The sequence below is a fragment of the Rhododendron vialii genome, chromosome 2a (genome assembly GCF_030253575.1).
Source record: "Rhododendron vialii isolate Sample 1 chromosome 2a, ASM3025357v1".
NCBI classification, from domain to species: domain Eukaryota; kingdom Viridiplantae; phylum Streptophyta; class Magnoliopsida; order Ericales; family Ericaceae; genus Rhododendron; species Rhododendron vialii.
In genome coordinates this window covers 17,836,790-17,908,878 of record NC_080558.1, presented here as the reverse complement: position 1 = coordinate 17,908,878, position 72,089 = coordinate 17,836,790, and the positions used below count along the sequence as shown (strand labels likewise).

At 38.5% G+C, this 72,089-nt stretch overlaps 3 protein-coding genes, 2 long non-coding RNA genes and 1 pseudogene across 6 annotated transcripts; 3 read left to right on the top strand and 3 right to left on the bottom strand.

Annotated features, from left to right (window-relative positions):
• Positions 1 to 4,983: 4,983 nt before the first annotated feature.
• Positions 4,984 to 11,745, bottom strand: LOC131311347 ((3S,6E)-nerolidol synthase 1-like). 2 transcript variants are annotated; one of them, XM_058338768.1, is made up of 7 exons: positions 11,413 to 11,745; positions 9,515 to 9,782; positions 9,050 to 9,422; positions 7,683 to 7,901; positions 7,456 to 7,594; positions 7,128 to 7,376; positions 4,984 to 5,297 (listed from the first exon to the last, which is right to left on the bottom strand). In XM_058338768.1, exons 1-7 carry the CDS (start codon positions 11,611 to 11,613, stop codon positions 5,007 to 5,009), a joined length of 1,740 nt encoding a protein of 579 aa, XP_058194751.1. In that variant the 5' UTR covers positions 11,614 to 11,745; the 3' UTR covers positions 4,984 to 5,006. The 2 variants fall into 2 exon arrangements, with proteins under 2 accessions (XP_058194751.1, XP_058194759.1); XM_058338776.1 differs by lacking the exon at positions 11,413 to 11,745 and adding an exon at positions 9,965 to 10,270.
• A 15,895-nt stretch (positions 11,746 to 27,640) lies between these two features.
• LOC131311542 (uncharacterized) lies at positions 27,641 to 28,661 on the top strand. The gene is made up of 2 exons (XR_009195504.1): positions 27,641 to 28,276; positions 28,377 to 28,661. It is a non-coding gene; the product is annotated as an uncharacterized LOC131311542 (long non-coding RNA).
• Positions 28,662 to 34,570: 5,909 nt separating this feature from the next.
• On the top strand, positions 34,571 to 38,853 carry LOC131317238 (probable terpene synthase 13). The gene is made up of 6 exons (XM_058346801.1): positions 34,571 to 34,651; positions 36,901 to 36,998; positions 37,108 to 37,191; positions 37,280 to 37,418; positions 37,498 to 37,746; positions 38,563 to 38,853. Exons 1-6 carry the CDS (start codon positions 34,571 to 34,573, stop codon positions 38,851 to 38,853), a joined length of 942 nt encoding a protein of 313 aa, XP_058202784.1.
• A 2,444-nt stretch (positions 38,854 to 41,297) lies between these two features.
• On the bottom strand, positions 41,298 to 44,625 carry LOC131311557 (uncharacterized). Its single transcript, XR_009195508.1, has 2 exons — positions 44,136 to 44,625; positions 41,298 to 41,720 (listed from the first exon to the last, which is right to left on the bottom strand). It is a non-coding gene; the product is annotated as an uncharacterized LOC131311557 (long non-coding RNA).
• Positions 44,626 to 63,345: 18,720 nt separating this feature from the next.
• LOC131317237 (probable terpene synthase 13) lies at positions 63,346 to 66,121 on the top strand (annotated as a pseudogene).
• Positions 66,122 to 66,126: 5 nt separating this feature from the next.
• On the bottom strand, positions 66,127 to 68,029 carry LOC131317236 ((3S,6E)-nerolidol synthase 2, chloroplastic/mitochondrial-like; the record flags this gene model as incomplete). The annotated part of the gene is made up of 4 exons (XM_058346800.1): positions 67,737 to 68,029; positions 67,285 to 67,552; positions 66,806 to 67,178; positions 66,127 to 66,232 (listed from the first exon to the last, which is right to left on the bottom strand). Coding segments are annotated over exons 1-4 (1,023 nt in total), but the record flags the coding sequence as incomplete, so codon positions are not given.
• Positions 68,030 to 72,089: the final 4,060 nt, after the last annotated feature.

Sequence of the window (72,089 nt, the reverse complement as noted above, 5' to 3'; positions counted from 1 at the left end):
CGCTTTTGGAAAATGTTTTCCCTTGTGATCTATCTTCACTTCTGCATGCAATTTAGGTATGGATATCTCTACGAGCTAGTGTAGCTCACCCTATCCTTTCAGGTACTCGCCATGGCACTTAGCTTGGATTGGCATGACAGTCAAGGGTAAATATAGTTTGAGAGGAAGACTTTTGCTGTGGAAAATATATTATTATTTTAGCTGAAAATCGAGGGCGTGACAACTTGGTATCAGAGCATAGGTTTAGAATACTTTAGGACCGTGGGGAGACACTTAGTCTCATGGGTCTAGCAGTTGCATTGGGGCATGAATGGTGTGTGTGTACTTGAATAGCTTTCACCTGTTTACGTGGCATTGCCATTGCATTTGTGTAGGGCTATATGGACTTGTTGACTTGTGTTGAGATCGATGTAATGGATAGAAATTGTGTAAGATGTTACGAGACTGAAATGAACTTGATTACTTTTGGACTTCCTAGAACCATGAGTTGGGGTATGTGTGAGCCTTCTAGATCTTGTGCGATGTGATGGTTGATGGTAGTTTACCAGTTTCTCTTCTCTAACTGTTGTAGTAGTTGGAAATTGTATATTTTAAGAATATGTATATTTGTAGAAAGTTATCTATTGATGTTTGCTTTAAGTATTTGCCCATGTTTTGCACCATTCTGTTTGGTGTCTATTTTGTGTTGTCCTAAGTGGTAAAACTTGAATTGATGGGGTATCCAATACGTGCATAATAAGTGATATGTTGACTGCTATGTGGAACTCATTTTTTTTTGGACTTGAGGATCTACTTCCGGATATTCAGTTTGAAGTGCGGCTGGCCACCGTGACTTCATGATTGAATACCTAGAATAGAAGCTCTTTGAACAAGGTAAAAGAAAAGGATTTACCTTCTGCCATGGAACTAAACAAGGATAGATCATGTGAAACTATAGTTAAAGATTTGTATCTCTTTGACAATTTTATACTGTTGTGCAGACTATGCATGTCTAAGTCACTCTGCTTACTAGTCTTCTGTAAGTAAGTGTCTTTGTATCCTATTGAGAATTAAGAACAGTGAAACAAAATGATTAAATCCTTTAAAATTGCCATACTTTCCTTCATGAGATTGAGTTGGTATATGTGTTCCTGAAATTTGGAGATGCAATGACATGGCTTGATGATGTTATTTGATTAATAAGAACTCGTGTGAGAGTATGATAGAGTTTAATGTCATGTTGACACTACGCCATGAAGAATGTTGAACTTAGGATTAAGCCTTGAAAGGAACGCTTGATTATGAGGAAACATGATGGAGTTGTTCTAATGTGAGGATTTGAGCTACAAGGGAAGAGAAAGAGGACTCTATATGTGGATAACGAGAGATGAAATGGAGGGAAATATTCGGACTTGATTTTATAGTGATCGGTGTAGGTTTCTTGAATCTAGATTTCATGGTGGTTAACTTATTGAACCTTCCCTGATGTTGTGCTGTTTGTTGTGACGGTTGTGTTGTGTAATTCAGTTGTTTCACGACTTGTTGACTTGGTTATATATTTCGAGGACGAAATTTCTTTAAGGAGGGTAGGATGTAGAGACCCATAATTATTTTCTTAAATTTTAAATGTTTAATATGTATTTGGATTATCAAAGTATGTATAACAATGTGGATATGAGTTGGGTCAATGTGAGATGACTTGGAAGTTGTGGGAGTTGGCGTGATACAATAGGAGTGAAAGGGTGTGAGTGTTATTTGTGCTATATAAGTCAAAAAAAAAGGGGAGCAGGAGATTATTTTCTCTCTTTTCCTTTCCTTTCTTTTCTTCTTCTCCGGCGTCTCTCTCGGCTCTCACCTCTCTCACCTTCTCTCTTCGATTTCATCGATCACGAGTGAGACTTTTGAAAAATCCCAAGTACTAAAGTTGTTCTACGCGACGAGAGCTTCCTATCCATCGAAGAAAATTCACGATCGGAGCACTTCGAAGTTTCCTCCATGTTCGGGCGTGCTTCTAACCCTCGAGGTAGGGATCTCCTACCTTTCTTTACATGTTTAAGTGTTAGTTGGATGTACAAGAATCAAGTTTGATTATCTATTTTGAGTCTTGAATAAATCTTGAGCATGCTGAAAATTTCGTGGGTTTTGGTAATCTGTCTTTTGGGAGCCCTTCTGCTAGGAATTAATTTTTGGTATCTTCATAACAGTTAAAGTACGTTTCAATACGAAGATTTCGGTACCAAGATCATGCAAAACCGATAATCACACAATTAGTTATGAATTTTTGAATGCTGACTGTTTGCTGGATGTACGAATCTGTGCGAGGCTGTCTTCTTTTAAATTTCTGGGCATGATGAACACTTTGGGTGGCTTTGGGTCTTTTACAGGAGTTGCATATTTAAGTTAAGAAGAGATTGGTGTTGGAATCAAGTAATTTGGTCAAGTATACAATTTTTGGTGAATTTCTAAAGTAGGGTTGGTCGACTAGGGCGAAAATGGTTGCGAATCTGTATTTCTTTTGATTGTTGGGTTAATCTCCTCTTGTTTCTGAACCTGGGATTTTTACTGAGTGTAGGGCTTGTAGTGGTGCTACTTTTGGCGTTGGTTTCAATATTTTTGGGTTTAAGTTGGAAGAGTTATGATTTTTCAATCAATTTTACTTATTTCCGCGTAGAATCTGACAGCACAGGTAGACTTTGGTAAAATGGCCATAACTCCTAGCTCGGGACTTGAAATGATGCACCGTCTGTTTTGTTAGAAACTAGACACATAGGGTTTTCCAACGATACATCCCATGCATCATGGGTATGTCCGAGCGATAACAGATTTGCACCCAAAGTTGACCTAAATTCTGCCTTGCACCAGTTTTTACTGTTATGTTGAAGCTATAATCGCAAGGCCGTAGTTAGGTTACCCGAACTCTGTTTTTGATGTATGACCTATGGATTCAAAGAAGAAGAAGTCTACTTTTCAATTGTTTAAGTGTCGCCCTGGAATTCATGTTGTTTAATTGGGATATGAGAACTAGTGAGCATAAGGGTTAAAATACTTGTAAACGATTGGAATAGAAAATGGATTAGATGGATGATACGATCGATGATAAATTCAGTTGTAGAATGTTTGACGCGATGTGTAAATTATTCGATGTCTTTCCATGAGATTGAGTCTCTGGGCTTGCAGGATACTTGCAGTGAGTTAAACAGGATTTGGTGAATCACTTGGCATGAGTGCATGGTTGTTAAGCATTGATGGGTACTACAAAGATGAGGATCGTTATAAGTATTTGCGAATTAGACTCTTAATGGAGATGTCACAAAGGGGGTCTATTAGGTGGTAATATGAGATGTGAAATAAATGGTTGATTTACAATGTGAAGGATGTGGGTTTTTGTGCTTTCTTTATTGAAATGATGAAGACAAGATTATTTACGTGTAACTGAATCTAAGTATTGGTGTGAGAGATGTGTTTTGCTATGTGTGGGGATTAGAGAAACGGTGGATAAAGAGATTGCTTGTTAGTGAGAATATGTGACACTAATTGAACGATAATGAAAGCCACGGATCCACCGTAAGGTGTGATGCCGAACATGGGACGTACGGGGGTCCTAAAAGCCCGGAATTGATTCAAAGGATTTTAGTGGACGCACGGGGGTCCTAAAAGCCCGGAATTGATTCAAAAGATTTTAGTGGACGCACGGGGGTCCTAAAAGCCCGGAATTGAATCAAAAGGATTTTAGTGGACGCACGGGGGTCCTAAAAGCCCGGAATTGAATCAAAAGATTTTAGTGGACGCACGGGGGTCCTAAAAGCCCGGAATTGAATCAAAAGGATTTTAGTGGACGCACGGGGGTCCCAAAAGCCCGGAATTGAACGAAAGGATTTTAGTGGACGCACGGGGGTCCCTAGTGCCCGGAAGTGCACAAGAAAGCCACGGATCTACCGAAAGGTGTGATGCCGAAATGAACATAGGACGTATGGGGTCCTTAATGCCCGGAAATAAAATCGAAACACGTGACATGGTGAAACGGAGAACCTTGTTATTATTTATTATCAAACTAAGGTTGAAAATGTCAGTTTGAGTTGGTAACTTGGAATGTCTAATGTGTCAATACATGTTTTCTTTTATTTTTCCCTTTAGACTGCCAAATCCTTGTGGCTTGTTCTCCTGATGTGTGATGGGCAGTTCTGTGTGAATGTATAAGTGGTGCCTCGTGGTGTGATGCATTGTGAGAGTTTCATGTATGGTATTTGCTTGTCAGACTTATAAGGGAAATCTTAATGTGGAGGAGTTTTGCTAGATGTTGAGATTTGAAGTTTGATTTGGGATTGACGGATGAGTTTCCTTGTTGTTGAGGTGCGGTATTGTTCGACTTGTCATTGCTTACCTTATGTTCTAGCTCTACATGCCTAGTGTGTATATTTTTGGTGAGAGGTTGGTTGGTTGTATGAGAAAAGGAAGTGAAAACATTTTGTTAAAGAACTCAGACTAATCTTTAGATCATTGAAATGGAAAATGAAAAAGCAGGGATTGGGTTGGGTAATGCCGTAGCGGTAAGCTGAGATTTTTAAGAATATTGGTGTGTGTGTGGGTGAGAGTGTTGGTGTTTGAGAAATGGAGTTAAATATTTTCCAGCGTGAGTATGACATTTTGAGCTTCACTTTTGACAAAACAAGTACGCTTTTGGAAAATGTTTTCCCTTGTGATCTATCTTCACTTCTGCATGCAATTTAGGTATGGATATCTCTACGAGCTAGTGTAGCTCACCCTATCCTTTCAGGTACTCGCCATGGCACTTAGCTTGGATTGGCATGACAGTCAAGGGTAAATATAGTTTGAGAGGAAGACTTTTGCTGTGGAAAATATATTATTATTTTAGCTGAAAATCGAGGGCGTGACACTACCCCTACACTATTTTCTCTTGTTGGGCTGCCCTTTAACAAACACTACCACAGGCAATGTCACAGGTTCATGAAACCATCAGTTTGTAATAAGTTTCCTCTTCTTCTGTTTTTCTTTTTTCCATGGAATACTTATAAAGAAACATCATCATAGAGCATTGATTTCATGTGCTCCTGAAGGATTGGGAGTTTATGGTTGTCATCATAGTTGTACATCAAAGGAACCATCCTTGCTAAATTAAGCGAACTCTTTGTGAAACTTGCTGAAAACGAGTTTGGAGATAGGCATTCCTGGTTGAGGCACTTCCACGCGTCTGAAATCATGCGATTGACTTGCTCTCGTGCTCTGCTCACCGAAGAGCCCTTGTGGTCCTTCATGTAGCATTCGACATACGATCCGTCGTGCCCATCTTGATCTTCATCCTGTCAGTTTAAGTTTGACTTAACTCTTTATCAAAGCTGAAATGAAATTAGATGGTCTATTACCTCTTTCGGATATCCCAATTATCCATATCGAATGCCAAGGTCCTTAGGACCTTAATTAACCTTAATACTTCCGGAGCATTTTTCTTCCAAGACCATTGGAAGTGCATCGAATAATCTAACATGGAGGGATAAAATGGAAATTGTGTATTTGGGTAAAAAAATTTGGGTAGTTTTACATTTGCCGCTTAAATTATACTAGAGGCCGGGGCACACGCGATGCGTGTGCAAGGTGAATTTTTACAACATTTGTGAAAATTTGATCAAACAATAAGTGGGAAGCATTTTTACAAAAATGTTGTGAAAATCCGACTTGCACACGCATCGCGTATGCCCTGGCCTCTAGTCTATTCTAATAAGCACGAAGCTACAAACTGGCTCTAACTTTTCTATGCATTCAAATTTGCCTATAAAGCACTATAAGCAATGCACTCCCGGGCAGGGACGGATTCAGAAATGTTGTTTAGTGGGGGCACCTTGTTAATCATAGTGGCGAAAATTTACTTTTCTAGTTAACCACAATAAGATCATTACATAATTAAGGCATGCAATGCAAACTACAAAAATATATAACACATACTTTCACTTAAATTATGTAAAAATAAGCACAAAATCTCAGACAAAATTTGAGAGTATGTTTTACATGTACATCAACAAGTTTTAGAATGATCGATATAGTTTTATTAATGATATTATTTTAAAATATTACTCTTAGACGGTTAAAAATAAGTACAATTAAGAAAGAATCAATCTAAGTATATAAATAGTTCGAAAATCAACAAGTATAAATGCACCATATGATGAAATTGAAACATAAAACTAGTTTTATATGTATATTTTCAAGATATATGCACTTGTTTATGTGTAATAGCACACTTAATTTCATAATTACGAAAATATACGAAAATATAACAAAATTATTTTAGTTTCGAGCGGGGGCACGTGCCCCCCTTTCCCTCCGTCCCTGCTCCCAGGCAAAGTTCCAAAATCATCTGACTACGAGGCAAAGAATTATTGTAATGAAACCCATCACCAAACCACCATTCCAACGGAACCCAACTCGCCCAAAAAAAAAAACCAAATGAATGCCTTTGGGCAAAGTAATTCTCTCAGTGAATAAAAACAAAAGGCAATCCACAAAATGAGCTTGAACTTACTGCTCCGTACCAGTTTAATGGAAGGGAGAAAAAGAAGTATGTGTAAGAGGTAAAACAAACTTTTTATATAAAAAAGAAGCATTTATAAGAGACAAAATAAAAAAGACAAAACAATTTGTAGCAGTTTCCATGGATGAAGTAGAAAAAGTAAAAGTGGCAGGTGTGCCATTGATGCATGCAGTGTAATTACGAAAAGGAACGAAAAGTGGAAAAGGTATGGAACTGAGAAGAACTGAGAAAGTTGTGCACGTAGTGGGGCATAAATGTTTTTAGGTGGTTTTTTGTGCTTAAATGTCCAATCTATCCTTACTAATAACTGTTTTGTTTTGTATGTTTTTTGTCCTAAGAGGGTATTTATAAAAAATAAAAATACATGACAGGGGAGACACCAAGACACCAAGTGGTGCTCTCCATTTATATATTAAAATAGCTATTAGAATAGATGCTATGTTACAGTCAACCGCTCTAAATGTGTAAAATACTCATGAGATATTTAGCATTTTGGGTACAGTATCAGATCCGACACCTAAATGTGTAAAATACACTTGGATGTGTAGGTCCTCATAGAGTAGTACTATGAGAAACAGACCAAATTAAATAAACTTTTGTTCACCTTCGCACTTCCCAAGTCATCCCAGAGACGTAGAATTGTCGCCACAGAAGTTATAACGCCCGGGTTATCATTCACAAGATCGACGGTTTTCCTCGTTATTCCATGGCCCAGTAGAAAGAACATGTGAACTAAAACCACATGCACCCCTGAACTAACAACCGCAGTTTGCAGATACTCTTCTGCGTTTGGCAACTGCCCAGAAGCAAACCATTTTGCTTCTACTAAGAAAGCATTGCACAAACTTGCCCACTGCAACAACATGGGAATTTGTTAATGACAATGCTTCTGACATTCTGATGTAAAAATTAACGGGTAATATATTATGTACCGTTTTCTGCAGAGAATCTACGGGGTTCCACCCATGCGCTTTGTAAATCTTGTAAGCAATCTCATTCGTGGTTTCGTAGAGTGCATTAAAACATGACTTCATGTAGTAAGGAAGATTCTCAACCGCTGCAAGATCCCATCTGCTTGCAATAACAAGTAACAATTGATCAACACTAGAGATTGGCCAGAATTGGCTGTAGTTATATATGGTGATGTGTATTTGCATACCTGTTGACAGCTTCTGTAAAGAGAGTGAGTTCCTCTAGTGTCCCATAAATATCAAAAATGTCATCTATTATGTAGATAAGAGAGATGGGTTTTGTGAGCTCCACTCTCTGCTGCGAGAAGCGCGGATTTGCGAGGGCTGCCATAGGCCACATGTACCATTTGAGTGGTTGATTTCTTGCAAACTTCAATTCATTGGCCAAACCCATGTCCTTCCACCATCTAAGAAGAGAAAATTATAATCAGGCAGCGATAATTTCTTCAGGTGAACACACTTAAACAACTGTTACATTTCTTGGTAAAACCATCAACACTATTCGTTTGGCTTGCAAACGAATCGAGCTACTAATCAAGTCGAGTTTGGCTGGTCAAAAGCGAGACCTGGCAGTCTGGCACTATTCGTATGGTTAATCAACAATCTCATTTATGAATCTAGGCTAGCATGAGTATATCTTGGCTCTTGTAGGCTCGTGAACTATGATAAGTTAAGTTCCCACACTCACTCTCTCTCTCAATTCACAAAACTTTTCAGATTTCTCCAATTCCTGCCTCAATTTTGCTATTCGTTTCAAGTTTGGACTAGAGACCCAATTGAGTTGAAATCCTTTTAAAGAAAGAAAGCTGTACATAGAAGGGATCTGTGTGAACTTTTTTGCATTGATATCGTCGCAGGAAAAACTGGTGTTAACAACTATGTGTGTGTGTGTGTGTGAGAGAGAGAGAGAGAGAGAGAGAGAGAGAGAGAGAGAGAGAGAGAGAGAGAGAGAGAGAGAGCAAATAGATGTATGGGTTGAAATTGATTTTTAGGAGAGAGAAACGGATAGATCAGACGTAGCAAATCACGGAAGAAACTCAATAGGGCCGTGAGAGCATTAGCAGTGAATAAAGTAAAATGACTTACAGGGTTATCCACCGTAAGTCATTTTCCTCCTATAGCCCAAAAACATTTTACGGAGAAAAACACTTTATGTCCGATTCAGGCATCCAAATGCCAAAATATGGTTAAAATGTTTTACCGAAAAATATTTTACGGTCAAATAAACGGAGCCTTAGTCCAATTTTTTTTCCGGTAGATATGTTAACTTACATTACTATTTGTTTATGTTTTTTTATTTTATCTGGAATTGATGTATCTTGTTGAGCTCGGATTGAGCTCTGAATTCTGATCATAATGTGAGCTCACTTGAACTCGGCTCCAGCTCAAGTTTATCATACACAAGATGTGGAGCTTGATTAATTGAGCTCAACTCGAGCTCAATCTGAATGTGAGGAATCAAAATAAATTCTCATTGGGCCGAGCTCTAACACTCAAAAAGCTTGGCTCATTTTCTGCCTCACTAGAACAGAATGAAGCCAAGAGTCAGACTTACTCAGAAAATTGCAGTATTTCTCTTTGATTTGTGGATTGAACCATCTTAAAATCCATCGTTGCTAGTTCTTGTAATCCATCTATCCATCCATTATTGCCCTTGTAGTCACTAATGAAGTTTCTGGCCGTGAACCTCGCCAGGTTCTTGTGATAGGGATGCCTCAGCGTACTGTCGACAAGTCTAGCTTGACGTTGATCAAGATTCATCATACAACCATCAAGGAGTAGGCAACTATAATCCGCAGCTTGATCAAGTATGTCTTCTCCTTTTATGCTTAAATGTGATGCTTCATACAAAGCCATTAACCCCTTGATGTCTGTGCTTAGTTCTGATTTGAACCTTCCCTCCTTGTTCTTAAAGTGGTTAAACACATCTGCAACATAACGGTGAAAAGAGTAGAGAAAATTTAGCTTTTCAGTTGCTCCGCTTGAATAATGAAGTTTGGAGTACAAAAATTACACCTACCTGCTGGCACATTGTAACCTTCTTGCCTTAGTAGCCGAAAGCGAGTAGAAACCTCATAAAGATCAAATTCACGATAATCATTACTAATGGTGGATTCCATGTACTGTTTTTGCAGAAATGCTTCAATCTCTTCTTGGAAATGGTAGTCAATGCTTAGGCGTTGGAGGGTATCAATCATGGCTAGATATTCTAATGGATTTTCCCCTACTTTTCGTAGGACGCTCCTAACTTCCTTCACCTTCTGTTCATGCTTTACGTTGAACTCGCCCTGCAACCATATATAGTCAGCTCTAGAAAATCAGGAGTTATTTCACAAGTAATGTCAGGCTGTGTTTGAATTGAGGATTTGTGGAGGGAATCGTAAATGTAAGAGATATCTAGAGAAATATCCCAATCCTCGTGCAAAACAAAGCCGTAACAATGAAGAGGAAAAAGAGAAAATAAACTAACTGAGAAGCTGAGATTTCCAGTTTGACGAATGTCGTGTTTTATTGGAAATAAGTGTGAGGTCTTCGGAAAGGCTCCATTTTGGGTAGCAGGCGTAGGTGCAATGTGGGTGAAGCGATTCTTGCCAAGTTGTGGCATGGTGGTTGGACTTGGAGCAATAGTCGCATGGGAAGCAGCACATAAGCAATGGAAGCTTGCCATTAGGGCTTGTTCGGTTTGGGGTTCTGGGTACCCCAAACGAACTAAATGAATGATAGTTTTATGAAGTACTCTTTGATAGATGAAACTATTTTCTCTTTGGGAGATTGAGGGCATCAAAGTAGTGAAACAGAGGTCCTTATTTATAGAGTTTGTCTCCGTGGAACATTCTATATGGCCATGCTAGAACGTTATTGTAATTCACCGGAGCTTCGGAATTTGTGACCCTGCATGTTAGGAAAAAAGGAAATATCATCGGCTTTCAATTGATGTCACGTGCGAAAATTTTGATTGATGTTTGTTATCTGACATTACGAAGTAAAGGAAATAGCTGATGTAATCAATAGTAAAGGAGACAGGGAATGAGAATATTTGAATGGTACTAGTACAAGTAATGGTGCAGAATTACATGATGAGATTTTTTCTATGGAAAAATTCTAAATTCCTTTTGTCTCTATTGTCGGCACAGTATTTAGATTTCTCTTGAAGACGATTTTCACGTGTAAACCATGTTTCCTTCACATTGTGACACAGTCATGCTTATGTCTCCTTAGAAGCAATTCATTTGCGATGGGTCTAAGCTTTTCCAGGTCACATATTGTCTATGTTTGGAATCCCATTCTAAGAGCCAACCGCGTTGACGCAGACTAGTCATTAGACACTCCCAGCAATAAGTGTACTTTTAAAAGTTGAAACAGTTTTGGTTATATAAGTTAAAGATCGGATACTGACCCAAGATGCATTAGTTTCCCCATAGGCCATTCTCTATACTGATCTACCACTTACCCCCAACTTGGATTTAGTTACACACAATTTTGTTCCCTTTTGCCAGTTTGTTTCATTTAAAATAGACATAATTTGACCAGACATTTACCATATCGTGATTTTTGTGTGAATGAAATATATAGTTAGTGGCGGAGCCACTCTATTCCCACTGGGGGCACCCACCCCCACTGCATCTTTTTTTTATTTATTATTATTTTAAAAATTGGTAGTTTGAGTTTACAAAATATTTAAAGCAAGTATGTTATTAGATTAAATACTTGTTAAAATACGAAAGACTTATTTGAATTGTTACACAAATAAGCTCTGCAAAATCAATGTTTGCAATCATATCAAAGTAAAGATTCGGTGAATTTATTAAAGAGTGAGAAATTTTCACCCAGTATGGACAGCAAGTAATACGCACATGTTCACCTAGTGTTTAAGTGCATGAGTGAACAAAATACTCCTAATACTCCTAATAAACTAACAGAGAAGCCGAGATTTCCAGTTTGACGAATGTCGTGTTTTATTATTAGAAATAAGTGTGAGGTCTCCGGAGAGGCTCCATTTTGGGTAGCAGGTATAGGTGCAGTGTGGGTGAAGCGATTCTTGCCAAGTTGTGGCATGGTGGTTGGACTTGGAGCAATAGTCGTATGGGAAGCAGCACATAAGCGATGGAAGCTTGCCATTAGGGCTTGTTCGGTTTGGGGTTTTGGGTACCCCAAACAAACTAAATGAATGATGGTTTTATGAAGTACTCTTCGATAGATGAAACTATTTTCTCTTTGGGAGATTGAGGGGATCAAAGTAGTGAAACAGAGGTCCTTATTTATAGAGTTTGTCTCCGTGGAACATTCTATATGGCCATGCTTTACAAGTTCAGAATCCAGATTTGAACTGTTAGGATCTTTGGTTTTTTGGTTTGTTGTTTTCTCCTGAGTGTAATTGAAGTAACTTAAGATTCCACCCCTAGTAAAAAGAAAGAAAACGAGATTGAAGTATCTAGGCTCTGTTTGGAAAAAATTTTATTTACAATTTTTTGTTTCTGTTCTTGATATTTTTACCATAAACATGTTTGTGTTACTCCATCCGTCCCTTTTTTAGAGTCCAGCATTCCATTTTGAGCTGTCCCTTAATAAGTGTCCATTTTGTAAAGTTAATGGGTAAGAGTTGGTGAATTTCTATTTTACCCATAAAAATAGATTCCATTTTGAAAAGTTAGTGACCAAAAATGTAATGATGATGTTTTCATAAAGGGTAAGGAGAGAAAATGGGGGTAAAAGTTGATGTGAAATGTGTAATGATGATTTCTTTTTAATAAGTTAGAATTACGAAGGAGGACACTTAAAAAGGGACGGAGGGAATACTATTTTTTATTACAAAATAGTACATATATAATCAATTACACTAGTTTACGAAAATTCTAGAAACACAGAAATTGCGTTTTCATTTGTTTTGAGAACACTTTCGGCAACGCAAAAAATAAATAAACAAAAACTAGTATAGTTACCGAACACGTTTTTTGTTTTTATTTTCTAATAAATAAATAAATAAATTGGCAATTTTATCAAACAGAGCCCTAGCATGTCATGGTGTTTGTTTTGGTTCCAAGGGAAATGCTAGAATACACACCCTTATTTGGGGTGTACGTTGTACAGTATGCACTAGAATTCATAACGTAAGTTTTGAATTCGTAACTTGTGTATATCAATTCATAACATTTGGTCATTAATTCATGACATTTGTATGATATGAATTTTTTAGGTGAATGTTGTGAATCTTTATACAAATGTTATTAACTTCATAAAAAACTTCATGAATTTATATACAAAATGTTTTGAATTCAAAGGGATTCAAGATGTGTGCACCGTACATACTAAAATAAGAGTGCGTATTGTGGACTCTGGGGATCCAGCGGCTCAGGCCGCACTGTTGGAACTGCAGGGCGCCAAAACTACGTCGTTTTGGCGCCAAAGGGGATGCCACCAAAGCCAAACAGAGCCAAGTAATAAACCAACCTTAGTGCTGAGAAAAAAAATTATGTGTTCCAAATTTCAATCCGTTTGAATCGGTGGGAAGATTTTATTTTTCTGATCATTTTATTATAAAGGGTCATAATTAAATTTTGACTCTAGGGCTCTCGTTGATTAGCCATAAGAAAGTAGTATAATCAAATATCTCTTAGGGCTAATTAACAAGAGCCATAGAGTCATTTTCTTACCACAACATTTTGTATCAAAAGAAAACATATTTAAATACCAAAAATTATATAACAAAATCACAATTGTTATGACAATACCATAAATTGAAGTTTTCTTACCACAAAGTGTCGTATCAAAGAAAATTCGATTAAAATATTTTGGTAATAAGACCAAAATATGTCGTACCACAATCAATAATAATTATACCCAAGCAAAATACTTTTCTAAAAAATACACAAATTCAGTAATAATACCATACATTGTCGTTACCTTAGCACAATGTGTTGTACGAAATTTAAACCAAAATTATTTTTAATTTTTGCTACATTATTTTTTAAAATTTTAAAATTTCCTCCATATTTTCTTAATTTTCAATTCCATCCATTTTTTTTTAAATTTTAATTTTTTCCCTATACAATACCTTAAAATTTTAAACTAAAAATGAAATTCTCGCTCAAAATTTTCATGCAAGAAATTCACCAAAAAGTAAGTATTATATCCAAATTTTTTAATACAATTGCAATTTCCTCTCAAAATATTTCTCCAAATCAAATTCTCTCTCTAAAAAAATTATTCCAAAAAATCAAAATTCCTCCAATTTTTCATAGATAAATGAGAGTTCACAAAAAATTAATTATTCAACTATCTCAAGATAATGATTTGGGTTCGACCTTTCAGGTAAAATGGGTTGAGTATGACTGTCAAAAGTATGACCAATTTTAACTTAAGTTTTATTTTTTAATTTTTTGTTAGGATGATCGATCTAAACCATTAGAATATCAAGTCTTACGATATTCAATATTGTTACTAAAATAAAAAATTGTCAGATATTGACAAGTAGGTGTCAGAAGACATTATTATTTAATAATGTTATGTTGATCAAATTGGAAAAAAAAATTGATCACATCGAACAGTCTAACTTTATTGGTTTATTAAATTAGTTTTAAATTTAATAGTTTAGAAAGTAAAAAAAAAATTCCTAAAAACCCCAATTTCTAGTCCATCCAAATTGATATTAGACCGCATTGGAAAGCCTATTAAAGATAGAAGAGAGAGAAACTCAACAATAGACGTCTGTAAGTGATGACCGGTTAAACAAGTTGTCCTTTTTTTAATTAAAAAATTGAATGGTTAAAATTAAATTATTTCAAATCCAAGAGAATATATAAAGGGCACGTATGGTGCACACTTATTAAGGGGTTGTTTCTTTTTCTGCAACAGTACTAAACATAAATCTTGTGATAGGGACAACTCTATTCGGGTCTTCAGGTGATACAAACTGTGCAATAGAAAATAACTTTTTTTTTTGGTAAGTACTAGAAAATAATTTATGGCCGAAGTTCAATCAAGAAGGCACGACTTAGCGTCCATCGAAAGGGAAATGCTATGGGAACAACACTTTGGGTACAACACTTTTACACCACTTTGTGTGGGACCCATTTTGAGGTCTCATACAAATATTTCGAGCCTTTTAATTTGTTCAAAATATTTTTTTGAAAGATCCTTGTAAAAAATCAATTCAGCCGGATGTCGATAAGTGCTTGATCCATGCGTTATTGAAAATTGTAGTGGGGCACGGGCCCTACTGGTCTCACTCTGGCTCTGCCACTCTATGTGACTGATCGGTGTGTGGGCGTGGGCGTGAGAGAGAGGGGGTGGAAATGGATTTTTTGTCAAGAAACGTGTGTGGCTGGAAATGGGATTTACATTTGTGTGTGTGAATGGTTTGCAAGACGGGGTTTTGTGTGTGTGTGAACGAGAGAGACTTTTGCTGGTCTCAAAACAAGGGTAAAATAGAAATGTGACACAATTTTACATTATCCCCCCTCTTATATCCCCCTCCTACAAAAATTAAACAAATCAAGTAACTTTTAATCCCTTCTAAAATAGTCTCTCCTCATATCATATCCCCCTCTGTATTTTATCCCCTTTTATAATTTGACACAATTTGATACGTATTGTTTCTCTTCACAGATTACAGAAGGATCATTACTCGGTTGTTGGCACAGTGTTTAGATTTTGGAGGAAAGTAATATGGAGAGAGATTCGTTGTCATCCACCTGAGCATGATGTACGGAAGTTGAACGCAAATCTTGACTTCAATAGTGTCGCTGGCGAGATTCTTGAAGTACATCGCTGAATATCGATGAGATTGAAAGCTTATTTGATCGGCGTGTGTGTGTGTGTTTGTGTTTGTGTTTGTGTTTGTGTGATCGGTGTGTGGGTGTGTGTGAGAGATAGCAGTGGCATAGCCAGAAATCCGAACCAATGAGGGTACAATTCATATATACACGCGACTTTATTGTAAAAAACAAAAAATTATCTCTTTTTTACAAACTTGACATGCCTTAGATTTTCTATTTCTTCATGTATATCCTATCGTTTTTGTTTGTGATAAATGAAAGGGTGGTTTCCACAAAATTGGTATCACATGACTTTGTCGTATGTTTTTTCCTGTTGTTGTTGCTTCTTTTTCTGCAATGGGTGGTACTAACTACTAAACATAAATTTTATGATAGAGACAACTCTATTCGGGTCTTCAGATTATACAAATTGTGCACTAAAAAATATCCTAAGGCAGAAGTTGAATCAAATACTATTTAGAGCATCCATATCTCTATCAACAAATTAACTTCTGGACTAAAGTAGAGAGTCAAACCCACCAAAAGCCCCTTCATCAGCTCTCCTTTGCTTGGCTTCAAGTTAACATTGCTACAGTTCCTCTTCTGCTACAGTTCCTCTTCTTCTTCCACGAGGAACTGTTCAAAGGTTAAGCATTTATTTAATGTTTTCATTTCAAGCTTTGTTCAAATCTTGAGCTACCACAACTTCAAAGACAGGACCGGTTTGGTACGAGCAAGAAAAACTTGAATTTTTTAATTTTTGCCAGGCTTATTACAGATCCTACAAAGATGATTCGAACCGCAAAGTCATTCTTAAAATATATTTTTTTCCATGGATTCCTGAAAATAAATTGGCTCAATCTGATATCGGCAAGAGTTGTTTCAGCATTCGTAGGGCGCCCTACGAGTTCTGAAATAGCCTTTACCGATATGAGGTTGAACTAATTTTTTTTCAGGAACCTGTAAAATAGCATTTTAAGAATGACTTGCAATTTAAATAACTTTTGTTGGACGTGTAATGTGTCCCGCAAAAATCATCAATTTGTTGCTCATTTGTTGTGCCCCAAATAGGGCCCTTCATAGAAAATATTTAATTGAGAAAAGGGTGAGAGCAAAAAATATTTTTAATGGGATAACCTTAATATAGAGAGTCTGATGCAGTAGACATTTTAAAAATGAGTAGCTAAAATAATAAAGTGAGTTTTTAAGGTGTAATTTGGTTCAAAATCTAAAAAGCTTGATGCGGATGCTCTAATCTTAAAGGGACCGACAAGAGTCCTACTGATGGGGTATCGACAGGCTTACAAGGTCCAATCCAGGGATCCTGAAATCTAAATAAATAGTAATAATTTGGATTGAGTACCTAAACATATCGGATTGAGCTGAAATTTCATAGGCCCACTCGGATTTTTTTTTATTTAAATTATTGAATGGCTTGGATCATTCGTGCAAGATTCAAAGTGGGCCCCACAAGCCCGTCGGTACCCCATCGGTGGGATTCCTATCGGTATGTATAGAGGGGTTCAATCAAGTAGGCAAGACTCAAGTCAAGTAAAAGAATGTGCGCAAGTATGAAAGCGTCTATTGAAAATATCTCAAGGAGTTTGGCCTAGTGACCATGTGACAGCAATCAAAGAACTTGTCTCATTTTGGTTATATGATCGAACTCCATGAAGACTAAACATTCCAAATATTGGGGTGATAAGTAGGATAGACCTGAGGAGCTCAGCACTACGAAAACTATAGACCTGTGGAGTATAAGCTAACCTCACCAGGACCTCTCTAGGAACTTACTTGGAACAACGTTAGGACTCACCAGCCCCGTCCTTGAGAAGAAGCTGGCAAAAGGTCCAAGGACTAGCTCCGGCCCTTAGCTATAACGAGGAGGATAATATCCATAATATTATCCATGGAATATACTTATTCCAATAAAGATACCACGCTGAGAAACCTGAATCCTAAGGGATAAAGGAATGCTGACGGTAGGATAAGCATAAAATGCCAATGATATACATGATCACGACGGGTAAAGATTCCGAGCTAAGGCAGGACGCCCATGGATTCCTAGCTAAGGCAGGACTCCACATTCCTCAAAGAGGTAACCCAGAATCTACGAGATATAGTCCTACAAGGACTCAACCTCCTATCAAAATGCCTATAAATATGACAGTAGAACTCCAATAAAAGGTACGCAATCGATAATCGAGAATCTCAATTCTCTTACCATATAACAAATACACTACTGACTTAGGCATCAGAGGGTGGTTGGCATGCCACCACACCCGTGACTCGAGCTCCTGTTTTGTTTTGTAGGTTTAGGTCGGAGATAACGACAAAGCTGATTCATCAGTTGGCGTCGTCTATGGAAAACGACTTTTTCCTTACGGTGAACAGTTTTCTATGGTAGAGACCTAATCAAGTAGAACAAAAATGGCTTCAGACCCCCTACAACCGGGTGTTGACGATGCTACGAGGGTCACCGCTGCTGCCAAGGCCGCCGAGATAGCCAAGGCAAAAAAAGCTGCCACGGCCGCTGTCGCTGCCGAAAAGGCCGTTAAGGCGGCATAAGCGGCTAAGGTCGCCGCCGCAAACAAAACTGGAGGTGATCAGATGACCCCGGAAGCATTTGCTCAGATGCAGGAGCAAATAAAAATATTAACCCATGGGTAACAAACAGCGATGCAGGAAAACGCAGATTTGCGAAAGCAAATCTCCGAGCCAAGCATCCTAAATATACGACACAATCGACACGAAGAAGAGAATGACAGGGAAGAAGGCGAATCCAGTGAGAAGGAAAGCCAAAATCAAGAAACATGGCAAACCACCCCCAGAAAATCCACCCCATGAACAAGAGGCATTGTTTAAGATGCCAGACCAGATTGAAGGGCTAATGAATTATATCAAAGCACAAACTCCTGCTACGGTAGAAGAGTTGGTGCAGAATACGAATTCACCTTTTACGCCCGAAGTCATGGGGCTGCCTATTCCAAGGAAGTTTAAGATGCCCCAGTTGGAAACGTTCAATGGCTCCACGGACCTATTGGATCATTTGGAAACGTACAAATCTTTGATGCATCTCTGCAAGCAGTACCGGACGAGGCAATGTGTCGGGCATTCCCTGTTACCCTCAAAGGAAGTGCCCGAGCTTGGTTTAATAAGCTCCCACCCGAAAGTATATGTTATTTTAAAGAGCTTAGTACAAGCTTTGTAAGCTACTTCATTGCTGGCCAACGCTACGGCAAACCAGTAACACACCTCCTGACGGTGAAACAAGGAAGATGGGAGTCATTAAGAGAGTACACCACTAGATTCAACAAAGAGGTGGTTTAGATAGATGAAGCCAACGATAGTGTGAGCATAACTGCGTATATAGTTGGATTGTACTCAAGATAGTTTCTGTACCTCTTATCGCAAGAGCCGCCCAAAACTCTAGCAGAGCTTATGCTCAGAGCTCAGAAACACATGAATGCAGAGGAAGCTGTCTACGCAAGACGTTCACGTGATGGCTTTGATCCCCAAGTAGGGCCGCCACAGGTTGGTGAATTTCCACCACTAGACAAGAAAAGAAGAGAGGCTACCCGCAAGACGGGAGGCAAACCAAAGAACAAAAAGGTAGACTCAAGATCTTCCCCAAAACGGGGAGGAACTGGAGGCCCTCCGCAAGGCAAGTATAAGCAGTTCACCCCGCTCATAGCTATGGCAGAGCAAATCCTTAGTAACCTACAAGATGACCCGAACCTCAAGTGGCCCGGGAAGTTGAGAACTTATCCTAATAGGAGAGCTAAGGACAAATACTGTAGATTCCACAAGGACCATGGTCATAACACGGATGATTGTATCGACCTAAAGCAGCAGATCGAGGATCTGATCCAAAGAGGGAGACTTCAACGTTTTGTAACGAAGAAGTGTCAGAAACAATCCTGGAGGGAAGATACACGCAAGGAAGGTAGAGATGGCACAATGCCCCGATCAGGTCCTATTGGAGAGATCAAGGTCATCCATGGAGGATTTGCTAGAGGTGGGGAGTCTAGCAATGCCAGGAAAGCTCACCTAAGGAAGCTAAGAGCAGAGGAACACTTGGAAGTCAACACAGTTGGCCGTCCAAGCAAATTTCAGAAAAAGGAGGAAATATCCATTATTTTCTCTGAAGAAGACATCAAGGGAGTTTAGATCCCTCATGATGACCCCCTGGTTATAACCATTGTCGTGGCGAACTACCTCACATGTAGAGTGCTGATAGACAGCGAAAGCTCAGCCGACATCCTCTACCTCCACGCGTATGACCAACTAAAGGTTGGACGAGAAAGGCTAAGGCCTATGACATCACTGCTAGTTGGATTTGCAGGTACGCCCGTTTATCCAGCCGGTCAAGTAGCCTTACCAATCACAATGGGGTAAGAAAGAAGTCAGATTACACGCATAATAAATTTCATAGTAGTCGACTGTCCCTCAGCATACAATGCAATACTGGGTAGAACAACTTTGAATAAAATTGGGGCAATAATTTCCACCTATCACTTGATGATAAAGTTTCCAACACCAGAAGGAATTGGTTGCATAAGGGGAGACCAAAAAGCAGTACGAGAGTGTTATGTCACCTCACTTAGAGGAGCAAACACCACAATGAGCATAGAAAGTCTCGATACACGAGATGAAGAAAGGCTCTAGCATGGATAACCTATGGAAGAGCTAATAGAAAAACCCCTAGAGCCAAGACAAAAGGGTAAAACAGTAAGGATTGGCACAAGATTGAGCCCAGAAGCATGAGCTGAGCTGCTGCAGTTCCTAAAAAGAACAAAGATGTTTTCGCATGGTCCCATGAGGACATCCCTGGAATTGACCCAAGGGTCATATCCCATAAGCTGAACGTGGACCCCACAGTGCGCCTAGTAAAACAGAAGAAAATGGCATTCGCTTCGGAATGAAATGAAGCTGCGGCCAATGAGGTAGACAAGCTCATACAGGCGGAATCCATCCGCGAAGTTCTCTACCCCGATTGGCTAGCCAACGTAGTTATGGTGAAGAAAGCCAATGGCAAATGGAAGATGTGTGTAGACTTCACCGACCTCAATAAAGCATGTCCAAAGGATAGCTTTTCCCTACCAAGGATTGACTCCTTGGTACATTCTACTGCTGGGCACGAGCTCCTGTTTTGTTTTGCAAGTTCAGGTCGGAGCTAACGACAAAACTGATTCATCATGGGGCATATGGAAATTTGTTTGATTGTTAACTTTAGAATTCTTGCAATAGTCGAGGGGTGTGCGCAAACTAACACAAACACCCGGTTATAAAAAAAAAATTATTAGCAAAGAAATTCATTTGCCCGGCCTCTTCACTAGTAGATTATATATATCCATGTCAATATTGGTGTGCAGAAAGTCTAACTATATACAGACTTTAAACACAGACATAGGGATCAGATTGAGCTGATTTTTGTCAGGGGACCTTCAAAAAAATAATGTATGTTTAATGAACGGCTCGGATTGTTTGTGTGAGACCCGTAGTGGACCTCACACCGTGATCGGTACACAAAATCTATGCAGTTAGCAGTTCTCATTGGTGTGTGTCGCATAGCGGAAATTTTTTTTTTTTTTACAATAGAGTATCCGTACTAATTTATTTATGCACACCTTGACAAAATTTTGGGCCATGAAGTTGGTGATCGGATGAACTTCCAATGACCCTAAGTATTTTAATAGAGTATCCGTACTAATTTATTTATGCACACCTTGACAAAATTTTGGGCCATGAAGTTGGTGATCGGATGAACTTCCAATGACCCTAAGTATTTTTTGCTTGGCAGTGAGAGTTGAACTAGCAAACCCAGTTGAGCTCAAAGTTAACCTTCTTAGTTGCTGTCTTGTTCTCATCCAAAGTTTGCATGGAGTCTGGCCTAGAGATTATACTCCATATGTTGAGAAAATGATCCTATAAACACAGGTTAATCGTGGGATTCCAAACCAAACAATTAGGCCTCCACCTCTCATGAATATTGAGTCCACTACAAGAAAAATGAAAATTGGTGACGAAAAAGTGGCGACGAAATTTAATTTTGTCACTGTTTTAACTTCTGTGACAAAATAATTTCATCACCAATTATACTTGTTTAACGACGAAAAATGTATTTCGTCACCAAATCTTAAAAAAGGTGATGAAATTATTTTTCGTCGCCAAATGAGACCAATTTAGTAACGAAATATTTTTTTCGTCACCAAATGCTTAACTTTGGTGACGAAAAATAATTTCGTCACCATTTTAACGCTTTCAGTGACAAAAAATATATTTCACCGTTAAATGGGTAACTTTCGTGACGAAATTTATGAATTGCGCTTTGTCACTAAATTTCGGACATAGCTCTTTACTAAAAACTCCAATTGAGATAATTCAAATTGGGTTTGAATAATAACTCAATCAGTGGCAGAGGGAGAATAGGACGAGCGGGGGCACGCGCCCCCACTCAATTTTTTTTTAATTTAAGATTTTAAAATGTATATTTTGTATTTTCTCTAGTTAATTGTATTTCATAATTGTATTTTCTCTGGTCGAATATCATTTCATTCTCAATTTCTTTTCCACATATTTGAACATTGTCATTATACCGGCGAAATGAGATGTCTAATGTGAAAAATAGCCACCACTTACTATTTGGAACTCTCTAATGCATAACGTCTAAAATTCAAAAATGCCTAAACCATGGGTTATATGTTTTATACTTTAGCAATTATTAACAATGGGAGCAATAATGCTAAATATTGTGTAGTGAATTGCTTTTAGACTTGATCCGCTAAGACAATTCAAGTAGTTCGATTGTTTTTATATTCTTTGTATTTTACTATATTAAAAAATTATGTTAGGTTTTTCAATTCTTAGCACAAATGTTTTAACATTGCTTAAAACGAAATTTTATGGTTGAAATGTGTTTAAAAGGTGCCCCCACTTACATAGTTTTCTGGCTACGCCACTGAACTCAATTGCCTACAACTTTCACGTTTATCAAAATTGCTAATTTTAATGTTTAAAGGTTCAAAATTACATTTGAAATATATTTTCATGTTAAACATATATGTTATATATTAGATATTTCAAATATTTTATTGAAAAGTGTGTGTGGTGCAGTTGGTCGGGGCTTATGCGAAAAACTCAAGGGACTCAGGTTCGAAACCTACTACGAGCAAGAAAGAATGATTTTTTTCCCATATGAAAACGTCTTTTGCAACGAAAAATTTAGTCACCGATTTCTTATATTGGTGACGAAATTTTTTGTCACCGATGTGACCCATCGGTGGCGAATTTTTTCATCGTCAAACAGCACAATAAGCAAGGAAAAAAATTTCGTCACCAATTATTCACTTTTTGGTGACAAAATATTTTGTCATGAAAAGGCACTATAGGTGACGAAAAATAGATTTCGTCACTAGGTAGGAATCCTGGACAACCTTTAGTCGACAAATTTTTTTTCGTCACCTATATTATTTGTGACGAAAAACATGTAATTTGTGACGATTTTCATTCGTCACCCAATGTAATTTTTTTTGTAGTGGTCATTGACTAGCCACCTCTTGGATTATGGAAAGACTACAATACACACCCTTTATTTGGGTGTGTATCATATGCACCCCCAAAATATTATGATTATAGAGAAAATGTTACGAATCGTATTGCTAAAAAATTACAAATCGTATAAAGGTTACGAGATACACCAAAATATTATGAATCATAATGAAAATGTTACAAATCGTACTGCTGAAAAGTTATGAATTTTAGAACAAAAGTTACGAAACATAGTAAAATGTTATGAATAAACCACAAAATATGTACATATAGTACACCATTTTAAGAGGTGTATATTGTAAATTTTTCCCTTGGATTATAGTCGCGGATCACATGCAGATTTTGTTCCCCACTTTGATCCTATATCCGAAATGTTTTAAGTATGAATCATGATCTTATGTGGTTCCCCCCTCCCCCTAAATCGTCACGTGATTAGAAATGAAACTCGTGGTCGTTTCATTCTGATGATCCTAAACGTCTATTCTAAATTAAAGTTCTCGACCTACCCATTACGTTTATAACAAATTAGGTTCATTGGGCATCTGTAGTCATCCAGACAAACTATGTGTCTTGAGAGAAATGTACCTCCATATTAGACGATCTATTTCGATTTAATTGATCGTTCAATTAACATTATCGTTTACGTGGACTTTACAATGAAATGTTCAGATCATCAAAATGTGACTGTGACCACACGATTACACAGGACCATATGGGTACTCGGTTGTTGGCACAGTGTTTAGATTTTTGAAGAAAGTAACATGGATTTATGGAGGAACTTCACTCATGCCCTACCATGTGGGCTAGGGTCGGAACAGCAATTCCAAAGTATTTATTCACAGTTTCGCTCAATCTCACCCATTCATTCCCGTAATCAATGGCTGAGATGTGTTTTCAATTTTGACCAGTAAAAAATAGTTGTTACCAGTCACAATTGATTTTTAATCCGAACCGTCCAAAATAATTTTGAACGTACACAATTTAGCACTGTAAATCTTCTTTACGGAACCTTATGTAAAGAAGATTTTCTCATTAATTTGAAGCTACACACATTGACCTGTATTTGAGTAAGCAAGCCAAACCAAAAAATAGAATACAATCATCGTACGAAACTAAACATGGAACATATTTAAATCTGGGATGCTAAGACCTCATCCTAATGTTAGCTACATATGCAAGAGACTTATCTACCTTTGCCGACAGGAATCAGCAGCGAAACTATGTTGGGAATGAATCGAGGTTGGCCCCCAACATAGTTGATGTAATATCCAATTTCAAGTACTGTTGATAATATTTGTTTATTTGCTACTTATAATCGTAATTACTTTTGTTGGATATGATAAAAACCGTTGTTTAAGTTATATTCACATTTTTAAATTTCTTGCGCAAATATAAGGTAAGCATGTGAGTGTTGCCGAAGCTCTTGGTTTCCTAGTGGCGACTAAGGTTTGAGTCTCACGGAAATCAGAATTGGAGTTTAGGGCTATAGATAGTCTCTGAATAGGGTTATGGATAGCCTCTAAACTCTCATTAACTAACATATTAACACCCCACTAATATATATCGTTAGACAAAAAATAAAAGTGTCAACCCCCTTCGAAGCAAAATCCTAGCTCCACTGTTAATAGAAATAGGAAACGGGGGTGGACAACCACCTACTTAATTTCATCTAAGGCCATATCCTAATATATGGAATCAGCCCAACGACTTTAATAGCTACTGCTATATTAGGACCCACCTAGTCGTACGTTTTACCCCTTAAATTTGTAAACTATGCAGCTACCAACAATAAATGGGCTTTGAAAATTACTATGTTTAGATTTAAGGCGGGACAACTCTCCTTTTTTTTTGATATGCTACTACTATAGATAGAGTCTCACATCTGAGATATACTAGTAGCTTAGCCTATTTTTTTTTATTGGTTACCAAAAAAAAAAAAACTTAGCGTATTTTTTATGCTTCATGACAATAAATGGGTATAGAAGATTACTATGCTTAGGCTTGAGGAGGTACAACTCCCCTTTTTTAATATGCGACTACTATAGATAGAGTTTCACATCTGAGATATAATAGTCGCTAAGCCCATTTTTTAGGCTTGATGACAATAAATGGGTATTGAAAATTACTATGCTTAGACTTAAGGCGGGACAACTCCCTTTTTTTATATGCGACTTCTATAGATAGAGCCTCACATCTGAGATATACTAGTAGCTAAGCCTATTTTTTAGGCTTGATGACAACCTATCTTTTGTGATTTAAGGCCCATACGATATCTAGGCCTTTTTAGGGAGGGCCTCAAAGGAAGCACTCTGATAATGTGACATTACGTAGAAATAAGGGAAATTTAGAGGTCGGTCCTGTTTTCTAGGCTCGGATTTCAACTAGTCCTGACAAAAATATTCCTTCTTTATTTCAGTTCTTTTTCTTGACTTTTCATGCATTTTTACTATTTTGCCCTTCCTCTTAACTTTTTGTGTACATGTCTATTTTTATTAAAATTTATATTTTTAGAATCAATTACTGACTCATATTATTTTGGACAAAAATACCCTTGGCTATAAGAACTGTGTATTTTCTATAAGAATTGTCTTTATGAGAACTCATAAAAAATACACAGCTCTCATAGCCATTGCAAATGAAAAATATATAATTCTCATAGAAAATACACGATTCTCAAAGAAAATATACAGTTCTCATAAAAAATAGTGGGCTTTGAAAATTACTATGTTTAGGCTTAAGGCGGGACAACTCTCCTCTTTTGATATGCTACTACTATAGATAGAGTCTCACATCTGAGATATACTAGTAGCTTAGCCTATTTTTTAGGTTCGATGAAAACCTAGCTTTTGTGATCTAAGGCCTAGATGATATCTACTATTTAGGCTTTGATAGGGATGGCCTTGAAGGAAGCACTCTGATGCGGTGACATTATGTAGAAATAACAAAAAAAACAAATAAAAAAAGGCCTAAACCTATACTCTTACACCGGGCTAGAAAATAGTTTCCAAGTACAAATATACTATCTTGGAAAGCAAAAAGCTCCATGATACAATACATTATATTTAGCAAAAAATATGTCTACTAAATGTCAACCCCCTTCGACCCAAAATCCTGATTCCACCACAAATAGAAATAGGAAACGGGAGTGGACAACCACCTACTTAATTTGATCTAAGGCTATATCCTTGTACGGAATTAGCCCAAAGAGTTTAATAGCTACTGCTATAGTTGGACTCAACTAGTCGTACGTTTTACCCCTTAAATTTGTAAACTATGCAGCTATCGACAATAAATGGGTATTGAAAATTACTATGCTTAGGCTTAAGGTGGGACAACTCCCCTTTTTTGATATGCGACTACTATAGATAGAGCCTCACATCTGAGATATACTAGTAGCTTAGCCTTTTTATTTTTATTTTTATTGGTTACCAAAAAAAAAGCTTAGCCTATTTTTTAGGCTTCATGACAATAAATGGTACAGAAAATTACTATGCTTAGGCTTGAGGAGGTACAACTCCCCTTTTTTAATATGCGACTACTATAGATAGAGCCTCACATCTGAGATATACTAGTCGCTAAGCCCATTTTTTAGGCTTGATGACAATAAATGGGTATTTAAAATTACTATGCTTAGGCTTAAGGCGGGACAACTCCCCTTTTTTATATGCGACTACTATAGATAGAGCCTCACATCTGAGATATACTAGTAGCTAAGCCTATTTTTTAGGCTTGATGACAACCTATCTTTTGTGATTTAAGGCCCATACGATATCTAGGCCTTTTTAGGGAGGGCCTCAAAGGAAGCACTCTGATAAGGTGACATTACGTAGAAATAAGGGAAATTTAGAGGCCGGCCTTGTTTTCTAGGCTCGGATTTCAACTAGTCCTAACAAAAATATTCGTTCTTTATTTCAGTTCTTTTTCTTGACTTTTCATGCATTTTTACTATTTTGCCCTTTTTAACTTTTTGTGTACATGTCCATTTTTAGTAAAATTTATATTTTTAGAATCAATTACTGACTCATATTATTTTGGACAAAAATACCCTTGGCTATAAGAACTGTGTATTTTCTATAAGAATGTCTTTATGAGAACTCATAAAAAATACACAGCTCTCATAGCCATTTAAAATGAAAAATACATATTTCTAATAGAAAATACACGATTCTCAAAGAAAATATACAGTTCTCATAAAAAAATACATAGTTCTCATAAACAGTTCTCATAGATTATACACATCTCTCATAGAAAAATACACAGTTCTCATAGACAGTTCTCATGGACAATACACAATTCTCATAGAAAAATACAAAATTCTCATAGAAAATACATAGTTCTCTTAGGATATACACAGTTCTCATAAAAAAAATACAAAGTTCTCATAGAAAATACACAATTCTCCTAGCCATTTCAAATGAAAAATACATAGTTCTCATAGAAAAGACACAGTTCTCATGGACAATACACAGTTCTCATAGAAAAATACACAATTCTCATAGACAATACACAGTTTTCATAGAAAAATACACAATTGTCATAGAAAATATACGGTTTTCATGAACAATACACAATTTCAAGATATTGGATAAAACGAAGTTTTAATAGAAGATTGTGATTGAAGTGTAAAGATTTTTAAAGAAGAATTGTTGATTAATCTATACTACCTTTTTTAAATGTACGAAGATGTTTCCTACATTTTGTTTTCCATAAATGTCCCAAACACTTGCAACTAATACCTGTCTTATCCTACACCTCTTTCCAACCAACACAATACAACAGTTGCAATGAAACGATACAAAACAACAATGGCCTCCTCTGGCTTCCAAAGGACACACCTCTTTGGACGGGGAAAAATAGCCTTCCCAAAAACGCTGCGTCATTAACACCAAAATCCCTCAGTCAGTCCAATCTCCTAATCCACTGAACTCCGCTTTCTGGCAAATTGATACTACAAAAGCATCCCGGATTGAGTATTCGAAGAGACGCCCAAGACAGATAACACATGTATTCGAAACATGACAACTGTATCTAAAAGGTGATTATATATTCCGCAATTTCCATGTATAGAAGAGTCCTCCATGGATGGGTTCAACAAGTAGATGAAAACTTCTATAGACAAACATGACATAGTAAGTTAAAATTTCTCCATTGTTCACACCTCTGTAACCATTATTTGTTGTCCTTTGTAATGGAACGGACATCCCAAAAATAATATCCCTGAAACACAGATTGGTATGGGAGTCACGTACACCAACTGTTTGATTCATTTACTTGGTATAAGTTTCAGTACAGGTGATGCCACATATGAGTGGCCCTTGCAGATTTTCTCTTACTGTATTTGGCGTCTTTGCATTGGATATTAACGTTACAAGAAAACAAGAAAGGGAGAGAATGGTTTCTCTTTTAAAGAAAATGAAGTTTGGCACTTTGATCTTATGAAAGGGGAATACATCCATCAGGCTACGAAAAGCAAATAGGTATTCTGATTTTCTTTCAATAATAAACCATTTTGTGAATTGCAACTCCACTTCAACTTATCATTTCAAAATCAAGTTTGGTATGCTTTGTTTATTGCAGGCGGTTGGCTTGAGGATGGAAACGTTGGCAAGGAACAATCATGCCAACGTAAAACATATCCGCTCCATCCCTTCTCTGCAGATTATCTATTCCAAGCTAAATCATATCTTGGGGGCCCAAACTTCCGTAAAAATACTGTAAATTTGTTAACCCTTTTCTAAATAATGCAACTTTCTTGGTCACATAAAATGCATATGCATATGTCTTGTGTTTTAGTGTAGAATATGGACTTATGGGTGTTAATTCCACTGAATTTTCGTTCTTGCCATTTGATAAAAGAAAGAAGAATCTTGTCTTGCACTGTAACTTTACTCTAGCACTGAAATTGGGTGTTATTCCCACTGCGGAGATAATGCTATATTTAGGGATTCCAAAGGGTAGGAAGCTTTAGTGGGGAAAGCACTCCAAAACTTTTACGCTATGGGACAGGCAACATTGTTCTCTAAGTTTTACCGTACTAGATACTATATTTTTGTTGGGTAAATTCAAGTTTCATAGGTACCACGGAACTAATTAAGACAAATGGAGATAGGTTATAAGATAATATGTTGAAATGTGGAGCAAAGCTGTAGCTATAAAAGGCTTTTTCCGTTGAATTTTTTTTTTTTGCAAAGTACTCAACAATTGACATTTACTTTTGGTTGCATTAAGAAGAATGCAATTTCTACCTCAACATATGAATGGGGTAGGTTAGTCCGCAATCCAATACTACTTGCATAGCCTGAGCATGTACCTCAAGCTAAAAAAAAAAAGGGAAGTGTACACATTTACTTTTGGTTGTATTAAGGCATTGTATGAAAATTTTGGGAAGATCAAAAGGAAGTCTACGCATTTGATGTGTTTTGATCATGAATTTGTGGCCTTTTACGGAGAGTAAGGAAGGCAGCGAAAATTTTTTCCTTGGCTTCCTTACCATGTTTCTTTGACTAATAACTCCATTCATAAATCCATGGCATGAACACAATCTATGTGTTCAATGACATTGGAGCGGCTCAAATCATTCAGATTTTTAGAGTTGACAACATTTTCATTATAGAAATAAAGCGTTGGATCGAAGACGAAGTTTAGAAGAGCTGAATTTCTTGGGAAAAAAAGTGTATGCATGTCAAAGGAAGGATTAGTTAGTACAGTTGACTCTCTATGATACTCTTGATGATTCACATGCCACTAGCTACCAATCAAATGATAAGATTGCTACTTATCTTTAGGTGCTCGGTGACACTTTGGTATTCAACAATGTGAGACTGCCATTTTAATCAAATCAGGTTATCCATCTGCAGAAAACTGAAGCTTAAAACTAATGGAAGTCCTCAAGGAGGTCTCTGTCACACCCTAAAATGGTAAGTGACCGGCTATGAACCATGAGACTAATCCATGGAACACGTAGCCTAAAAAGAAAATAAATTCAATGCCAAAGCTTTGAATCGCTGAGTAAATTTTATTCAAAACAATATCAGCCAAAAAGGTTCAGACAAAAGCATGGGGCACAAACATCCCACAAACCAAATAATGCCAAGTGATCCACCAATAATAAAAAGAATTCAATAACCGACAAATGTTTTAAATGCAGAAGCGATTATTAAAATAAAAGGATGAGACACCCTAAGGAGTTCAACAAAAGAAAATCTCCAATATGCCACCAGAGTCCTTTCCTAACTCCCCAATTTGCCTGAAAAAGAAGTTGGAATAAATCCGTTAGCTGACGAGCTCAATAAATGGCAAAGCATGTATATTAGAATAAATTTCTAAAACAGGGATCAAAATAATTTACCATGTCAATATAAATTTGGCATACAAGTGAACAACAAAATAATCAATTAATCCATTTAACGATTCATCTGAAATAAGTCTCAATGGTGATCACAATACAACCTCCAACAACAATGGGGAACCACAATCAAAATCAATAGTACCAAGTGCCAATGAATAAATATCTCATAATTGGATCCAATATCGAATCTTAGAGTCACCATGAGTAGGCAGCCCATGGAACTTTTCCCAAAGAACGATCCGGTCAATAACAACCATTGAGCATTAGGGTCGCCGGCCTAATCCGGTTTCTTCCCTAATGGCCAGAGTCACCCGCACACAGAGGATTAATTTCCCTACACTTCCAAAATATGTTCCCATCGCTATCCACAAAGTTCTCATCAAAAGATTATTCGAACAACAAATGGTTTCACAGATATCGCAAGCCAATTTAATATAATCAAATATAAACAATTATGTGTTTCCAATTTTTAATAGTAGATTTTCCAAAACAACAATTTAAGGGACGTAGGGATGTTCGAAAGTACGTAACATGCTTAACCACTCACCTGGGTCCAAAGCTAAAGCAATCGAACCACGCAAAACGAGCCTAACCTGAACACAGAATCATATAGAAATATAATTATCACTAACTGGGTCAGCATATCAATAGCAATGAAAGACCACCTGAGAGATTATTTAACTAACCTAGTCTAATTACCCAAATCACTAGACCATTAACAACCCAAAAACCCTAATTTACTATGCCCACAACAGCCACCAAAATCCATCCACGGAAACTCCATGGTTTCTTTGTTTTCCAAGAACAATACCATGACAACACTTGTTACCTCTTTAAAATACTCACCTTTGTTCACCATTAAATCATGTCTAAAGAACATGTACTCATATCAGTCCAAAACCAATATTTATTCCAAAATCAATATTGCAATTGGTATCAAAATTAGTAAACTAAGAACTCCCCTCAATACTTAGAACAACTTCAAAATGCCCACGCACAACACTAGATTGCCACGCGCCACCACAAAGCCACGTAGAGTACTCTCCAACCCAAGTTTTCCATGACTGTGCCGACCAACGGAAAAGAAAGAAACAAATTAAGACTTTAGCAATTACCTCTGAAGATCTCCTTAGATTCAACTGTGCGGCTCTTTCTTTTCTTTTCTTTTTCCTCAGAACGTTAACTCCAATGTAGAACCCTACTCAGCGTATAACATATAGCTTTAAGTGATACTCTTAAAACCACCCACTACTCACGTTGCACCCTAAATTATAGCTAACTAATTAATTAGAGTTTAGGTAAGTAACTAGCAAAAATACATCTACTAATAATCAGATCCAACCTAATCAGAACTAACAGAATTACCATCAAGTACCACTGTTTTACCCAAAATTAATCTCATACTCCAAAGATTACAATCATGACAACAATACCCATAGCGCTCACAAAATAGTTATTTGGAACCCAACCATAACACACATATAATAAATGACTACGTCGTTAATTAAATAAATAAAAAAAAGTTAGGCCGTAACAGTCTCGGTGCTGCTGGCATGAGGGATACAGGCCGAAGTGGATTATACCCTATAAAGGGAATTGGAGGAAGTAACAAGCTTTGAAGCTGAACTTAGAAGCATTCTTCAAGGCCCAAAGCTACCAGAGAACAAAGGATTCAAAGGAGTTAAACTCAGCAATACAGTCTCAAGCCAATCACGAAGGATGGTCATGCAACTCAGAAGTATAGATCTTTGATATATGACTGTGAACCGAAGCTGCAAGAACCAAAAGGTCCATCACCGACATACTCAGACAAGCTGCTGGATGTGCTGACAACTTACCTAAACTCGGAGCCCAAGCCTTGTAGAAATTAGAGTCTTGCAAGAGCCACCAAATGAAATTGCAACTAAGAAGCTGACATAACTCGTGCTGCCTCTCAGGACCTTGTTTATTTTGTTGTCCTTTTTTTTATACAATTGCGTACAAGAAAATAAGTGACTTGAGCACTTGCTACTATTTTGGTTTTGTGATATTTCATTTGAAGTTGCGAAATTATTTTTTACCAGAGTCAGAGACATTCATAAGAATATGTAATTTCCATGAGCAGATTAAGATCTCTATTTGGTCATGCTTGCTGAAACCAGAGATCGTACCGGTAATAACTCTAATGAATTTTTAGTTTGTTATGTACCTTGTTGGCAGGCATCTTGGCGACCTTTTCTCAGAAAGGGCTTAACTCGATACATGTTGCATATCAGGCTTACAATGGCATGGACTTCACTTTATTTCCGTTTTGATCGAAGATTCTTTTTTTCGGATACATATGATGTATGTCTTTTCTTAATTTTGATAGGTTACCATAGACGCAAGGCAAAAGGTTATATGACAATGGTGTTGTCACATACTTGTGCACATGCCCAAGTAAAATATCATTGCTCGCAGTTACCAAAGCTTTGTATGATAAAATTTTTATCTGGAGTGTGTAGCAAAGCTTTGTACTTTATCTGAAATTTTATCTGGAGGGATAAAGTTTGTTAAATATGAAGAGAAGTTTTATTGAATTCGATTATAACATGTACATTGGCTCTTGTATTTATACAAGAGTGGAATCCTAAAATATGGAAACAAAATCAAATCCTATACTATGGAAAGATAATCAAATCCTTGATCCTAATCAATTACAATTGATTCTATCAACTATAATCAATCAAAATATTTTCATTATTCTAACATCCCCCTCAAACTCAAGTAGGTATACCAACTTGAGTTTGAAAAACAACCAAGAGAAGCCAGCAGCCAAGCCAAGCCAAGAGAAGCTAGGAGAAAGAAACAGTCAGGAGAGCTAAAAGTTGAGAACCAAGAGCCAAGAGCCAAGAGAAGTGCTAGGAAGAAAACCAAGAGAAACCAACAAAAGCCGAAAAACGAAGAAGCCATGAGCGCCAGTGGTGAAGAGGCATGGTGGGTGCAGGCAACTGGAAAGCGTGAAGGAGATTGACAAAGTAACTAAGTGCCTGGTGGACGGCAGCGAGGCTTAGGCCGCCCACCAAAAGCGAATATCCACAGATCTTAGATCTTATAGCTCTGATACCATGTTAAATATGAAGAGAAGTTTTATTGAATTCGATTATAACATGTACATAGGCTCTTGTATTTATACAAGAGTGGAATTCTAAAATATGGAAACAAAATCAAATCCTTGATTATGAAAAGATAATCAAATCCCTGATTCTAATCAATTACAATTGATTCTATCAACTATAATCAATCAGAATATTTTCATTATTCTAACAATTCATATGCCATCAGACCCCACTTCTTTGGGCTATAAGGATGGTTTGACTGCGCTCGAAGGTCTAGCAGAAAAAACATCGTTGCACTAATATTCATTTTTAGTTTTGATTAAAAAATAATATATATTCAGTTCATATACCTATCAATGTAGTGTGAGGCCCTGAGGGTCACAAGATAAACTATTTGAATAGTCATTTCAGATTTGGGTTTGAGCAAAAAAGAAAACAGATTTCATGGGATATAGAGGATTGAGATATGCCAAAGAGCTAAAGGACTTCTTTAACTAATTTCCTTCCATTTTTTGTTCAATGATATAAACAGTCGAATAATAAAGCTAAGTATCTGCTCGATGAAATATCAAATACTAACATGACTTGCCTGAATATGAAGAAAATATTCACAAACAATATTTGATATGATTTTCATGTTTGAGTACATTCCAAAAATATTGTCATAACAAATTACTCACATGCATCGCACGTGTACATTTACTAGTAAGTACAAAAAGCCCCACGACCTCTAACGTATTTAGTGATTTAAATCATATATAAAGAGAAAATAACCTACTGACATTGGAGATCAGAAGGGTTTTTGGGGCGACGAAGGAATTGACTTTACGAGGCAGCACGCACATATCACGTAATCAGAGCCCGCGGAGTCTGACCCCGATGTCCGGCATCTCCGGCGTAGATCGGTCCGGCTGACCGGCATCTTCGACGTGGATCGGTCCCCCTTCCCACAGCCTCACCACCCGTCGCATGAATTGACTGCCGCTAATGGAGGTACCTGCTTTCGTCACTGCCGCCGTGCTAGAGGTGGCTGTCTTGTCGGAGAATCGCGCTGTTCAGCCACGTTTGGAGCTGTGTCCGCCATGGATGGTTGTTTGCTGGCATTCGTCGAAGTAGACGTAGCAAGACTGGTCGAGGTCAACGACGAAGGATCTGTCAGAGGAGAGAGAAGGATTTGACGGCGTCGGGATGTCATGGATGTCTGCGATTGTTGGTTTTGTGGTGGTAGGTGTCGTGGTTGAAAGAGGGAGAGGTGGGCGTTGGAGAGAAAGAGGGAGGGAGGGAGAGAGAGAGAGAGAGAGATTGGCATCGGTGGGAATATCGGCGTCGGAGGGTGAGGTAGCGCTATGGAGGTGGCTCTGGTTTTGAAGGAGCATGGTTGGATTGAGGGTATAAAAGTCAAGACGTATATAACCGAGCCTGTGCAGGTATGGGAAAATATTTTAGAGTTGGATTTAAATCAAACCTAAAAAATAGGGGCGACCTCTAATTTTTTATAGAAATAACAAGAAAACAAAAGAAGGCCTAAACCTATTTTTACAAACAACAGAGAAATTTATTTATTTATTTATCATTTGTAACGAATACAAAGATTAAAGGGAGCAAGCTTGATAGTATCAAGACCCTGCCATTATATACTTGTACTGGACTAGAAATTCAATGTACAAATATATTATATTGGAAAGCAAAAAGCTCCATGATAAAATACATTATGTGTAGCCAAAAATATGTCTATTAAGTGTCGACCCCCTTCGGCCTAGAATTCTAACTCCACCACTGATAGAAATAAGAAACTCAACCATTGATAGAAATACGAAATGAGGGTGGACATCCACCTACTCTGATCTAAGCCTACCTGGAATCTAAGGTGCTATGCCTGTATTCTAATATGGAATTACCCAACGAGTTTAATGGCTATTGCTCTAGTTGGATTCAAAAAGTCAGACATTTTACCTCTTATTAAACTATGCAGCTACCGATGATAAATAGGTATCGAAAATTACTATGCTTAGACTTAAGAAGGGACAACTTTCCTTTTTTTTATTTGCGGCTACTATAGATAGAGCCTCACGTTCGAAATATTTATTTGCGGCTACTATAGATAGAGCCTCACGTTCGAAATATACAATAAGCATTGAAAATTACTATGCTTAGGCTTATGACGGAACAACTCTCCTTTTTTTTTATTTGCGGCTACTATAAATAGAGTCTCACGTCCAAGATATACCAGTAGCCTATTTTCTTAGGCTTGATGACAACCTTCCTTTTGTGATCTAACGCCCAGATAATATCTAGACTTTGATAGGGAGGGCCGGCCTCGAAGGAAGCACTGTTTTTTCTTTCTTTTTTTCTCAAAAATTGAGAAGATTATATTAGTAATAGCCCAGCGGCACTTACATAACGGAGTTCATTACAAAAAAACTTGGACAAAGCCAAACTAATCATCTAACTTTTGTAAACAAGAAAAACACAAGCCAATCGATATCTTCCACCTCGACTCAGACGTTGAGCCTGACGCAAAAAGTGGCACTCACGATTTGCGGTATATATTCAATCAGCAGTCTCAGAAGAGATAAAGTGCTAGTCAAGGATAAAAGACTACAAACACCTAGGCGGTCAAATGAATTTCAACCAAGTATGAATGCACTAATGAACTTCCAAAAAATAACAGAATCTAACGAGCCTCCACAAGTTGCCCCACCAAAGACATCATATAGGGTACAGATACTGTTATGGTGACATGTGTAGAAATAACAAAATAACAACAAAAGGCCTAAACCTATTTTTTTAAACAGCAAAGAAGTTTATTTATTTATCACTTGTAACGGATACAAAGATTAAAGGGAGCAGGTATGATAGTGTCAAGACCCTGCCACTATATACTCATACCGAGCTAGAAATTCAATTTACAAATATATTATATGGAAAGCAAAAAGCTCGCCAAAAATGTCTACTAAGTCGACCCCCTTCAACCTAAAATCTCGGCTCCACCACCGGCCGATAGAAATAAGAAACATGAGTGGATAACCACCTACCTGGTCCTTCGGCGATCATCTATATTCCACCCACCTCCGGTTCGAAGGCCTGGGTCCAACATCGTAGTTACGTTATAGTTGATTTGTGCAAGTTGTGGAGCGTATACTTTATTTTCATTATTTGTTTTGGCCTATGGGCCGCGCAGTTTGTATCTGTTTTCTTTAACCATATGAATTGCGTTTTTTTCGAAAAAAAACCACCTACCCTAGTTTAAGGCTACATCGAATCTAAGCACTACAAGAAAACATGTAATTGGTGACAAAAAAATTTCGGCATCACAAGGATAGATTTCGTCACCAAATAAGTCGCAAAAGAGCTTGGTGACGAAAAAAATAAACTCATCGCCGAAAAAATACACTTGGATGTGTAGTCCTACTAGTAGTAGTCCTAATAGTAGTAATCTATAAGAAACAAACCAAAATAAACTTTTGTTTACCTTTACATTTCCCAAGACGTCCCAGAGACGTAGAATTGTCGCTACAGAAGTTATAACACCCGGGTTGTCATTCACAAGATCAACAGTTTTCCTCGTTATTCCATTGCCCAATAGAAAGAACGTGTACACTAAAACCACATGCACCTCTGAACTAACAACCGCAGTTAATTTTCAGATACTCTTCTGTGTTTGGCAACTGCCCAGAAGCAAACAACTTTGCTTCTACTAAGAAAGCATTGCACAAACTTGCCCGCTGCAACCACATGGGAATTTGTTAACGAAAATGCTTTTGACATTCTGATGTAAAAATTAGCGGGTAATATATTATGTACCATTTTGTGCAGAGAATCTATGGGGTTCCACCCATGCGATTTGAAGATCTTGTAAGCAATCTCATTCGTGGTGTCGTAGAGTGCATTTCTACATAATAGATGACATTTTTGATGTTTATGGGACACTAGAGGAACTCACTCTCTTCACAGAAGCTGTCAACAGGTATGCAAATACGCATCACCATATATAACTACAGCCAATTCTGGCCAATCTCTAGTGTTGATCAATTGTTACTTGTTACTGCAAGCAGATGGGATCTTGCAGCGGTTGAGAATCTTCCTTACTACATGAAGTCATGTTTTAATGCACTCTACGAAACCACGAATGAGATTGCTTACAAGATTTACAAAGCGCATGGGTGGAACCCCATAGATTCTCTGCAGAAAACGGTACATAATATATTACCCGTTAATTTTTACATCAGAATGTCAGGAGCATTGTCATTAACAAATTCCCATGTTGTTGCAGTGGGCAAGTTTGTGCAATGCTTTCTTAGTAGAAGCAAAATGGTTTGCTTCTGGGCAGTTGCCAAACGCAGAAGAGTATCTGCAAACTGCGGTTGTTAGTTCAGGGGTGCATGTGGTTTTAGTTCACATGTTCTTTCTATTGGGCCATGGAATAACGAGGAAAACCGTCGATCTTGTGAATGATAACCCGGGCGTTATAACTTCTGTGGCGACAATTCTACGTCTCTGGGATGACTTGGGAAGTGCGAAGGTAAACAAAAGTTTATTTAATTTGGTCTGTTTCTCATAGTACTACTATATGAGGACCTACATGCACATCCAAGTGTATTTTACACATATGGGTGTCGGATTCATCAAATTTCCATTCCTAGGACACGGATCTGATACTGTACCTAAAATGCTAAATATCTCGTATGAGTATTTTACACATTTAAAGTAGTTCAATGTAACATAGCATATAATTTGTTAGATTTCTTGGAGGGTTCCAACCTAAAATCAATGGGCAATAGATGGAGTAGCATCCAGAATATATTAACCAATAAGATGAGCGATGTGGACACTCTCCCTCACGTGTAGCTCGGATGCACGTGGAGGTGACAGACCAGGAACTGACTGACTGACTCGGGCGACAGAGATGACAGAGACTTTCCCCCGAGAAGTGAGGCCACCTACGTCCTAGCTCTGATACCATGTTAGATTTCTTGGAGGATTCGAACTTAAAACTAATTGACAATAGGTAGAGTAGCCTCAAGAATATATTAACCAAGCTTGGGTGGCTTAGATGAGCGATGTGAGACAAGTCTAATATAATTTAAGCGGCAATCTAAAACTACCCAAATTTTTTTACCCAAATACACAATTTCCATTTTATCCCTCGATGTTAGACTATTCGATGCACTTCCAATGGTCTTGGAAGAAAAATGCTCCAGAAGTATTAAGGTTAATTATGGTCCTAACGACCTTGGCATTCGATATGGATAATTGGGATATCCAAAAGAGGTAATAGACCATCTATCATTTCAGCTTTGATAAAGAGTTAAAGTCAAACTTAAACTTAAACTGACAGGATGAAGATCAAGATGGGCACGACGGATCGTATGTCGAATGCTACATGAAGGACCACAAGGGCTCTTCAGTGAACAGAGCACGAGAGCAAGTCAATCGCATGATTTCAGATGCGTGGAAGTGCCCCAACCGGGAACGCCTATCTCCAAACTCGTTTTCAGCAAGTTTCACAAAGAGTTCGGTTAATTTAGCAAGGATGGTTCCTTTGATGTACAGCTATGATGACAACCATAAACTCCCAATCCTTCAGCAGCACATGAAATCAATGCTCTATGATGATGTTTCTTCATAATTCCATGGAAAAAAAAAAGGATAAACGGAAGAAGAGGAAACTTATTATAATGATAATTCCACTTGTTAAAGTCCCAATCACAAAACAAATTGAAATGTTTTTTGTACCAACGCTCGTCAAAAACATCGCTACACCTCTACAGCGACAGATATCTCGCGACACTTTGGCTGACGGTTGGTGTACCATTGGTATAGCCTTTCGTAACGATTTTTGTGTTCTTTAGTGACGTTTTTGACCGTTGCTAGATCCCGATTTTATTGTAGTGTGATGGTTTCATGAACCTGTGATACTGCCTGTGGTAGTGTTTGTTAAAGGGCAGCAAAACAAGAGAAAATAGTAGAGGTGGCAAATGAGCGAGTTGGGTTGGGTTTGGGTGGGTTGAAACAGGTCACGGGTCAAATATGGGCGAGTCAAATACGGGTCAAATAGTAGATGAGTTGAAACGGGTCGGGTCGAATATGGGTCAAGACAGCCCCGACCTGACCCGTTTTTAAATTCAACCCCCCCCCCAATTCCTTCTTTTTCCCCTTTCTTCTCCTCTATTCTTCCCCCGGTATAAGTTGAATATGAGTCTACTATGTGAATGCTTCAAAAAGAAACACGGATAACAAATAGCAATGAGTCGAGTCGAAGGCCGAGTTGGCTTGAAATTGTCAAAATTTGTAAAAAATATATACTCCTATATACTAGTAGTAGATAAGGTTAACCTCAAAGAATCCTAATCAATTTTTCTATCAAAATTTTGAACAGGTGTTGAAATAAGTAAACGTATGATCTAATCTCTCTTCTCTTTTAAAACAGCGGCATATGAGTGTAGTCGGATTGGCTGCACTACACGCGCAGTGCGGGGGTGCACTATAGCACCCCCGGGTCCCACTACAAGACCAATACTCGAGCTTGAGCTCGGCTCGATTCGTTTGCAGCCCTATTCGAGAATGAACGGATGCAATTCATATTTATGAGAAATAGATACAAAATTACCGGCCTGTAGGACTAATAAAAAAAAAACCCCCTAGTCATTAGAAATTATACTCCCAGTTCCGGTACAATCCCACTAAAATGCTATGGGAGAGAATGTTTCTCAATGATCACTTTAACGACGGAACCAATTTCAGATTCTTGTGCAGAATGGGTTTTTTAATTCAAACTCATTTTCAACCCATCTAAACCCATGTAAATATGGGTTTATATGGGTTAAACCCATATCAACCCGTTATGTAATATGAGTGGGTTAGGTTATAAATGGGCGGATTGGGCGAGTTAGAAAAATACGGGTTGAAATTGCCACCTCTAGAAAATAGTGTAGGGTAGCTACATTCATGTGGAAAGATGATTGCATAATTTGTATTGAATATGTACTGTTCAAGGCATTTTGAAGTTGGAGAAATCTTATCTAATGAGTTCAAACATGGACAATATGTGGCCTTGAAAACCTTAGACCCATCTGGGAGTGTCTAATGATTCGTCTGTGCCTCAACCAGGAATGCCCATCTCTAAAATCGTTTTCAGCAAGTTTCACAAAGAGTTCGCTTAATTTAGCAAGGATGGTTCCTTTGATGTACAACAATGATGACAACCATAAACTCCCAATCCTTCAGGAGCACATGAAATCAATGCTCTATGACGATGTTTCTTTATAATGATTCCAAGGAAATCAAAAAAAAAAAATAGAAAAATAGAAGAAGAGGAAACTTATAAAAATCTGTTTTCGCCAAAATTCGTCTCGCTATCCAAACGCTCACTCTCGAATACAAATAATAATGATTTCTTCCACTCTAGTTCTGTACAGACTCACTAACTTATAAAAAATAACAAAATTACAATTCGATATAAAATATTGTTTTTGTCATACGGAATTGCCAATACAAGTGACTCTGGAATTTGGTCCTTACAAAATCCAAGTTGGGGGTAAGTGGCCGGTTGATCAGGTCGTTTCCGTACCAAAAATAATTAATAAAACGAAACAATTACTACTTCTCAAATGAACAGTGATAAGTATTCCAAATATCGCTCCACAGGGATTATAAGGCTGAGTTACAGTTATTTCAATTAATTTCTATATTAATCCGAGAAAAAGATTGATTGATTGTTGGTTTCTTAAAACTATTGAACTGAAATTAAAGACGATAGAAAAGCAGGAAAAGAATTGATGGGAAAAAGTTTTAGGATTTCGAATCCACTCTTCCCCCTCGTAACCTAAATATGTTTCGATTACAGGTCAACTATTCGAATTAATCCGGATACCGTAGGATTGCAAGCCCTAGCGATATCTCCTAAAAATAATTTATGAATCACCAATCGGCATGGACTATCTCCGCCTAGCACGAATCATCTTACCAGTACGACTCGTCTTACGTAGTATAATCCATCTAACTAGTTATCACAAAACAATTAAAACCGTTGTATGAACGTGCATAAAACCTAGGAAATTATACATGAGATTTGATGGAAAGAATTAATCTTATAAATAAATCATTGTTCATACAACCACGATCCGAATAATAAAACCTAAATCAAAACATAAAAATTGTTACTCAGAATTCGAGCTTCATCTACACCCGAGAAGAGGGTTTAGCCAGCCATTGGGAAGCGAGACTTGGATGATGGTTTAATTCTCCCTTCCATTGAATCTATTTCTGCCGCTGCCGTCGTCCCAATTCTTCACGGCCGAGAACCACCGAAGCTCCCCAAGTCCGTTGGTCTCCATTTGTTTTAATAGGGTTTTAATGAACTAATCACATAAAGGCCCTTCAAACTTCGCGTATTAATTAGTTGACACTCCAACTTTGAGTAATTCCGTATTTCGATCTCACAGTTCTTTCAAATTACGTTTTTATCCAAAATCTTGAGCAATGAGCTCGAGCAACCTAAAAACAAAATCAAAGCAAAATCAATATCAAGTAACAAATATAAATGACTAACAAGTGTAGTTTGGAGGGCCAAAATATGAATATTTCGGCACTTATCACCGGTCAATATAAAGAATGGGCTGTGGGAAAACCATTAACCAGTGCGTTTAGGTCAATATCCTATCTTTAACATAATCAACGCTAGACTCCATAAAAACTTTCAAAATGGACACACACCAACACTGTTTCAACTTTCAAGTGTACAATTATTGCCGGGAGTGTCTAATGATTCGTCTGTATCAACGTGGTTGGCTCTTAGAATGGGACTCCAAACATAGACAATATGTGGCCTTGAAAACCTTAGACCCATCGCAATTGAATTGCTTCGAATAAGACATAAGCACGACTGTGTCTCGATGTGAAGGAAACATGTGTAAAACATGTAAAAATCGTCTTCAGGAGAAATCTAAGCACTGTGCCAACAACAGAGACTAAAGGAATTTAGAATTTTTCCATAAAAAAATCTCCTCATATGATCTTCATGTAAAGTCGTTCATAAGTATGTCCTAATGTATATTTCCTTCATACAAAAATCACGATAGGCAAATGCTTGGTTAAATCATGTCTATTTTAAACGAAACGGACTGGCAAAAATGGAACAAAATGTGTGTAACTAAATCCAAGTTGGGGGGTAAGTGGTGTAACGCCCCGAAAATTCGGAGACATTAATAAAATATTTAAAAGATTATTTTCACAAAAGAAATTTATAAATTTACTACGTCACTAGTTTAAAAGCATATGTCATTATATTACAATCGTTTTGAATAAATCAACATATTACAATTTCTAAATAAACTTAGAAGCTTCCAAAATAAAGTCGAGTTAAATTAATCAGAGCGACTATGCGCACGGAAACCAAGGTTTTCAGCTTTTTCCTCAATAGGATTGAACTCTTCCGAATCGTACGACACTTCTGTTCCATCTCTGGTACCTGGCATTCGAGTTACCAGGGCAACATAGTACCGTGAGCGATGACGCTCAATAGCCAAAACCCACCCGAACCCATAATTTACAAGCAATAGGAATATAATTGTCATGCATTAAAAATAACATAAAAAGAGAACAATCAACTTTTCTTTCATTACTATCCTTTAACCTATGTGAAATCTCGGATCTTATCCACAGATCCGTTCCTACCAATAACCTCCGGCGTAAGGCACTGGTGTGGTCCGACTCCCCTTTTCCAGATCTGGATGAAAAATACCTAAGTTATATACCCGGGTATCCCATCCGCAACCATAAGTTCGGATAAAACTTCACCGGCAACGCTCAAGCGCCGTCTAGCCCGGGTTGTGACTCAAGCACAATGCCACCCTTATGTCCCGTCCCAACATCCGAGAGCCGACCACCACCATGCCGTACCCAGGGTTCGTAAATCAACACTCTCAACAAATCACCACCAATCAACCTCCAACAATTTAATCCCTGGATTCCTTGTCCGGAATCACAATTCAATCCCCGGATTCCTTGTCCGGAATCCCAATCACAGTCTCTCACTTTATTCAATTTTCCGTTAACCAGATTTCAACGTCTAAGATGATAAGTCCGCACATCGCAACCAACCCATGAACCTATTTGTCCAATCTAACAGTGTACCAACATTTCGCACAATGCAACAATTTCGAAACATGCTAACGGTAATTAAATTCATGACAATAACAATTCATGTGACAAAACCAAACACACGAATAATTTATCATACGATAAAATTAATCATGCGATTCATTAATCCCACCAACATACCAACATGCTAAAAAAATATTCAGCCGTGCAGTAAAATAAATCATGCGATCAAAACAATTTAAGTAATTCCTTTTATTTTCTCTTTTCTCTTTTCTTTTTTTTTTAAGCTAAAATTCACGTTTACTCTTAATCATCTCGGGGTGTTGACGGTATTAGAAAAATTCGTATGTGCAACCAAACTAGGATCGCCTCGAAACTAATTAATGATGGGACTTATACCATTAAATTCCAATACACTAGGGATAGATTTATAAGCTAAGCAACTCGAAGGACCAAACTGTAATTTTTCTAAAACTCATTTCAACATTTCAATTTCCCGTACTGTTTACAACGGAAAATCAGTGGATTTCGGCCGGTGGCGTCAGAATCGAAAACTAATTAACCTCGGGGCTTAATATTAACTTTTACTACACAAGAGTTAGATTTATAAGCTCTTAAATCACGAGGGGTTAAACTGTAATCTATCCAAAAAAAAATTCAAAAGAACAGAGGCATAAAACAGTCGGTCAAAACAGGGGAGCCGGTTCCGGCCGGGTTTCGACTGGCGTCTTTGGGTTCGAATACAATCATACCATTCACAAAAATTAATATAGACACGACATATACTTAGGGAGGTGAGTTCCGAACTACCTCGTGTCAGGCGAAAACGGGTTTCAGAGTGATTCGGTGGCGGGTCGGAACAGCGGCGGAGCTCGGTCGGATGGTGATGGTGAGCACGGCAAGAGGTGATGGTGTCCGGCGGTAATGCAGGAGGTTTGGGGAATGGAGCTACAGTGGTGAGGTCAGCTTCGGGTGGTGGCGGTGGTGGCTCCGGTTGGTGATGGAGGGAGGAGGAGGTGATGATGGTTGTAATGGAGGAAGGAGGTGGTTCTCCGGTGGCCAGCAGTCAAGGTGATTACCGGTGGTGGGGGTGCTCGGTGGTTATGGTAGGAGGTAGTGGTGGCCGGAGGTGTGTTCGGTTGCCTTCTCTCTCTCTCTCCTCTGCCGAAATGGAAGGAAGGCTGGGAAAACAACAGAAAAAATAAAGAAGGGAAAGGGGATTGGATAATAATAAGGGGTTAGTGTGTGAGAGTGGGTCTCTGATTTTTTTTTGCAGGGGAGAAGGTGGGTTTCGGCTGGGGAGAAGGAGGTGAGGTGATTGTGGAGTATTGGTTTGGATTAGAAAAAAATGATTCGGTGCAACTCATGCACACATTAGGAAAATTACTCGTTGGATACGTGCGTGCACAATCGATTATGGAAATAAAATTGGCGTGACGATATAAATAATTTTTTTTGCATTAAATAAAATTACGAGCAAAATATTAATTTTGTTTTGGAAATTATTATTATTTATTAAAAATACCGGGTCTTTACAAGTGGCAGGTCAATATAAAGAATGGCTGGTGGGGACACCCTGAACCAGTGCGTCTAGGGTCAGTATTCTATCTTTAACTTATATAATCGACACTAGATTCCATGAAAACTTTCGAAATGAACACACACCAACACTGTTTCAACTTTCAAGTGTACAATTATTGTTGGGAGTGTCTAATGACTAGTTTTGTCAACGCGGTTGGCTCTTAAAATGGGATTCCAAACATAGACAATATGTGGCCTGAAAAACCTTAGACCCGTCGCAATTGAATTGCTTCTAATGAGACATAAGCATGACTGTGTCGCGATGTGAAGGAAAAATGTTTTACATGTAAAAATCATCTTCAAGAGAAATCTATGCACTGTGCCAATGACGTACACAATAGAGACAAAAGGAATTTACAGTTTATGTTTCATTCTGTAATTCCATTATTCATGTAATATTCTGTTCGATTGTAAATTTCAAGAAATTAATAAACTCGATTACTGTTTTTCACACTATTTTTTCCTAAAAACCCATCATCTCCACTTCGTAGGAACTACGAGATCACGTTACATACTCGTTATATGATGCAAGTCAGCCTTGACCCGGTGGTACATCAATGATCAATCTAACTGTTTCTCCTGAGACAAGCTAATGTGGTCCTAGATTTGAATGTGGTCCACGTTTAGTACAATGATTGTATTTCTCTTTTTCCTGTTTGGCTTTACTTCAAGTAGAGGTCAATGTGGCTTCAATTCCAAATCATCTTTGCCTGTGGTGGGTCATGAGTGAAGTTCCTCCATAAATTCAGATAATGGGTGCTTCTGAAGGAGATCACTTATTCACATCTTTTTTTTTACCAATGAGGGATTAGTTCAATGGTTAGGAACTTGAATTTGGTTGGATACGGTCCAAGTTCAAGTTTTCATAGCCCCTCATTGAGGCTAAACGTACTCCTAACACCACCCGTGGCATGCACGCCTAGATTTAACAAATAGTGGGGTCCCCAATAGATAGTGTAGTGATGTGCTATTGTGATTGAACACTACTCTTCGGTGGAAGTGACGCAGTAAAAGTAAACTCTTTTTAAAAAGAAAATACATACCCAATCATTCACAAAATAAAGCGGAAACCATTTTTAAAAAGAAAGAGGTATTAGACCATCTAATTTCATTTCAGCTTTGATAAAGAGTTAAAGTCAAACTTAAACTAACAAGATGAAGATCAAGATGGGCACGACAGATCGTATGTTGACTGCTACATGAAGGACCACAAGGGCTCTTCAGTGAACAGAGCACGAGAGCAAGTCAATCGCATGATTTCAGGCGCGTGGAAGTGCCTCAACCAGGAATGCCTATCTCTAAACTCGTTTTCAGCAAGTTTCACAAAGAGTTCTTTTAATTTAGCAGGGATGGTTCCTTTGATGTACAGCTATGATGACAACCATAAACTCCCAATCCTTTAGGAGCACATGAAATCAATGCTCTATGATGATGTTTCTTTATAAGTATTCCATGGAAAAAAAGAAAAGAAAAACAGAAGAAGTGAGCTAGGAAACTTATTATAATGATAATTCCACTTGTTAAAGTCCCAATCACAAAACAAATTGAACCGTTGGTATAGCCTTTAGTGACGGTTTTTGTGTTCTTTAGTGACACTTAATTTTGACCGTTGCTAGATCCCGATTTTCTTGTAGGGCGATGGTTTCATGAACCTGTTATACTGCCTGTGGTAGTGTTTGTTAAAGGGCAGCAAAACAAGAGAAAATAGTGTAGGGTAGGTATATTCATGTGGAAAGATGATTGTATTGAATATGTACCGTTCAAGGCATTTTGAAGTTGGACAAATCTTTATCTAATGAGTTTAAGGAGATAAGGAGTCCTGACTGATGATCATAATTCTTACCAAACGCAGTTGCTAGCCATCCTCATCCTGTTTTTAGCATTATAAACGCACCAGTAACATGAGCGCTTCAACTTAACTCTATTGCACCGAGAGAATAGAACACTTTCTTATCAACTTTGTTTGGTTTAGGTTTTGAGGGAGGTTATTGGGGTAATGAGTGGAGAGAAATAGATAGAGAAATGAGAGTAATAATTAGAAAAAAAAAACTTATTGAAAACCGTCTCTTTAGTAGCCATAACTTATATAATCTACACTAGACTCCATGAAAACTTTCGAAATGGACACAAGCCAACACTATTTCAACTTTCAAGTGTACATTTTTTTTTTGATAGGCTTCAAATGTACAATTATTGCAAGGAGTGTCCAATGACTAGTCTGTGTCAACGCGCTTGGCTCTTGGAATGGGGTTCCAAACATAGACCATACAAATCATTTTCAAGAGAAATCTAAGCTCTGTATCAACAAAAGAGACAAAAGGAATTTAGAAATTTTCCATAGAAAAATCTCCTCATGGGAACTTCATGTAAAGCCGTTCATAAGTATGTCCTACTATATATTTCATTCGCACAAAAATCACGAATGGTAAATATCTGGTCAAATCATGTCTATTTTAAACAAAACGGACTGGCAAAAAGGGAACAAAATGTGTGTAACTAAATCAAAGTTGGGGGTAAGTGGCAGGCTAATATAAAGAATGGCTTGTGAGGACACCATTAACCAGTGCGTCTATGGTCAGTATCCTATCTTTAACTTATATAATCAACACTAGACTCCATGAAAACTTTTGAAATGGACACAGTCCAACATTTTATCAACTTTCAAGTGTACAATTATTGCCGGGAGTGTAATGATTAATCTGTGTCAATTAATCTGTGTCAACGCGGTTGGGAATAATGCTACTGAACTCCCTATTATTCACGAAATCCATGTTTCAATTAACTCTACTGCTGCTGAAATATGATTACCAACAATGCTTGTAAAAAGCAACTTTTCAACATTGGGAACCACATTCTTGCTTTCCCTCAATGCCCAGACCTTCTCTACATCCGAAATCCTATCAACCTATCTATACTACATCTTTTAAATGTACGTAGGTGTTTTCTACTTTTTAATGTTCCAAAATGTTCCTACTAAGCCTAATTATTACTGTAACACACCTGGCCCAAGTTTATTCACTTCAGTTCGGATCATATACGCCTATTGAAGGCAATTCTACGACTTTTTAAGACAACCTTCCCATTCTAAACCGAAAAGACACAACCCTTCCAATGTACTGATCATTAAAGACTCCTAGCCCACCAAAAAAACACAACCCTTCCAAACTACTGATTATTAAAGACTCAAAGCCTATCACCGCTTCGCCACCAGACTTCGAGTTCCAAACCACCATTATCCGCGTCTGACTCTCAAGCCGTAGCGACAATTGCTCAATTAATCCATCCGAATTTCTAGAGTTGGCTAAGATTGGAAGTTTTGTTCATGTTGTAGACACTCCAATCTGGGCCTTCGAATAATCTTTAAGTTCCCTGATGATGAAGTAAGGAACAATATACCTTTAAGGCTTGGATTGTTGCTCCTTTGCTACTCCTTCACTAACCTCAACCATTAAACATGTAGGGTGGCCCCTTGTTCAATTGCAAAGAGAAAAACGTTTTTGCTTGGTCAAAAACAATTTTTTCCATGACACACTAATGGTAAAATGGTCACATATTTCAATGTATAAAACATCTTTGAGTGAAACCAATTGGGTTAGAAAGATGACTCAACAAGCTTTCCAATGCTTCAAACCGAGCTCAAATCCGAGTTTGAGAGTGTTTGGGGCGCCCCCGCAAAGTTCAATATGTTGTGCTGACTCTAAATACTGCGCGGAATTTCCAAACGCTGTGCGGAATTTTAGAAACTCCGCGCGGCATACCAAAAAAATTCAAAAAATCACTCCACTGCACGAGATTTTAATATACCACTCGGCATTTTAAAAGATTCCCATGCACGTTAGACACGTGTCAGCAGACTAGCTAGAGCACGTTTTTCACTTTTTTTGCCTTTGGGTGCACTTCAAGCATATTTTTTGACTATATATACACCCATTTTCAGCCATTTCACACCACCATATACATCACTTTCTCTCTCTACATCAACCCACGTACAAGCTGGGCTATTACAAAATCAGTCTTAAATTGATTTTTCTTCTCATTCTCCCTACAAAAGCTCATCAAATCTTCATAAAACTCACACAAATCTCCCTAAACTTAGAACCCAACTATTTTTAGGAGTTTTTCAGTCCAAATCAACCTTCATTCCTCCATCTTCAAGCACATCCAAGTTTCGATCAAAAGGTATAAATAAATTCCTTGGGCTAAACCATGTTTTGGCCTTGAGGGGAGCTCAATGAGGCATTTCCTACTCATTCTATATTGGGTTTTGGCCTCGAACGAGCTTTATATTCAAAAAGCACAAAAAAACAATTTTTGCACTGGATATGCTACATCGTGCGACATTTTACAATACCACACGGCATAGTGTATTACACCGTGCATTATTTTATTTCGTGTATATACTCCTTTTTATGTTATTCTGTTAATTAGTCTGTTTATTACTTTTCTATGTGGGTACATTCCAAAGTCAAGTTTCATGTTAAAAGTCATCTTTTTGACTTTATTAAATCTTTCAACATTTCAAAATGCTTTTAAACATTGCTTTACATGATAAGATGAACAAAAGGGTCTTGTAAATTATTTTTCAAAGATTTGGAAAATATAAAAAACTATTTTGCGAACCTATGGTTTGTTTTGTCTTGTAAAAACGAATTGATTCTGCAATGCGTAGACAGGTATACCGCACGGTGTTTTAGTTAAATTATGCGGTGTATTCGGTTCGTCGTGCGGTGTTTCACATGATATTGGTAAACTGCTGTAATGCTGTTATTTCACTTTCTGTACATTGCTCATCCATTTCATATTGCACAGTCCGCACCACAAGCATGCCAATGTGTTTTATTAAACCCCATGTCCATTTCCCGTACATGTTTTAATCAAAGTTAAAATTTTCAAATGATATTAAATCCCCCATTTAAAATGCTTAGTAGAGACCGATTATATTGGGCGAGAGGGGTGCTTTTTTAACAAAACTTTTTCCTCTCGTAACCTAGCTCCTGAACCCAAAAGTCTCAACGTTTTCGCTAGATCAAAAGTCTTTTTCTCTCAAACAAACTCTCGGTTTATCAGATCATCCATCTCAAAAATTCGGGTGGCGACTCTTCGAGCGCATTGGTCGGGGAGCCCACAGTGGTGACTCTGCTGGAGACTCTTATTCAATACTTTACTCTCTTTTAAAAAAAAATAAAATAAGTGTTGAATAATTAAGAGAGCCAAGCTTGAAAGGCATTTTTCTTTGGGGATTTAAAATCATTTGAAAAATTTTAACTTTGTTTTCTTTTACACTCTGCACAGCACAAACGTCGCTAGTGTGTTTTGGCAATCTTGTCCGGCTTGCCGGTGATAAGCACTCCCAGGATGCCTAGCAACCCTCGACTGTGATGAGCCATCGTACCGTTCGACCATTGTCTCGAAATACACTTGACATTGGGAGGTACATCTTGACTCTAGTCGGGGGAATCCTGTTAAACCAAAACCGGCCTTTTGCACTTGTACATAATCGTAGAACCTTCCAAACTAGGACAGAGACCCATTTACTTTTACTATGTGCCATATCTTGCTTACGTGCTCATTTTATATTGTCATGACTCATGCCTCATGCACATCATACATTCTTCACGCACTCATGCAGGCTAGAGGTCAGGCCCTCGCAAACCAGTAGGCTAATCTGGCTTTTAGAATAATTCTAGGTTCCACGGTCTTTAAAAGGTTGCTAACACCCAATGAAGAGTCGTGCCTCATGGGATGCACGTTGCTTAATACTAATTAGTCCTTAAAATGACGCATTTGAGGAAAATCAATTCTTACTAAGTCTTCGATGCATTTTTCAATCAAAAGTTCAAAGAAAAAAATAATAATAATAACGAAAACAAAAAAAATGAAGAAAAAAATGTATAAAGGAATGACTAAAGTATTAATGCTATGATACTTACACCATCTAGGCTAATAGTGCCACGTCACTCATGTCACCTGGTCATAATACAGCAACATTTCAAAAATAGAAATTGAACCTTTGAAAAAAACAAAAAAACCAAATGAAGACTTAGTTTGTTTTGACATCTCCTAAGCTTCGTTGTTTATAAAGGATACATTGTCAAAAGAAACTTTGAGAATCGAGGCAACTTTTTAAAACTGTTTTCTGTGAGTCTAAGAGACTTAGAATCTATGGAGTTTGAGATACCTCCGATGTTTGCCGTGCCCGAAAGGCCCCTCTAGTCTAGATCTAGCCTTAGGATGTGCTTATATCTAGGTTTCGGCAACCTCATTGCTTTGTCTCGAATGGTCAAGATAAGGGATTGGCTCTGATTCCGAAGCATTCGAAATTTAACCTGCCTGACACGACTTACCCGTGGCTGTTGAAACCCTTGGTACAGATCCTAAGTGAGATTTGGAGCTGAGGTAAGTCTTAGGATGTAGACGACACCGACGACATTGCATGGGCATGATTCTCGGGCAGGATTTGAGCCGCTTTTTTGCTTTACTATCAGTTCTGAAACATTTGTCGCACAAGAAGAAGGACGTCACCTAATTGGAACCGTCCGGCTCAATGGTAGGTTCGCAAAGAGAAGCTTAGTCACCGGTGGTGATATTTGAAATGGTGGGTCAAAGGAATGAAATAGGGGAAATCAGGTAGGCTATGGTTAACCTAGAAGATCAACTCAGGCAGTTAATTACGAACATAGATGGTCAGCTCAAGTCAGTCATCGCCGATGTCCAAAAAAGCATGACCGTGATGTTCGAGTCAATGCAAGAAATCAGTGACCGCCTACCAGTCAAATCTATTTTGAGTCCAGAATCATCGCTCGCCGGAGATGCGCCAATCGTTGACCCCCAAGTAGCAGAATTGATTGCCAAAATCATCAAACTCGAGGAATCTATCCTCAAAATAGAAAAGATGGGGAGGAGTGAAATAGACATGGATTGTTTAAGTTTATTTCCCAATGCAAAACTGCCTGATAAGTTCAAAGAGATGGACTTTGCCAAATTCGATGGGACTACTGATCCAAAGGCCCACTTGCTAGGGTATGTTGGGTCCCTTTCCATGTGAGGGGTCGAAAAAGATGCCATGGCTCAACTATTCCACGAGTCACTTACTGGCCCGGCTCTACATGGTTCCTTTCCTTGGCACCCTCGAAGAAAAAGACGTGGGAGGACATTAGAATGGTTTTTGTGTCCCATTACAACTTCAACATTGAGCTGAAAATGATCACCCGAGAACTTGAGAACACCAAAATGGGCAAAAGTGAGAGTTTCGCTGACTACGTAACAAGGTGGAGAGCCAAAGCTGCCCAAATGCACGATAAGCCAGACCTAAAAGAGCAAATGCGTATCATCATTAAAAACCTACCCAGTGCCTTTGCCTCTTACATGGTTTTGTTGCAATTGTCTTCCGATTTTAAGACCTTCTACGATTCTGGATTGGCTGTTGAAGAAGCCCTTAGGGATGGTACCCTCGAGAAGAAAGAACCTGCCTTAAAAGGCAAGGGACTCCATACCGGCTATGGCGAAGTCCTTTTTGGAAACAACAATACCTTCCACGTCGGGAACTCCTCAAATGCCAAACCCCTCGAAATAAACCAGATAGCTGATAAACCAACTCGCAACTTCACCCGATTCAGCACACCCCTATCCACACTCTATGAACAGCTCCTCAAAGCCGGTCTCATCAAGCCACTCCTTCCAACTCCTCTACCCCAAAAGCTTCTAGCCTACCACAACCCAAATGCCTTCTGCGCCTTTCACCAAATGCCTAGCCATGTTACCGATAAGTGCCACCATCTCCGTCACAAAATTCAAGACCTTATCGATAGCGAAACCATCCTTCCACCTCCAAAGGAATCAAGCACCTTGTCAAACCACCACATGAACTACATCTACACCAGCTCCACTCTATTTGACCACACTCACTATATCATTCCTACTCACCTACCCAAACCAATTGTACCAATTCCTAATGAATCCAGTATTTCAGTTTTAGAATTTGAACCAACGAAAGAGCAAACAGAACTTAAAGAGTTGAGGAAGGCTCTTGAGGAAATGGGCCACAAAATGGATACACAAATGATCCAAATAGGGGCTTTAACACAAAAGATGGATAGTCTACTCACCTTCTTAATCTCGGATCCGAATCTAAAGCGAAATGCTAAGGAAGACATGAATGAAGGGCGTTCACCCCAAAAGATGAAGCTCTCCGAAATGTTCAAAGGCCTAGCCGAAGCAAGCGAGGCCTGCAACACAAGCAAAGATTCAGGTACCACAATGAGCCATCAACTTAACCGCAACGCCAAATCGAGAACCTCATCCTGCTTCTCCACACGCCAATCCCTGGTTTATGGGGAGCTCCCCAAAGCTGGCCTTATCAAGCCACTCCCTCCAGCTGCTCTACCTCAAAAGCTCTTAACATCCCATAACCCAGGTACCTTCTGCATCTTCCATCAAATGCCCGGCCATAACATAAATGACTGTATCCGCTTTCGCCATGCTATCCAAAACCTTATTGGCAACAAGGTCATTAAGGCACCTCCTCAACCAAAGCCAGACCCCGTGCCCAAGCGGAATCCTTGCATCAACGCTGCCTTCTTCAATGAAGAGGAGTAAAATGTCAAGAGCCATGCAACTGTCCGACTTTCCAAGAGTTTTGGAAATCTTCAAAGTTTCGAGTCAAGTTTTTATCCTTGCTGTGTCAGTTTGTCATTCGAGTCTTTCATACTTTCGCTTTCGTGTCTGTAAGTTTTAAAATTCATGATTGTTGTCAAAAAAGAAAAAAGAAAAATCAAAATAGAGAGTCAATATTGTAATCTTGAACTACGTTGTGACTTGATTTCTTTACGGGATATTTAGGCAACCTCACCATGAGACCTGGTCACGAGTATTCAAGTCAATCCCAAGGTTCGGTCACGGTCTTTTGAGTCAACCCTTGCTGGTTCGGCCGTTGTCTTTCAAGTGTCGCATATTTATGTCAAAATCATCATAATAAACTAAGGTTTTTGTGATTATCCCTGGCCCAACTCAGAATTGTTTTCCGCCATTATTTGAGAATCATAATAATCACTTCAAAACACGAGATGATTTTTGATTGAACCCTCACCCCATGCAAGAAGAACAATTTCAAGGGACCACTCTCCGACGCCATTCCAATGAACAATGCCTTAACTCTTAAAAAAAGAAAAAAAGAAGAGCTCGCTAGGTCAAGATCTCATAATTTGACCCAAGCAAAAGTTAGAGCAAGCAAAAACCTCTCAATGAGCATCTAGGATTTAGTTGTTGGGTTGCGCGATCCAAAGTGAAGAATTGCCATCGTTTCTTTCATCCAACACAAAAAGATATATCTTTTGATAGCCCTTTTTGAGACCCAATCAAATTCTTTGAGAAAGAAGTCAAGCTAGCCAGCTATCTCCCGCATCGGGATGAAATGAAAAATAAAAGTGCCAAAAGAAACATTGAAATTCAAAGCATCAAAAGGGTGAAAGTGCCAAACACGTCGAGATTCAAAGCATCAACAGGATTAAAGTGCCAAACACACCGAAAGGCATTAAAGGCATGAGAAAGCAAATGAAAAGTGAAAAGAAAGCACCTACAATTCAAAGATAACTGCTAGCTTTGAAAACCCAAAAGAAAGTGAAATTTTTTTGAGCCTAATATCCTTTCTTTGTCAAGCCTAAACCATGGCCACATTACAACCCAAAAAGTCCTTTCGGATTGGAAAACACAACTTGATAGCAAGAGTCCTAGGTGTTATGTTAAGGAACATCAATACATCGAGGCATTGTGCGAAACTTGCATCAATCAAAGCGAAAATCCAAGCGGGGAGATGGGTCATTGGTTCGTGATAAAAACTCTCGTGTTTTGATCAATTGATGGAGTAAAACAAATTTCAAAGGGAAAAATCACAAAAAACCCGGTTTGTCGTAAATTATGGGACATAAATTCTGTTTTCTCCAAAGAGTCAAACTCTCCGCCCAATCAGAGGCACTATTCGAAAGTCACTTCATTCATAAACGGTCTTTCCCTCATTCGTATATTTGAGTCAACATAGTCCTATCAAAATCCACCCCTTTTGCTAAAATGTCGAACCAGTCGTCTTGGTCTTGTCAATCCTAAACTCATGAAAGTCACTCCTGAGAGAAGCTCGTTAGGCTGTAATCATAGCCTGGACTATGCTTGGTCAAAACTATCAGGACTGGGGGTCGTTACTCACTACGGTACATCGGCTCAATGCTGATAAGCACCCGAGAATGTAATGTAGGGTGCGCTAGTGTCTAGTTTTAGTTTAATTCAAGTACTAATTAGTTATTGTTAACGATGTTTGCTTGTAGAGTGTTCTAGTTCTGTTTTGTAGGTGAATTGCCAAATAAAGGAATTTTTAAGGCTAAGGCATGACTCAAGCCAAGGCAGAAGCAAAACAGCTCAGGCAGAGCCAAGGCCAAGGCAGAGTAGAATTGGCAAGGCAAGGCAAGATCAGGCGAGGCAAGGAAGGCCAATCGCTGGAGATAACAGCCTCGGCATCGATGGGATATAATCCTTTACATCGATGCCGAGCCCCTTAGCACCCCAGTTCCTTACCTACCTCGGCATCGATGAGATGTATGAGCTTACATCGATGCCAACCACCTTAGCAAGGCAGCTTAAGCCCATTGCCATCGACGCCGAGGGCCTTAGGGGCGAATCTTCAGAGCATCTCGCAGTATATTCTGCGCGTGGAGCCCCGAAGTATAAAATGCATGTCATTATTTTTGTAAAAACAAGTAGAATAGATTGAGTAGTACAACTTTTAGATCTAGAATAGATTTTGAATCTCTTTGTATTGTTCTTGAGTGTTCTTCATTTTCAGCTTTGAATATTTTAATTTCTGCCTTTAGTTGTTAGTTTTTGATATTATCGCCTTAATTAAAGTTGTCGCTTTACTCCCGATCTATCTTAATCTCTAGTTTATTTCAAGTCTTGTTATTTCATTATGTTAAGTAGATTTTTGCTTGCTCTTATCTCTCTAGATATGTGCGAGTAGTTTACCAAGGTTAGGTCATGAGGTGATTAGCACCTCATGGCTCAAGTAGAATTGTGTTTTTCACCATAAAGTTTAAACCTTTGGTTTCGATCATTAATGTGGGGTTCGGGTTTATTTGTCAAATCGCTAAGGTGTTAATCTCCTTGATCATGTGTAGGTAGGAGCACCGCCTACCTACCACACATGATGCTTGGAGCTCTAACGCACAAGGCATTTGCTAAATAAATTTAGAGCTAACTTGGTGATCGAACCATTCTATTTTCCGATTCGGGAACCTTAATTGTGTACCCTGAATTGCGTATTTGGGTAAGAAATGCAGTTTTAACTCGAGTCATGAGTGTTAGTAATTCCTAGACCTAACCTGTCTTTTATCTTTGTTTATTAGCTTTTCAATTTAGCCCTTTTAATTTCCACTACGCACGTAAAACCAAGTTGGCTGTCTAAAAGTCGAAAGCCCTTACTTGCATCTACAAATCCAGCAAAGCTGTATTAATTATTCCTTTGGGTACGATCCCGGATTTCCGAATTATCATGCTTCAACTGACATATTAGGCCCTACGCTTAGGGCGTTATCTCTTACATTGGAGCGAACAAAGCAAATGCCGTCTACCGGGGAAAGAAAATCCAAGACTCAAATGCCGGCCAAAGGCAAACCCCAACTCAAATCTGGCACGGAATCCAACCCAAATTTAAAGCTCCTGAGAATACCGGTCCACTGGCCAAATATAGTAAAGCAAATAGGGTGCTCAGACACGTCCCCTGTTTTTCAAGGAATATCATCATCATTGTCGTTCTGTGTCATAGGCAAATCTCGAATGATTGTTCAAGAGTCAATTCCAAGATCAATCCACGGTCTTTTAAGCCTGTAGTTTCTCTCAAGCTATGGCCTAACCAACCTAGAAGCCTTTGAGTCTGTCGAGCTTTGGTTCGTCCTCCGGGACTACACTCTGTCTAGCATTTCATCCTCCGGGACTTGCACTTTATCAACACTTCGTCCTCTGGGACTGCACTTTGTCTCGCACTTTGTCTTCTGGGACTTCACTTTGTCTAGCACTTCGTCCTCTGGGACTCGCACTCTATATGTACTTCGTCCTCCTGGACTCACTTTTGTCATACTTGCATTGATTTTACATGTGCACGTGACGTTCTGATGTAGGACAAAAATGAAAAGTTTTTGTATTTTATTTTTATTGTTTTAAAATAAAATTTTGACTAGGAATACTTTCGTTTAAGTTAGAATTATTAACTTTCCGTATTCAGTTTGATTTTAATTTCTACATTTATTAGGATTCTTGGTCTACAAGAATTAGAATTTTATTTTAATTAATTAGGAAATATCTTTTCTTTAATGCCGCTTGTTTTGGTATGATTTAAGATTTATTTTTCAGTAAGATTTCTAGGTTTAGGATCTTATAAAAAGGACTCTAACCTATTCAATTATTAGCTTTTAATCAATAATATTATAGAGATTCTCTCTTTCTTTCTTGTGCGTAAGATTTGCTTATTGTGACGAGTTGTTTATCTCGTTTGGACTAGTACACTAACTAGTCTCTTGTAAATTCCGTTGCGTCAAGTGTTATCAAAGCCATGCTTTTCCCTGGTTCGATGGCACCAAACACGGTTGAAGACACACCCATTAACGTTGGCCGTGGGGAAGAATTTAATAGAACTCGCACCAAGGGATTTGCCTATGGTCAATCTGTTAAATACAAAGTTGATAGGAACCGCGTTGAGAGATTTGCCCGCAACCAACCTATTAATCAAAATGTCTCCGGAAGATATTCTTATTATCAACTTGATAGTGAGGATGAATCTGAAGACGGTTATTCGAGGATTATTATGGATATCAGTCGAATAAGCGACATTCAAGGTTTGAAGGGTTTTATCGCACAGATGACGACTTTTCAACTTTTCAGATACAACCAATAATTCCTAGTTTTAATGAGTATTGCCATCCTGAGAATTTAATTTATTGGTTTCGTAAAGTTGACAAGTTTCTTGAGTATATGGAAATTCTGGAAGAAAAGGAAGTTAGATACGTGGCTCGTAAATTACAAGGCTATGCTTCTAGATGGTGGAAGCAATTGCAATATAATTGGGGGCGCCAGTATAAATAGCCAGTCAAGACATGGCTTAGAATGAGACGATTGATGAGTGATAGATTTCTTCAATCGCATCATGGTCAGATGTTGTATGAAGAGTACCGAAGAAATCTCGAGTCCAAGCGATTGTCCGGAGATAATCTTGAGTTGTCTTATTCTTTTTCAAGTAATAAAAATTATACCATTACGGCTACTGAAAACTCAAGGGACACATCACTGAGACAGTTGGGTTCGAGTCAATCAAGCTTTGAAGGTCAACAAATCGATAAAGATCTTTCAATATCAGATTCATCACATTCTAGTTGTTATGATGGATGTGAGATCGCAGAAGAGGAAGGAGATTGAGTTAAACTAGAGGAGGTGATATTTGTTGAGCCAAACATCAAAGAAATAGTGGAGGTCGATGTTGAATGTGGTCATTGTGGGCACATTGAAGTTAACTTTAAAGATAAATTTGATCTTGGTATTAGCGAAAAAGAGGAAACTATAATTGAAGTTGATAATAAAAAAATTGGTATCGATGTTGGTGATCAAGTTGTTGATAACCAAAATAATTGTCCATTAGAGGTGGTTAATACTAATATTAGTAGAGCCAATGACGAGATTTTGGTTAACGACATTGGCGAAAGTAAATTGGTGTCCGAAAAAATAGATTCAAAAGATTTAGCCAACAATTATGTCGAAGCATACATCCATGGAAAGGATTCAAACCATGATTGTGGGCAAAGCAAAATTAATGATGCTAATTTTGTCGATTTTCTTGGAGTGCAACAATTTGATTGGGTTTCGAACATTCGTCTAGTACATCTTGTCAACAAGTTGAAGTATGAGGAGAAAAGATCATTGCATGAATACTTTTCTTTAAATAATTTTTGGAAGATGAGCAAGAGGTTGAAGTATTCCAAATATTTATTTCTTTGGAATGGCAGATGGCAAATTTCTAATGAGAACTTGATGGCGAGTTCTTTTGAAGAAAATGAGACTGATGTAGGACAAAAATGGAGAGTTTTTATATTTTATTTTTAGTGTTTTAGAATAAGATTTTGACTAGGAATATTTTCGTTTAGGTTAGAATTATTAACTTTCCGTATTCAGTTTGATTTTGATTTCTACCTTTATTAGGATTCTTGGTCTACAAGAATTAGGATTTTATTTTAATTAATTAGGAAATATCTTTTCTTTAATGCCGCTTGTTTTGGCAAGATTTAAGATTTTTTTTTCAGAAGGATTTCTAGGTTTAGGATCTTATAAAAAGGACTATAACCTGTTCAATTATTAGCTTTTAATTAATAATATTGCAGAGATTCTGTCTTTCTTTTTTGTGCGCAAGATTTGCTCGTTGCGACGAGTTGTTTATCTCGTTTGGACTAGTATGCTAACTAGTCTCTCGTGACCCCCCCCCCCCCCCCCCCAAACAAAATTCAAGCTATTCAAATTTAAAACCCTTTCAAAATTCAAGTTATTCAAGTCTCTTTCAAAATTCAAATTCAAGTCTCTTTCAAAATTCAAACTAAAGCTATTTCCAAAATTCAAAATTCAAGAAAATTAAGGTTCTTCGCCATCCGAGCATCTCGTCCTCTGGGACTCTTCCTCGCATAACACAATCTGTTTGCATCTACATACGTGCATTGTCCCAATTGAACTAAGTTGGTCTGATCCCTACAACGGGGTACGTAGGCAGCTCCATGAGCGCGACCACATTTATTGGATTCTTGCATTTAATTTAAAAACTTTGGAGCGATGGATTAGGATGTTTAATCTTTAACGTCACTTATACCAAGCAATGGTACCTAAGTTCTGTTAAAGAGGGACTACTGTAAACACATCAATCTGGGCCTTCGAATAATCTTTAAGTTTCCTGATGATGAAATACGAAAAAATATACCTTCAAGGCTTGGATTGTTGCTCCTTTGCTACTCCTTCACTAACCTCAAGAAAATTCCATTTTAAACATGTAGGGTGGCCCCCAATTCAATTACAAAGAGAAAAATGCTTTTACTTGGTCAAAAATAACTTTTTTCATGACACACTGATGGTAAAATGGTCACACATTTCAATGTATAAAACATCTTTGAGTGAAACCAATTGGGTTAGAAATGGGACTCAACAAGTTTTCCAACGCTTTGAACCGCGTTCAAATCCGAGTTTGGGAGTGTCTGAAGCGCCCCCGCGAAGTTCAGTGTGTTGTGCTGACTTGAAATACCACACTACATTTCAAAACGCTGCGCGACATTTTAGAAACTCCGCGCGGCATATCAAAAAAATTCAAAAAATCATTCCATCGCATGAGATTTCAATACATCGCTCAGCATTTTAAAAGATTCCCATGCGCGTTAGACATGCGTCAGCAGACTATCCAGAGCACATTTTTCACCATTTTTTGCCTTTGAGTGCACTCTAAGCATATTTTTTGCCTATATATACACCTATTTTCAGCCATTTCACACCACCATATACATATCTTTCTCTCTCTATATTAACCCACAAGCTGGGCTATTACAAAATCAGTCTCAAACTAATTTTTCTTCCCATTCTCCCTACAAAAGCTCATCAAATCTTCACAAATCTCCCTAAACTAGAAACCCAATTGATTTTAGTAGTTTTTCAGTCCAAATCAACCTCCATTCCTGTATCATCAAGCACATCCAAGCTTCGATCAAAAGGTATAAATAAATTCCTTGGGCTAAACCATGTGTTGGCCTTGAGGGGAGCTCAATGAGGCCTTTCTTAGTCATTCTATACTAGGTTTTGGCCTCGAACAAGCTTTATATTCAAAAAGCACAAAAAACAGTTCCTGCACTGGATACGCTACATCGTGCGGCTTTTTACAACACGGCACGACATATTGTATTAAACCGTGCATTATTTTATTTTTCTTGTACATACCCTTTTTATGTTATTCTATTTAGTCTGTTTATTACTTTTCTATGTGGGTACATTCCAAAGTCTAGTTTCATGTTAAAAGTCATGTTTTTTACTTTATTAAATCTTTCAACATTTCAAAAAGCTTTTAAACATCTATATAATAAAGAAGAACGGTTTTTGAATCTTATCTTTCTATAAATCCTAACCATTGATTTGCTCTATAGATCCTACGGCTTTCTTTCTCTCTCAAACAATAATAATTGCACAATTGCCACTAATTAGATCTCACGTTCAAAATTCATATCTCACTCTCTCCTTCTTCTCCTCTTCTCTCTCTCTCACATCTTCTTATAGCTCCCGGCTCCCAAAGCGCCCCCCCCCCCCCCCCCCCCCCCCCATGATTTTCTTTGAGAACGAACACTCCTCTAGATCAGTTTTGGACACGATTCCAATCAATGACTCCTCCTCCTCCTCCTCCTCCTCCCTCTCTGTCTCTCTCTCTCTCTCTCTCTCTCTCTCTCTCTCTCTCTCTCTCTATGTCGTTTTAATCATGAAGCAAGTCTATTTCACGCTCTCTCCCTCTCTCTTTTGAATACACACATGCCCAAAGGCAGCCAATTCGAAACCAGATTGATTCCATTTTTTTTCTCAGTTTAAATGGCTATTTTGGTTGGAAAGCTCTCACCATTGTCCAATCTGTAATAAGAGTGTCTACCTTTGGGTCGAGGTTTGATTTTGCAATGATTCCCTTCCCCCTCCCCCACCAAAAATAAAATAAAATAAAAATAGTAATAATAACCAAATATTCCATATTCTCTCTCTGTGTGTGTGCTATTTTGAAATTTTGAACAACCCCTCGGTGTTACATGAACAGGTTGATACTTTGTTCACGGTTACAATGTTGATTTGCATGTGTGTTGATTGTTCGATCCGCATCTTCGGGTATGAGCATGCACTAATTTAAATAAAAAAAATCCCGTATAAATCAATTTTGTTGGCGGGGGTGGTCAATGGTTTCGTAATTTATTTTAGTTGTGTTCAAGATGCGTTGAAGGCATGGGCAAACCCTAGTTGCTTTACATGATAAGATGAATAAAAGGGTCTTGTAAATCAATTTTCAGATATTCAAAAAATATAAAAACCATTTTGCGGACCTATGGTTTGTTTTGTCATGTAAAGTTAACTGATTCTAGAATGCGTAGACAGGCACACCGCACGATGTTTTAGTTACATTGTGCGGTGTATTCGGTTCGTTGTGCGGTGTTTCACATGATATTGACAAACTGTTTGTAATGCTGTTATTTCACTTTCTGTACATTGCTCATCTATTTCATACTGTACAGTCCGCATCACAAGCACGGTAATGTGTTATATTAAACCCCATGTCCCTTTTCCGTACATGTTTTAATCAAAGTTAAAATTTTCAAATGATTTAAAATTCTCCATTTAAAATGCTTAGTAGAGACCGATTTTTATCGAGCGAGAGGGGTGCTTTTTCAACAAAACCTTCTCCTCTCGTAACCTGACTCCTGAACCCAAAAGTCTCAACGTTTTCGCTAGATCAAAAGTCTTTTTCTCTCGAACAAACTCTCGGTTTCTCGGATTATCCATCTCAAAAATTCGGGTGGCGACTCTTCGAGCGCATCGGTCGGGGAGCCCACACATGTCAAAAAGAGTCAGTTGGTTCAATGCCGCCACGGAGGATGGAGTTCGCGGTGCGTTCAATGAATCCTTACAATGGTGTCGAAGTAGGTAAGTTTTGTTTCATGGGTTTGGGTGAAATGAATTCACAGATGGCTAAAATCTAAATATTTCCTGCACTCTTCGCTCTTGGAAGCAAACCTGGGCGCCACTCCATCCTGGACTTGGCATACTATTTTAGATGGGAGAGAAGTTCTGTTGGATGGAGTGCTAACGACAGGAGGGTGCGAGTGGCAACTAATCCGTGGATTCCAAAGAAGGGGAGATATAAACTGCTGGGGGTTATCAACGGAGGGAAGGGAGATGCGGGTCAGTGACTTGATTGATCGGGTAACGTGCCAGTGGAATGTTGACGTGGTGCAATCAGTTTTGCAGGCAGAAGACGCAAGGGTGGTGCAGGCTATTCCACTACCGTTTTTTGATGTTGAAGATTGATGGGTGTGGTACCACACAACAAATGGGATTTATTATACAGTCAGTTCAAGGTACGATTCGGCTCTTCTGATTTGAAAACGGGGCAGTGGAAGACATAGGAAGCAAGGGGAATCCAGAATGTGGAATGGTGACAAAAAGGTATTGAATAAAGTTTGGTCTCTCCGGATATATACCAAAATAAATTGAAACATTTTGTGTTTAAGTGTATCAATGGGATAATAGCGATTAAGGAGAATTTGTTTAGGAGGAAAGTTACACAGGATTTGATGTGCCTGATGTGTAGTGATGAGTGTGAAACTTTCCCCAATTTGTTCTTGAATTGCCATTTTGGAGGATGTCACCAATTGGGTGTATTCCGTATTTGTTTGAAAATTCTTCAATTTTTGCTTGGTTTGATTGCGTGATTGATCGCTGGAAAGGAAGAGAGGGAGAAGACACTATGCTTATTCTGATTCCGGTTATGTTATGGAGAATATGGAAGTGCTGGAATGAGGTGGTGCTCAACGGGGAAAGTCCAGATCCTCAACATGCGATCTATATGGCAGTTTGGAAGGCGAAGGAATTTTTTAAGGCAAGTGAAGGTAAAGAGGAGGCTCGGGGGCAGGTGGGGATGATTGTGGTAAATAGGTGGGTACTCCAAGCCATTGGATGGGTCAAGGTCAATTTTGATGGGGCATGGGTTAATCGAGACGGGGGAATGGAAGGGGGTGCAGGCTTTGTGATTTGGGATGGCAGTGGCAGGTTCATCACGGCTCGGTCAGTGAATTTGTGGGTTGTGCCATCTGCTCTTTGCACTGAAGCTTTGGCATGCCGAGGCGCTTTGTTCTTTGCTTCAGAACTACGAATGGAGTCCATTGTTGTGGAAGAGGATTCTTTACAGATTGTGCAAATAGCAGGAAAAAAAAACATTGCAACACAGATGTTGAGGTCCTCACTGAAGACATATGGCACGAAATGGAGAAGTTCCGAGTTTGTGAGTTTTTGTTTGTTCGGAGGTCGGCCAATGGTGTAGCTCACACATTAGCCGCCTCTGGTTTGAGAGGTTCAAAACATTTTGTATATAAATTCACGAAGTTTTGTATGAAGTTAATAACATTTGTATGAAGATTCACAACATTCGCCAAAAAATTCATATCATACAAATGTCATGAATTAATGACCAAATGTTATGAATTGATATACACAAGTTACGAATTCAAAACTTTCGTTATGAATTCTTATGTTAATTGTTATGAATTTTAGGCGAACGAGGTATTGGTGCATACTATATGGCGTACACCCCCAAATAGGGGTGTGTATTGTAGCATTTCCCAGAACAGAAACAAACACCATGACATGCTAAGGCTCTGTTTGATAAAGTTGCCAGTTTTTTGTTTACTTACTAAAAAACAAAAACAAAAAACATGTTTGGTGACCATAATAATTTTTGTTTATTTGTTTCTTATAGGCTGCCGAAAGAATTTTTAAAACAAATGAAAATGCAATTTTTGTGTTTCTAGAATTTCCGTAAACCAGTCATGATTGATACCCTCCAACACCTAAGCATCGATTACCATTTCCAAGAAGAGATTGAAGCACTTCTGCAAAAACAGTACTATATGGAATCCCTCATTAGTAATGGCTATTGCAAAATTGATCTTTAAGAGGTTTCTACTCGCTTTCGGCTACTAAGGCAAGAAGGTTACAATGTGCCAGCAGGTAGGTGTAATTTTTTTGTACTCTAAACTTTATTATTCAAGTGAGGCAACTGCAAAGCAAAAGTTTCTCTACTCTTTCATTTAGTCTTTTTCACCGTTGTGTCGCAGATGTGTTTAACAACTTCAAGAACAAGGAGGGAAGGTTCAAATCAGAACTAGGCACAGACATGAAGGGGTTGATGGCTTTGTATGAAGCATCGCATTTAGGCATAAAAGGAGAAGACATACTTGATCAAGCTGCGGATTATAGTTGCCTACTCCTTGATGGTTGGATGTTGAATCTTGGTCAACGTCAAGCTAGACTTGTCGACAGTACGCTGAGGCATCCCTATCACAAGAACCTGCAAGGTTCACGGCCTGAAACTTCGTTAGTGACTACAAGGGCATTAATGGATGGGTAGATGGATTGCAAGAACTAGCAACGATGGATTTTAAGATGGTTCAATCCATGAATCAAAGAGAAAAACTGCAATTTTCTGAGTAAGTCTGACTCTTGGCTTCTTTCTGTTCTCGTGTCGACAGGCAGAAAATGAGCCAAGCTTTTTGAGTGTTAAAGCTCGGCCCAATGAGAATTTTTTTGATTCCTTGTTCAGATTCAACTCGAGTTGAGCTCAAGTAATCAATCTCCACATCTTGTGTATGTGAAACTTGAGCTGGAGCCGAGTTCAAGTGAACTCGCATTATGATCAGAACTCAATCCAACCTCAACAGGATACATCAATTCTAGATAAAATTAAAAAAAATAGACAAATAGTAATGTAAGTTAACGTATCTACCAGAAAAAAAAAATTGGACTAATTTATCATAGTTCACGAGCCTACACGAGCTAAGATAGGATATAGACATGCTAGCGTAGATTCGTAAATGAGATTGCTCGTTAAACCAAACGAATAGTGCTACGACTCGCTTTTGACCAGCCAAACTTGACTTAATCAGCAGCTCGAGTCATTGGCAGACCTGAGAGTGGAGACACATGTTGATGGTTTTACCAAGAAATGTAACAGTTGTCTTAAGTGAGTTCACTTAAGGAAATTATAACTGCCTGATTATAATTTTGTCTTCTCAGATGGTGAAAGGACATGGGTTTGGCCAATGATTTGAAGTTTGCAAGAAATCAACCACTCAAATGGTACATGTGGCCTATGGCAGCCCTCACAAATCCGCGCTTCTCGCAGCAGCTAGAGAGTGGAACTCACAAAACCCATCTCTCTTATCTACATAATAGATGACATTTTTGATGTTTATGGGACACTAGAGGAACTCACTCTCTTCACAGAAGCTGTCAACAGGTATGCAAATACACATCACCATAACTACAGCCAATTCTGACCAATCTCTAGTGTTGATCCAATTGTTACTTCAAACAGTTGGGATCTTGCAGCGGTTGAGAATCTACCTTACTACATGAAGTCATGTTTTGAGAAGCACGGATTTGTGAGGGCTGCCATAGGCCACATGTACCATTTGAGTGGTTGATTTCTTGCAAACTTCAAATCATTGGCCAAACCCATGTCCTTCCACCATCTGAGAAGAGAAAATTGAAATCAGACAGCTATAATTTCCTCAGGTGAACACACTAAAGACAACTGTTACATTTCTTGGTAAAACCATCAACACACATGTCTCCACCCTTAGGCATGCAAACGAATCGAGCTGTTGATCAAGTCAAGCATGGCTTGTCAAAAGCGAGTTGTGGCACTATTCATTTTGTTTAACGAGCAATCTCGTTTACAAATCTAGGCTAGCACTTGTATATCCTATCTTTGCTCGTGTAGGCTCGTGAACTATGATAAATTAGTCCTTTTTTTTTTCTAGTAGATACGTTAACTTACATTACTATTTGCCTTTTTCTTTTCTTTTTTTATCTAGAATTGATATATTCCATTGAGCTCTGATCATAATGCGAGCTCACTTGAACTCGGCTCCAGCTTGACTTTCTCGTACACAAGGTGTGGAGCTTGATTACTTGAGCTCAACTAGAGCTCAATCTGAACTAGGAATCAAAAAAAATCTCATTGGGCCGAGCTCTAACACTCAAAAAAGCTTGGCTCATTTTCTTCCTCACTAGAATAGAATGAAGCCAAGAGTCAGACTTACTCAGAAAATTGCAGTATTTCTCTTTGATTCGTGGATTGAACCATCTTAAAATCCATCGTTGCTAGTTCTTGTAATCCATCTACCCATCCATTAATGCCCTTGTAGTCACCAACGAAGCTTCTGGCCGTGAACCTTGCCAAGTTCTTGTGATAGGGATGCCTCAGCGTACTATCGATAAGTCTAGCTTGACGTTGATCAAGATTCATCATCCAACCATCAAGGAGTAGGCAACTATAATCTGCAGCTTGATCAAGTATGTCGTCTCCTTTTATGCTTAAATGCGTTGCTTCATACAAAGCCATTAACCCCTTGATGTCTGTGCCTAGTTCAGATTTGAACCTTCCCTCCTTGTTCTTGAAGTTGTTAAACACATCTGCAACATAACGGGAAAAAGACTAAATAAAAGAGTAGAGAAACTTTTGCTTTTCAGTTGTTCCGCTTGAATAATGAAGTTTGGAGTACAAAAAAATTACACCTACCTGCTGGCACATTGTAACCTTCTTGCCTTAGTAGCCTAAAGCGAGTAGAAACCTCATAAAGATCAAATTCAGGATAACCATTACTAATGGGGGATTCCAAATACTGTTTTTGCAGAAGTGCTTCAATCTCTTCTTGGAAATGGTAGTCAATGCTTAGGCGTTTGAGGGTATCAATCATGACCAGACCTTCTAATGGATTTTCCCCTACTTTTCGTAGGACACTCCTAACTTCCTTCACCTTCTGTTCATGCTTTACGTAGAACTCGTCCTGCAACCATATATAGTCAGCTCTAGAAAATCAGGAGTTATTTCACAAGAAATGTCAAGGTTGTGTATGGATCGAGGATTTGTGGAGGGAATCGTAAATGTAGGAGATATCTAGAGAAATATCCCAATCCTCGACCAAAACACAGCCGTAACAATGAAGAGGAAAAAGAGAAAATAAACTTAACAGAGAAGCCGAGATTTCCAGTTTTATGAATGTCGTGTTTTGTGGGATTAGAAATACGTGTGAGGTCTTCGGAAAGGCTCCATTTTTGCGTAGTTGGCATAGGTGCAAATTGGGTGAAGCGATTCTTGCCAAGTTGTGGCATGGTGGTTGGACTTGGAGCAATATTCATATGGGAAGCAGCACATAAGCGATCAAAGCTTGCCATGAAATGAATGATGGTTTTATGAAGTACTTTTTGATAGATGAAACTATTTTCTCTTTGGGAGATTGATGGCATCAAAGTAGTGAAACGGAGGTCCTTATTTATAGAGTGTGTCGCCGCGGAACATTCTATACGGCCATGCTTTACACGTTCGGAATCCAGATTTGAACTGTTACAATCTTGAGCAAGACTTGTTTGGTTTTTTTTGGTTGATGCAAGGGTGGTGTTTACACTCATTTTTGGCCAAAAATCAGGAAATGGATTTACGGGTTAAAAGGTAGCCTCGAGGGTCGAGGCCCTAGCCTTGAAAGACCTTACGACCAGTTGCCCACGAATTCGGACCGGTTCTTGAGAAATGATGGGCCTTCCATATAGGCCTAAATCAGTCAAAGCCCTAAGGCTTGAATCAGTCCACCATGCCTGAGTATTTCGTCCAGGCCTAACCCAAATTCCTAGAAGTAACAAAGGCCTAAGAAATGGGCCCAAATTGGTAGAAGCCTTGGTTTTCTCACCAGGCTTGGGCTCAGAAGGCTTACATTGGGCAAAGGCCCATGATTTACCAACAAGTTCAGGCCCAATTGATGAAAGGCCCACTACTTTAAGAGCATCGTTAAAGCCTTTAATGAGCAATTAGGGGGCCTTAAGCTGCTCACAAGTAGCTCAAAGGCCTTAAGCTGCTCACAAGCAGCTCACAAGGAGCTCAAAGGCCTTAAGCTGCTCACAAGTAGCTCAAAGGCCTTACGCTGCTCACAAGCAGCTCAAAGGCCTTAAGCTGCTCACAAGTAGCTCAAAGGCCTTAAACTGCTCACAAGCAGCTCAAAGGCTTAGAATATTCCTAATAGGCAGGTCTGGGTAAGCTGCTCACAAGCAGCTCAAGGTCTGAACTGGTGGGACCCCATTCTTCAGCATGAAGCAAAGCTAGAGACAGGTGGCACACATGCAGCCCTTGGAGCTATTGGTGAATGATTCATGCAGACCTAAGCAAGCTGCTCACAAGCAGCTCATCCAGGTCTGGTTAATCCTTTGTTTCTGGATCCTTCTTCCGTGAAAGATGAACCTCAGAGGATTTAGAGGGCCCACAAGTATGCAAGGTCCAATAAAATGATAAGAAAGGCCTGGTGAAGTATTGGTCTACAGCTATGGTGGGCCCGGAATGGCCTGGATACTGCAGAAACTGAAATTTTCTTTACCCTTTTTCAAAGTTATATGTAGAAAAGAAGGATTTTTCAGGCCTTTGCCCTTTTCTTGGAGTAAAAGGCACGTTTTGTTCAGAGAGTAGCCCCTCATTGGAGCATTTCGAAGCTGCTCAAGCTCAAGCCTCTGATAGAAGGCCATGTGGCAGCCATGCATTGGAGCATTTTGAAGCAGCTCAAGGCCTGTAGCTCCTATAAATCACAGTTCTGAAGGCCTTGGCAAAGGTCCCCGACCATCAAGCCCACGGCTTATGCATATTTATTTTTCCTTTATCTTTTATCTTTAGGTCCACGACCATCAAAGCCCATGGCTTATCCAAATTTCATTTCATTTATCTTTTAACTATTTTTATCTTTCGGTCCCCGACCATCAAGCCCACGGCTTATGCATATTTACATTTCAATTATCTTTTATCTTTAGGTCCCCGACCAATCAAGCCCACGGCTTACCCAATTTATCTTTCAATTATCTTTAGTTTCCCGTTCAATCTAGCCAAGCCTAGATTTTATTTCATTTCCTTGTAATCAGACTTTATTAAACCGTTAATGAAGTCCTTTTATTTCTGTTTTAGGCCTTGCTCTACCTTTCTTTCCATTTTTTCACACAATTAGGAAATTTTAAGTCCTTAGCCCGCAAAGGCAAGCCCACGGCTTATCTAAATTGCATTTCAATTATCTTTCAATTATCTTTAGTTTCCCGTTCAATCTAGCCAAGCCTAGATTTTATTTCATTTCCTTGCAATCAGACTTTATTAAACCGTTAATGAAGTCCTTTTATTTCTGTTTTAGGCCTTGCTCTACCTTTCTTTCCATTTTTCACACGATTAGGAAATTTTAAGTCCTTAGCACGCAAAGGCAAACCACGAACCTCCTCACGGTCTCCACCCTTAGGCCGTGCACTTTCGTCCAGTTAGAAGTCAGATTAAGGCAAACCACGAACCTCCTCACGAATTTGGGCAGCAATCCTGCCCTGGCACGCCCGCATCAGGCCTAGAACTGCACTACTCGCTGTTCCTAGGCCAATTGTTACTTTTTGGAAACAATCAGGTGGTTACCATAAAATTGGTATCACATGAATTTGTCATATGATCGTTCCTATTAGTACAAAGTATAAGCCATGGGACACTATGTCCAGTGTGTAAGAGTCCACGAGATAATCAAATCAACAACTGAACCAATAAGATAAATAAGCCCATCAAAGGGATCACAATCACTATAAGCCCAACTCAACTACAAGCCTCATTAAGGGGGAAACAACCCCAACAAATACAAAGGAAAGAACACTCACACGCAGGTGAAAAGACTCAAACTCATGATCTCTTAGTGAGATGCAGGAGTCATGGCCAACTGAGCTAGTCCCAGTTGATTATATTCGGGTCTTCAGATGATACAAATTAATTGTACACTAGAAAATATCTTATGGCAGACATTGAATCAAGTAGGCACGACTTATAAACTCAAGCAAAAATATGTGCGCGAGCGGCGCAGTGTCTATCTCAAATATCTCAAGGAGTTTGGCCTAGTGGCCATGTGACAGCAACCAAAGGTCTATAAAAAATATCTCAAAAAATCTGATGTTTTGGACTTTATCTTCGATATTTCAAAAAATATTTAGATAAAATTCATAAGTTTTTACTTTTCTGGTTTGTCTTGACGTAACGAATCATTTATCCACAAAAGTTAGGCGCAAACTAGCAAACGCGAAAAAAATTTAAATAAAATCTTAGCCAAACTTAACTGTGAGTATCCGTACTAATTTATATGTGCACACCTTTAACAAATTTTTGGACCCTGAAGTTAGTGATCGGATAAAGTTCCAATGATCCTAAGTATTTTTTGCTTGTCAGTTAGAGTTGACCTAGCAAAACCAAGCAGATCTCAAAGTTAACCTTCTTAGTTGCCGTCTTGTTCTCACCCAAAGTTTGCATGGAGTCTGGCCTTGGTTAATCGTGAGATTCCAAACAATTAGTGTTGGAAAAACGGTGCTGCAAATGCTGAACTGTTGACGAAATCTCCACCAAATCTGAAACACGCTTCGAGTCACGACTATGTCGCTTTCCTAAAGACAGTATTTGCCCCCACCAAATGGTATGCAAAGGGTTACAGCAAATCTGCCTTCAAGATAAATCGAAGCCCGAACTCGAAGTTCTTTCCGTTTGCGTTTGCACTAATGAAACGGACAGAATATCTGCAACTGAACGGATATAAGAATCGAGAACCACTGAATTCTGTTTTCTGCAGCAAAACAGAATGCAAAATGAATGCTAGGATATATAGAGAGAGATGTGGGAGAAATTCCGAATTATGTGTATGAGCATTGGATTCTGCTAAGTAGTGGTCTATTTATAGGTCACTACGCACCCATTGAGAATGAGTATACACCCGATCTAGTCTGACCGTTGGATCAGATCCTACGGTCTAGATAGATCAGTCACACCCAGTCACACCGAATTGGTGTGCTGTTTCACTCACACCCAATCGGATTTGATCCAATCCGTTGGATCGAGCCCATTCGCGGCCGACGATTGCGATCGCAACTCCACGAACCAGCTCACCCGTACGCACGAGTCGCACCCAATCGGAACCGCCCCGTGTGACTCACCTGCCACGTGTGTGACACGCGGTATCCACGTCAGCGCCACCTTACTGCCAACTCGCAATAAGAAATGGCGCCTAGCGCTGACATGCTAAGTGCGCCGCTAAAGCGCCACAATGCACCACAGCCCATGCCACACAGCCCACGCCGCGCGCGCGTGTGAGTGTGTACTGGTGCGACCAGCTCCTCTGGTATGGTGCGAAGCACCATAGGGCTGCACCACACTAAAACATTGTTTAATCATATTAGGAATGTTCCCTAATATATACCACTCTAACATCTCTCAACTAACCAATGTGGGACAAAGCTCACAAAGAGGAAAAACAAGCATTCTAAGGAAACATGGAAAGTTTACAAAACCAA

Coding starts and splice junctions, on each gene's coding strand:
- LOC131311347 (XM_058338768.1), bottom strand. CDS start 11,613: ATGGCAAGCTTCCATCGCTTATGTGCTGCTTCCCATACGACTATTGCT. Junction 9,783..11,412: donor CTGGAAATCTCGGCTTCTCT/GTTAGTTTATTA, acceptor ATATGGTTGCAG/GGCGAGTTCAACGTAAAGCA. Junction 7,377..7,455: donor TAGATTCTCTGCAGAAAACG/GTACATAATATA, acceptor ATGTTGTTGCAG/TGGGCAAGTTTGTGCAATGC.
- LOC131317238 (XM_058346801.1), top strand. CDS start 34,571: ATGGAGGTGGCTCTGGTTTTGAAGGAGCATGGTTGGATTGAGGGTATA. Junction 34,652..36,900: donor ATATAACCGAGCCTGTGCAG/GTATGGGAAAAT, acceptor GCAACTGCCCAG/AAGCAAACAACTTTGCTTCT. Junction 37,747..38,562: donor ATGACTTGGGAAGTGCGAAG/GTAAACAAAAGT, acceptor TTAAACTGACAG/GATGAAGATCAAGATGGGCA.